Below are 72,089 nucleotides of genomic sequence, written 5' to 3'. Positions count from 1 at the left end.
TACAAGTTTCTGTTTGTGGTTGTGTTACTGATTGAATCTGTAAATATGACAACGATTCATCGGTTCGACAGATGAGCCAGTGAGCAAGTGTTGGCATAATTAATGATTAGCAGGAGCATGAACGAATGGATGAATGAATGGGTGAGTGCATGAATGAATGGTAACTAAATGCATGTGTAAATTCATCTAAGTTAAAATAAAAATAAAAAATAAAAATAAAAATAAGTAAATAAAAAAACATTTTTTTTTTTTTTATATAGGTACAGGAATGGGATGACACTGCATGCGTATATGCGTCAAGGACATTCACACCTTTAGTTATGAACTTGAGCAGTAGCTTCTCGATCTGCCATTAGTTGGTCTCAATACTCATGAGCTGAGAACAGGGAAGTTTTGACTTTAACTAAGATCACAGAAATAACTAGTAATGTAGTTTTATCTTTCTCATTTAATAAACAAACACTGTTGTATTTAAACCACCATCCTTATCATCAAACAGAGCTGATTGTTTGTAACAGGGATAATGACATCTTCTAAAACTAGTGGATAAAATATCACATAGGAACCAAGGGTAGTGGAGCCCTAGCTCAATGCAAATAACCTATCCACAGCCCATACTCAAAATGTTTGTACAATGAAAAGACATGAGTGTCCTAAATGTATAAATATATATATGCATTTAATAAAATCAACTGTTCTTAGCACTGTTTCCTGCCTCCATATTGCCAGTGATCAAGAGCTCGAGGGTGCTCGAAACGCGTTTGGCGCTTGGATTGATGGCGCTCTGCTGACCTTACTGCCGCCTGCTGAGTGGAGTGCAGTAACCCCGTAGTGTGTGGCTTCTCTTTTGGGCAACCTGTTTTTTTGTACGATAGCGGCTCGTCCGGTCGCGAGAAGCCCCGACGCCTGAAGGCGGATCCTGTGTGCTGGTAAGCACGAGCACACATTGGGACTGCGGGGGCCTCGCTCGCAGAAGTACAGGCAGCGGAAAACAGTGTTTGCACACGCTCCACCGTAAATGGATGTACTATTTTTTGTGGGGCAAGAACAGTATCCACTTGGTGAAAGAACTTTAGAGTCTTAGTGTGGCTACATTATTGGACTACCAGGACAAGCATGCCACTGTGTGCAACGCCCACCGGGGTGGGACTCTGCATTTAATAAAATCAGCTGTTCTTAGTACTGTTTCCTGCCTCCATATTGCCAGTGATCAAGAGCTCGAGGGAGCTCGAAACGCGTTTGGCGCTTGGATTGTGTGCGCTCTGCTGACCTTACTGCCGCCTGCTGAGTGGAGTGCAGTAACCCCGTAGTGTGTGGCTTCTCTTTTGGTCAACCTGTTTTTTTGTATGATAGCGGCTCGTCCGGCCGCGAGAAGCCCCGACGCCTGAAGGCGGATCCTGTGTGCTGGTAAGCACAATGCATTTAAGGTGAAGGATGCATTTTAAAAGGGTACCTAGCGCTATGTAGGACTGTATTTATAATGTTTTTAATAATATATGATGTGGGGTTGTGGGTTGGTGTCTAATGTGAATAAGGTTGGAGGTGAAATGTGGTTGTCATTGTAGGTTTTTTAAAGGCGCAAGGGGGAACTGTATGTAAGGTGAATAAAGGTGGATGTTTTAGGGGCTGCGGTGTGACATTTTTAATGGCCATTTTATACAAGGCATGACTGTATCTATGATGTCTAAGGATACTATTTTGGGGTGTTGGGGACCTGTTAAAGGTGTTTTAAAAAAAAATGTGGGCATGTATTTATGGTGAATAATACTAAGGGTATTACAGGTGCGACAATCCTGTAACGTAAGGCTTTTACAGGTCCTACAAACCTATAACAATACGCTATGGGTCTATGGGGTCAGAGTACACTACTTAATATACAATGTATACAGGTCAAAATAAATAAATACACCTGTGTACTTACCCAATGGCTATACTGGTGCTGCAGGGTCTCTGGCGCAGGTTGTGGCAGGCTCAGCAGGTGTGTCCAGGGTTTGGGGGGGTCACAGTCCCGCAGCATATTTTAAAATAAAGGCCCCCAGAGTCCGCTCCCAGCCGTGGTACTCTGGGGGGGCTCCAATGGCCTTGGGGTGGTGTGGGGCTCGAGGCCCCTGCATTAATAATGGTCCCAGAGCCCGTGGGTCCAGGTGGGGCTCTGGGGATTGCTCCGGGCACCATTTTATAAAATAGAGGCCCCCAGAGTCCGTTCCCTGCTGTGGTACTCTGGGGGCTCCTGTGGCCTTGGGGAGGTGTGGAGGTCAAGGCCCTTTTTATATAAAAATAAAAGCCCCCAGAGCCCGCTTCCAAGCGTGGCACTCTGGGGGCATCTGCAGGCGGTGTGGGGCTTGAGGCCCGATTAAAAAAAAAAAAAAATGAAGATCCCGAGCCCGCTTCCATGCGTGGTGCTCCGGGGTTGTTAGGCTGAGCACGGCATGGCCCGCTGGGTGGGGGCTCGAGGCCCCGGTTTAAAAAAAAAATGAAGTCCCCAGGAGCCCGCTGCCCAAGTGTTGGGCTCCGGGGTAATGTGTGTGGCGCTGTGGGTGGTTGGGGCTCGCGGCCCAGAGATTTAAAAAAATGAAGTCCCCGGAGCCCGCTGCCCAAATGCGGGGCTCCGGGGTAATGTGTGTGGTGCTGTGGGTGGTTGGGGCTCGCGGCCCTGAGATCTAAAAAATGAATTCCCCGGAGCCCGCTGCTCAAGTTCGGAGCTCCGGGGTAATGTGTGTGGTGCTGTGGGTGGTTGGGGCTCGCGGCCCGAGATTTTTAAAAATGAAGCCCCCGGAGTCCGCTGTCCTCCATGCGGAGCTCCGGGGCTTGTGCAGGCGGTGTGGGGGGGTTGGGGCTCACGACCCCTATTTTAAAAAAAATGAAGCCCCCGGAGTCCACTGTCCTCCATACGGAGCTCCGGAGGCTTGTGCAGGCGGTGTGGGGGGGGTTTGGGGTTCGCGACCCCTATTTTAAAACAAATGGAGACCCGGAGCTCGCTGTACTCCCTGCGGGGCTCCGGGTAATGTGCAGGCGGTGTTGTGGGGCTCGCGACCCTAGATTTAAAAAAAAAATGAAGCATGGCCCCCAGAGCCCGCTTACCTAAGGAGCTGCTCTGGGGGCTGGGGCCCGGTTTCCTCCCGACCCCACGTTGTTAATGATGGCGGTTGAGGGGCCAGAGAGCTTCCTCGCAGCGTTTGCGAGGGCAGGACCCGCCCATGCCGTGATGTCACCGGGGACTCCCCTGACATCACGAAAGGGGCGGGCCCTGCCCTCGCAAACGCTGCAAGGAAGCTCCCGAATGGGGCTTTTCCCAGCCTGACTGTGCCCTAAGCGGGCAATAAATAATAAAAAAAAATGTATTTAAGGCCACAGGGACCGTTTTAGCACCGTCCCTGTGGCTTTTCTTTTTTTTTTCAATTGAGCCTTATTTATTTAGCGTGCCATAGCCCCTGAGTGTGGGCATTCAATAAAATAAAAATAAATAAATAATACATTTTAAGAAAAAGGTATTGACAGCCACAAGGACCATTAAGCAGCGTCCCTGTGGTTTTTCTTTTCTGTTTTCAAAGGGGGACATTTTATATAGCACAACCTTGCCCCATGAGTGTGGGCATTCAATAAAATAAAAGAAAAAATAATAAATAGAATTAAAAAAAAAAAAAGGTATTGACAGCCACAGGGACCATTAAGCAGCGTCCCTGTGGTTTTTCTTTTTTGTTTTCAAAGGAGGACATTTTATATAGCGCAAACTCAACCTGAAGGTCTAGGAGCTCTTTTTTGGAGCCACTGTTACGTTACACAAAGGCAAATTCATTTTAGGTAGGCAAGGGTAGATTAAGTTAACTGAATCACAGGATATAGAGTAGGGGTTTTTCTCATGTTTTTGCATGCCCCGGTCAGCCCATTTAAAAAAAAAAATGCATGTTTTATGCGCTCCCCCAGACAGCCCTTTTTAAAATGCGTGATTTTTCTCTACCCAGGTAACCCTTTAAATGCAACCCAGAGAGTGTATATAGTGTAGACCATGCTGCGCATAGTGTATTTAGGGTCGGATTGTGACAGGTTTTCTCCTAGGCGATATACTTTCGTTACTTGCAGTTTATAAGTTAAAAGTCTAATATAAAGCACTGAATTATTAAAAGGTTCCCAGCAGCAGCTTGCACAACCCATTATATAGATATAGGTACAGGTTATGGGTGTACATATGGTGGGGCTTGTGGGTAGGAATCAGAGGTTCTTATTAAAAAATTAAGGTGCCGATTACGATCCGGTAAAAAAACTCCCGGTACGACTCGTATCCGGTCTTTTTACCGTACGAATCGCACAAGTGCCGTACAAACTGCCAATTACGATTCGCATGGGAAAAACTCCATACGAGTCGCATTGGGAATTATTCCCCACACATCCTCGTGTCGGAAAATGTGTCCGACACGTCCTCGGACGAATCACCGTACAAATGTGAAAAGTGAAGTCCGACCGCGGAAGCACGATCCATCCCGTGCGTCCGATGTTACAACCGTATGGAAAAAACACCGTCCGCACCGAACTCCCATAGCAACCATGGAGACATGTGCCCGCATACGCGCCCAACACTTCCCCCAGCCCCCGTACGTTCGAGTCGTACCCCCCGTGTATGTACACCCCCACCCGTGTATGTACACCCGTGTACGTTCGAGTCGTACCCCCACCCGTGTATGTACACCCGTGTACGTGTCGTACCCCCCGTGTATGTACACCCGTGTACGTTCGAGTCGTACCCCCACCCGTGTATGTACACCCGTGTACGTGTCGTACCCCCCGTGTATGTACACCCGTGTACGTGTCGTACCCCCGTGTATGTACACCCGTGTACGTTAGAGTCGTACCCCCGTGTATGTACACCCGTGTACGTGTCGTACTCCCCGTGTATGTACACCAGTGCACGTGTCGTACCCCCCGTGTATGTACACCCGTGTACGTGTCATACCCCCCGTGTATGTACACCCGTGTACGTGTCGTCCCCCCGTGTATGTACACCCGTGTACGTTCGAGTCGTACCCCCACCTGTGTATGTACACCCATGTACGTGTCGTACCCCCCTGTACGTTCGTGTCGTACCCCCCTGTATGTACACCCGTGTACGTTAGAGTCGTACCCCCACCCACGTATGCATGGAGCGTACCCCCACCCCAACATTCTAAGTACGGAGCACACCCCAGGCCCCAACATCACCACCTTCACACAACATTGCGCATGTACGAGTCGTACCAAGCCACACACAAGGACAGCACTGTACAACAAAATGGCCCATGTACACACCGTACACATGCTAAAAACGCACGTACACAACCAGGACAAACCAAAACGACACAAGAATACACCATTCGAATGGCACAAAGCCACAAAACATGTCCAACAACCACTAAAACATCACATTCACTGACCTGCAACTGCCAAAAACCAAAACAGAGGCCCAAAACACAACCACTCCTTATAACACACCCACCCAAAGTTCAAACACAGCCACACCCACCAATGGACCAATAAAAAGGGCCCACACACACAAACCATGAGCCTTTGCAACAGACTCACTGCTGCCAGACCCCACAGACAACCTACAGCACCATACTAGAAGCTTTACCACACCTTACACTTGCACACCTTCACACACACACCTTCACAAACACCCCCACATCACATTCACACACACACCTGCACAACCACACCCACACACCCACAACCATCCACACCACCCCCCGCCCACCATCCACACCCACACCCCTCACCATGCCCACTAACAAGAATCCAAAGTTCACTAGCCGAGAGTTGGAGGTCCTTGTCGATGAAATCCTCAGAGTTGAGCCACACCTCTTTGGAACATTGGTCAGACAGACCAGCATTTCAGAAAAAACAGCCATGTGGCAGACGATCGTCGATGCTGTGAATGCTGTTGCGGACACCAGAAGGACCAGGCATGAATGCCAAGCCAGGTGGTACGATCTGCGGAGGAGGGTCCGAGCCAAAATGACGGACGAACACAACCAGGCCAACGTCACTGGAGGAGGGCTGCCCCGCAGAACCGTACAATACCATCCCTGGGAGGAGAGGGTGATGGCCATACTGCCTGTGGTGGCAGTCGACGGATTAGAAGGACTCCGAGACCCGGGTGAGTACACAAACAACTCACCTCACATGGGGGGAACGACATCCACAACCAAACTCACAAACAGGCACGCAACCACCCCAAGCTATCGCATGACTCAACCACACTCCATGAACAAGCACATGCCACTGGCGCCACCATGCCCCATGCACCCAGCTGGACAATGCCAAGTCACAGGCGAAAGAAAACACCAACACAAGACACGGTAAGCCGGATGGCGGGAGTGTGGGCCCCAAAAATCACATAGTGCAACTCAGAAGCAGACAACAATGCCCCCTGCCCATATGGCCTAGGTCACAGCCAGACAAACAGTATGTCCCCACACAGGAAATACTTGCCAGCAAATGGCGGACGCCTTGCATTAACACATGGGGGTGACGGCACGTTCTTGCACATGACAGCAGCTAATGAACAGCCAACACTGTGAAAGAGTGGCAGCACACACCACCACAGCAGCAGCGCAGACACAGACACTACACCTAATGGGTGCCTGGAGATCAGAAACAAACTCACATCAACAATCCAAGGGCCATTCAAAGAACTGCTAACAGTGTGTGCCCAGGAAGCTGGGCTGAGGTGACAGAGGGTGACACACAGAGGGAGGGAGAGGGGGACAGAGAGGGAGGGAGACACAGGGAGACGGACAGAGGGAGGAGGCTGACACAGGGAGGGAGGGAGAGGGGGACAGAGAGGGAGTGAGAAAGGGACACACAGGGAGAGCAAATCAGCCTTGTGGTGTGTGGGAATGTCTGCTCGTCAGCAGGTGGACTGCGTGCATGTAGACAAGGGTGGCCAGTGCCAGAACCCCCCCTCTTCTCCATGGCAAAACACAGGGCCATGTCACAACCTGTGCACAAGCACAACGACAGCTACCTGCATCATATAAGTGTGTGGAACCACTCCATGTGCACACGTACAGTGCTACACGGAAGGCGCCAATGCATGGCATGCCACACCTGCCCACTCCACTGCTGACTGCAGTCACAATTGACGCAGCAAGTAAGACTGTGCCACACATAGGTAAAGTCGCAAATGCTGTGCCCAAGGGACATACCCATGCACAAGTGCACTGTGAGTGGAATGCAAGACATATCCAAATTCCCAGAGGAAATGTGCCAACTTTGAAACCAATGAAACATGGATGTTGCATGGAACAAAATTAACATTGTCTCTCTCACACACAGGTCAACGTCGTGGATCACCCCCCAACACTGGGGGGGAACACTCACAGGACCCGGCTCGGCGGGATGACGGAGCCACCGGCAGCGACGACTCTCACCACTCTGTGGACGAACCCGACCCCGACCAACCTGGCCCCTCTGGTGTCCAACGACCTGCAGCACCTGCGTCAGGTACAACTGGGCCAACCACCACCCCCACTCCTGCCACATCCCAGGAGACACCCAGGATCCCTGCCCCACTACCACAATGCAGCCAGGCTGGCCAGGAGGGACACGGTGTCCCGGGCACCCAGGAGGAGGCAGGCGACAACGCCAATGCCACCCCTCAGGGGTCCCGGAGACCCGATGTGCCCACAAGGGCAGGCCAGGTGCAAGTGGGCAGGGGTGATGGGAGTGGAGGACGGCGGAGGCGCGAGCCTGACCGGTTGGCTGGGGAACCGGTATATTCCCATGTCCGAAACATCCTGGACACATACCGGCAGGACACCACGGGCATGGCCCAGGTTGTGTCCACCCTCAACGAGATGAAGGGGACCCTCGATGAGATCAAGACCCAGCAGGCCCAGCAACATGCGGAGCAACATGCCTGTCTACTGCAACACCAACGGAGGATGGAGGACAGACAGGCTGAGCTCGTGACGGTGTTCACTGGAATTCACAGTACACTCCGTCGGATGGCCGACAACATAGGCAACCCTCCCTGTGCCAGAAGGCGTAGAACATCACCACCCACAGGGAGGGATGAGGAGGAGACATCCGACGGAGCATCCCAAACATCGTCACGGCCTGCTTCTGAGGGTCCCCGCAGGAGGGCGGGTCGTCCACGGAAAAGACCGTGAGGGTCGGCGCAACAGCACCATCTCCCAGCACACCTGGCCTGGCACCTGGCCCACTGGAGCAACAGCAGCACAGCATCAAAAGACATTCTCTGCCACATGGACTTGCTGGTCACTGTCTGACCAATGTTGACAAAGACTGTGGCATGGACTCTGAGGATTTCAAATGGCAAGGACACCAACTCCCCTAGTGAACTTTGGATTCCACACACCCGGAAAGCCCCTCATGTCAACCCCCCCCCTACCCCAACCAAAATAAAAAAGTCACACCATAAAGAGAAGATGCCTACTGATTGCATTATTACCTTACATGTGTCTTGTAAAGTCTAACTATGCCTGAGTTCTCATTTGACTGCAACCATCCACACCCTGGGGCCTGAGTCTGGCACAGGACACACATGGGTCACATTGTATTAGGCAAGACAGACATGGAGCACCATACACACCCGTGATGGGCCCAACCAGCTGAGGGGGTGGCCGCACAACCGTGCCGACAGACATATTGAGTACAGCGACAGCCATGCGCAGAGGTCAGGGATCATGTGGAGTGTCCTGGGGGGCACCCAGGTATGTGTTGACAGGTGGCAGAACCATGTCCTGCAAGCTTGAGTCAGGTGGATGCAGTGAATGGTGGCCTGGCCAACGTTGGATGCATGGGGATGGCACATGTCACAATACCCACACAGTCATTGACTACATGCACAATACACAGTCTAATCCCACACAAACAGCTTGCATCTTGCTACTCTACACATAGACACATAGCCACTATCACGGAAAACCATGCCAGACATGCCGGAAGCATCGTGGCAACACATCAGCATTGACTGAGAAAAGGCACCTTGGAGGCATAGGGACACCTTTATTAGTCATGTATTCGGGATTGCAGAGGCAACTCGGAGTACACATGAACGGGTCATGTGGAGTAACATGTGGGTCCAACACTGGAACCCCCCTTCTGCAGCCCAAATGCGTGATAGCCATGGAACTGGCACACAAGTGTCGGCTAACAGCTAAACACCCCCTGCTGCTCACGGAAAGACTGCCATACACCGTTGATCCGCTGATGTGGAAGTCCCACAGCATGTCAAGCCAAGGCAAACCGTATGTGTCCGAGGGCAGTGTAACACACATTGATGCCATCATCACATTCCACAATCCCATCACTGATGACTGTCAACAAGTCTGACCATCTATTCAGGTGTACCCAGCTGCATGTAATGTGTACCATGGTGATGCGACATGTCTGCAGAGGAACCAAACATCGACAGGGGCAGTGTGCATACATTGTGAACAACTGCCACACCCAATACACCCCTGATGCATCCCTTACCCTAAGGAGACTTCCAAACTTGTCCGTGGGTGTAACGCTGAGTCAGCACACGATGACGTGTCCATGAGGAATAGCAGTGCCACAACAATGCAACCAGCAGACGGCATGCGCAAGTATCTGGGGATGAGAGACACACAAGAAGTCAGCCACAAAAAGCACAGCCACTTGCATGTGCATGTACTCGAAACATGTAAGGATGACAACATGCCAGGTCACAATTATGACTGGGGAAATACACATCACTGCCACCATCACTCCAGTGACACATCCACACACACCTCTGACTCACGTGGCATACATGCAGATGGACACACACATCGCAACACATGCCACACGGGGACCAATGCGTGCACACACAGACACTGGTACTCACCACTAAGCAAAGAAGTCGCGTATGAGCCGAGTCCGGATGTCCTCTTGCGGAACCATGTCCTCCACATCACTAGCCCCATTGCCAAGACCTTCGTCCTCCACGGGTGGATGGTCCTGATCCTCTTGATCCAGGATGAGTGGCACAGCTTTCTCAACTGCCATGTTGTGCAGCATGCAGCAGACCATGAAGATTTTGCAGACCTTCGCCGGGGCATATGGGAGCGCGCCGCCGGTCTTGTGGAGGCATCGGAATCGGCTCTTCAGGAGGCCAAACATCCTCTCTATCACTCGCCTTGTCCGGCCATGGGCGGTGTTGTAGCGGAGCTGGGCCGGCGTGATGGGGTTGCGGAGAGGTGTGATCAGCCATGGCATGTTGGGATAGCCAGCGTCCCCTACATGGAAACCACATGGACATAAGTAGGACAGGAGAAGCGGTCGTGCTGGAAGTCTACGCAAAATACAGGACAGACAGACTGTACCCACCAACAACACATGCTCGTTCGTTGCGCAGCTGCGTCATCATTTCAGGCATCCTGCTACGCCTCATGATGTAGGCATCGTGTGCTGATCCTGGAAAACGAGCACAGACATGTGAAATCACCATGTTGGACAGACACACCACAAGGGCATTGATGGAGTGGTAGTGCTTGCGATTCCTGTACGCTACCTCCTGTGCCTATGGTGGTACCAAAGCCACATGTGTCCCATCTATGGACCCAATGACATGGGGCATCCCTCCCAGGGCATAGAATCCACGCTTGACCCCAGTCAACATTTCAGGGGTTGGGAAATGGATGAAGTCATCCAGGTGAATCAACATGGCCTCTAAGAAATCATGCAGCACACGGCAGAACATGCTCTGGGACATGCCACCAACATGAGCTATGGTATTTTGAAAGGTACCCGTGGCAAGAAAATGTAGGGCTGCCATTACCTTCAGCTTGGGTGTCAGTGCCGTAGGATACCTGTGCAGCGGTTGCAGGTGTGGTGCCAGTCTCGCCGTCAACTCCAGAATCAACCGTTGGGGGAAGCGGTAGCACCGGATACAGTCATTCTCCCGCATGGCAGCCAAGTCCGGAATTGGTCGGGGAAGAGGCGGCGCTCTGCAGTAATTTGGAAGTGACAAGGAAGAGTGAGTGCACCACAACAACAATTTATTTGTACTGAGCACATGTTAATCTGTCAATACACATATGCTACATACGGAGTCAGGTATGTGCCACATGCCCTGGATACGTATGGCTGCCAGGTGACACTCCTACCAAGACCCAGCTACACACGGAGATTGTGAACTTCCACATGCCATGGCATGGGATTAGCTGTGTCCCAGTGTAAGTGAACAGCCAGATGCAAGACAGGAGTGACATACATCCACACATCAGCAGAAGTTGGATGTCGATTGCAGAGACTGGTAGCGGTACACTAGAGCCACGGGTCACATGACATTACACTAGGACAGCTCACACACCTTGCCATGAAGGTGTACATGTGATGACTCACCACACATTCATAGAGAGGATGCAGACATGTCCTTGTTATGCTACTCCGTGTCCCATGCATACATACGCACCTCACATCCGATACCACATGTGGCATGGTGTGCGGAACAGTGTGCCATGTCCATCTACACACAGACACATGTTGGTTGCTGCAACAGCTGCAGCTTTTGAGGGAGCTCCAACATCAAGCTAATGGAAATCCCCCACACATACATGACATAGTCACATCGTGCACCGTGGGTAGTGACATGTCAGGTGTGGTAACCCCTGTACCGGGCCTCAGGGGACACTTCCGTGTGTTGTTGTCCGTGCCATGCCAGTGACGCTCATCCCAAGTGTGCAGTACGACATGCACACTTGTCAAAGGAGTCAAGGGCATGCCTGGCACACATTGCACCGTCACACATTACATGTGTACACATCTCATCATACATCTGGGGCCTTCTCGACTCTGGAGTAATGTGCCACATCACAGCCTTTCCCACCTGTGCCCCACACATGTAGTACTGCCCAGACAATGCCTTGATGTCCATCCATGGACAAGTATGTCAGCCCTATTCCTTCCTGTGTGTTGCCTGTCACCACTGTGATGTGTGAAAACCACTGTACTTTCGCAAAGAGGGCCTGTGTACGTTCCCGTATCACTATGGGAGTGCTGCCGTATGTGTACTGTTAGAAATGGCGATTTCTGGTTGGCTAGGGCTTGTGCCAAAGCCAGACAGAAACCACCACTCTAGTCAGGGCTGGGGAGTTACACGCCAAAGATAACCCCTGCTCACCCCCTTGGTAGCTTGGCACGAGCAGTCAGGCTTATCCCTGAGGCGATGTGTAAAGCGTTTGCGCGCGCACCCAGGAACAACACCCAAGGCCCACCACAAAGGAAACTCCACACAAGGTATTCTATAAAAATAGCCTTTGTATTATACACAACACATTAGATAAAAACACACACTCTACAATGTGCCAACAGGCACGGGCAGAATTTACAAGGGATCATATATACAGGGGACAGGGCCACATGGACCACTGTCAGGAATTAGCACTTAGAACATAGCACAAATCACCAATAGTAAACGTAGAACATAACACAAAGTAACTGTAGAGCACAACCAGTAACTACTGGCGCACTAATGACCTCAGCGTCATCACACTAGCATCAGGTGTAAAACCTATCCTGCATCTATCACAGGGGCATAAATACATTATGCACATTCTCAGTAGTCTAACGCATTAGACCTAACCACCTAAGTATAACTACTCTAGGGGCGTACATAACACAGGGAAGTACATTCTCCCTACCATCAACCTGAATAGGTAAAACAACCTCATAGGCAGAACTAACCACATTTAGAGGTATGAAATACAGGGAGCGCAAAATATACTATACACCGTACATTTCCTAGCACCAAAAGCATGAACACAGGGTGCGCAAAACATACTACACCGTACATTTCCTAGCACCAAAATAACATTATAGTCCAGGTTGCGCCAAAACCTAAACGTAGCAGCTGCCCACTACTTGCTGGGCAGCTGGGGACAAGAACAGGGCCTAAACGCTGCAGCTGGCACTAAGTGCTGCGCAGCTGGGAAGGCAAATGAAGCAGGGCTCTCATCAGCCCTTCAGAACAAACTGCGCCAATCCTTGGAGCCCTCTAGGCTCTTGGAATACTGTCCAAACGTTGGAGCCACCTAGGCTCTAAAACGACATGTCCCCCTGGAGCACACTGGCTCCTGAAATCATTATGCCCCAGCGTTGGAGCCGTCTGGGGCTCTAAATCGACATACAGGCGCCCTCCGTTGGAGCCTCGTGGGCTCAAGAAACAATTAGGCTTGTGGGAGCCAGGTAGGCTCGAGAAACAATCGTGCCCAAGCGTTGGAGCCTGGTGGCTCTAGAACAATTGGCCCCCAAGTCCCCCTGGGACTTCTAAATATCACATGGCCCCCAGGTTGGAGCGCCTAGCGCTCAAAACACTCATGCCCCCGACTTTGGAGCGTACTCGCGCTCTGAAATAAGGATGGCCTCGGTGGAGCCTCACAGGCTCTTCAACGATGTGCCCCGTCGTTGGAGCGCGCCCCCCCCTATCGGGTGGGGCGCTCAGGACATAGGCCGGTCTGGGACCGGCACCCACAACATGGAAGATAGCCCCTACTCACCGGGGCTGTGTGATCGGACTCCTTCTGTCTCCTCTCCCTCCTGCCGGCAACGCGGGGCTCTCCCTCGCTCTGGGGAGCCCCGCCTCACTCCTGGCGCCGGCACTCTGCTCATCGCCCGGTCCCTCTTCTGGGACCGGGACTTCGGCATGGAGCCTACGGGGCTCCGGACGTCTCCTCCGGCTGCCGGGGTGTGCGCGGGACTTCCTCTGCAAAACCGGAAGTCCCGCCCGCCGCCAGGCACCTTCTCGCCTGACTTCCGTTTTTGCCGCGACTCGGGCCGCAGCGGTGATTTTCAACAGGCGAATCGCGGGGTAGGCACCCGCAACGTAGAATAAAGATGAAGCGGACATAAGCGGGGTGGGCTCCCGCATTGATCACGGCAAAGTCGCGGGGTGGGCACCCGCATGAATTAGGAAGTCGAGACGAAGACGCAGGGTGGGCACCTGCATATATTTAACAACATAAAGCGGAGTAGGCTCCCGCTATTAACGACCAAATAAGCGGGGTGGGCACCCGCGAAAGCACGCAACATGGGGAGAATCCCTAAGCTGGGGATTCCCTCTCTCCTGCTCTCAGCAGCGCGACGCTGCACAGCCCCAGCTCCTCCTACGGGCAACATAAAGCAAGGTAGCACTCCCAGGGCGCTAGAAGGCTGCACCAAGCCTTGGTAAAGCAAAAGGACCAGCAAAAAGGTCCCCACGGTCCTGAGGGCATCCAGGGGGCAAGGTAGGGCCCAGGGGCCAGCACACAGGGCCCTCCAGCAGGGAGGTAGCCCCCATGGCGGTCCCTCCTGGGCCCCACCAGCAGCCAGCCCCCCTCTGTCAGGCTCCAAGAAGAGAACAGTTTCTGTGGGGACACAGCCCCATTTTTATACAGCAAGCCCCTTTGTTCTGGGTTCAGGGTGAGGGGGAAAACCAGTCGCAGCTGGTTGGGGAGCACCCTTGATGTGCTCAGCCCCTCACTCTATTCATTGGCAGGGCTAGGGTCGTCAGTCGCACCGCAGGGGGCGGGGCCAGCATTGTGTGTGGAAAACCCTGTCCTATTCAGGACCCCGGTGTACTCCTCCCACCCATCTAGCTGCTGATCTCCCCATTCACCACTGGGTGACTCATCCTGACTCTGGGGAATCCCTAGCCCGTCACATGACATGCCCAGCCAATCACGCGACAGACACACTGCACACAGAAGTGCCCACTTCTAGAAGTGACACTTCCACACTAGGTACATGCACGCCGCACACATCATCGCGCAGCATTCACTCCCACGAGTCCGCACATACCAAACTCGGGCCTGCACACCCCACGCATCAGGAACTACTAGGGACACATACATTCCCCATGCATTCCTATGGGAGGGCAGGCCTATCTCACCACATGCACTCAGAGCACGCACGCACTTTACCCTGGGACACAGGGAAAGTGCGCAGAAACCAAGAAAATCACCACACCAAGTCACCAATAAAAAGCAAAAAGTTCAGGGGTGAACCTGCCAGAAGGGCCAAGTCCAACATGTACCCATAGTGATGGTGAGCGTACAGGCGTGTGTACGGTCCGTACCACCATGAGTACGCATACGCAAGAACACCCATAGTGGTACGGACCGTACACGCGTGCGTACGCCCACTATCACTATGGGTGTCCTCGCGTATGCATACTCGTAGTGGTACGGCCCGTACACACGCCTGTACGTTCACTATCACTATGGGTGTCCTCGCGTATGCGTACTCGTAGTGGTACGGCCCGTACACACGCCTGTACGTTCACTATCACTATGGGTGTCCTCGCTTATGCGTACTCGTAGTGGTACGGCCCGTACACACGCCTGTACGTTCACTATCACTATGGGTGTCCTCGCGTATGCGTACTCGTAGTGGTACGGCCCGTACACACGCCTGTACGTTCACTATCACCGTAGTGGTACGGCCCGTACACACGCCTGTACGTTCACTATCACTATGGGTGTCCTCGCGTATGCGTACTCGTAGTGGTACGGCCTGTGACACCCATAGTGATAGTGAACGTACAGGCGTGTGTACGGGCCGTACCACTACGAGTACGCATACGCGAGGACACCCATAGTGATAGTGAACGTACAGGCGTGTGTACGGGCCGTACCACTACGAGTACGCATACGCGAAGACACCCATAGTGATAGTGAACGTACAGGCATGTGTACGGGCCGCACCACTATGAGTACGCATACGCGAGGACACCCATAGTGATACGGAACGTGCACACGCCTGCACGGGCCGTTGCTATGCATTTGGGGTGCCCTAGGGCCCCGGAACGCACCGTACCTGTGTGTGAAGCTCAAAATTACATAGGGGACACATGAGGGACAAGTATTAAGGCCTACATGCATGCTGGTTGTCATGGAGACCAAGTTTAAAGTTTGAATTTGTTCTGGAAGGTGCACAGCAGAAGTCAGTTGGAATGAATCTACTTTGTTGCAATGTGTTTGTGGGGTTGACATCATGCTGAAGAAAAAAACACAATAAGAACCCACTGACTGTGCTAGGTTTGAAGGGATTGGAGGAAACATAGGATGCAAATGTGAGTGACCAATCACTCTGTACTCCTGTGCATGAAACAGGCCAGCAAGGCAGATATAAGGCAGCCAGGTCCCATGAGGGAGCACTTGCCTGCACATCTCTGGATTCCACGACCCAGCTGCTGCTACTGATTCCCTGGAACCATGTCAAGGTCTGTGGAGAGGTCACAGCCCTTCACCCTGGAGGAGAACCTGGCTTTGCTGGATGTGATCCTCCCACAGTACCCCATGCTGTATGGGCGATCAGGGTATCAGGTGAGTGCAGAGTCCACTAGCACAGACTGTGTCCCTTTTTTGTGACTGTGACTTCTGCCATTGTGTCCAGGTGTCTCACACATGCTATGTACTGTAGGGGGGGTCCCAGGGGGGGGAATGCCTGATGTCTCCCAGCCAGAGCATGCTGTGGTGCATGTCTGCCGTCCTCACTTGCATTGTGTTTACTGTGACAATCACTGCATGGTGCATGCCACATTCTGCCTGTCTTATCCTCCTGGGAATGTTGCCTCTACAGTCCTCATGTGATTATGTGGTCAGCCCAGTGTGACAGGTGACTGTACCCACAGATGTGTGTTAGTTCTGTGTACCTGTGCTGAGAGTGTCCACATGATGTGTTCGTACCCTGAACATGGGTGTGTGTGTAAGTCCCCTGTCATGTGGGTGGGTGCATATGTGGAGTGTAGCACCCGAGCTGCATGAGGGATGGATATACCCTGGCCATGTGATGTGAGCAGGGAGCAGTGCTGTGTGTCTGACGTGCAGAGCCAGCCCCACACCTGTGAGCCCCCCCCAGTCTAGTGGCACATGTGCAGAGTGAGGTATGTCGCTGCATTTGGCAATGGCAGGTGAATGTCCTGTGCCTGTGTGTGTCTGTGTACTTTGCTGCGGTAGCGTCAGTGGCCTGTGGCATGTGACTGCTTAGAGGTGCTGCACATTATCCTGGTGTAGCTTGTGATGCACAGTGTGAGCCTGGATCATTGATTGTGTAGTTGCCCTCATTCCACCTGTGTCCTTTCAATGGCACGTACTGCTTTTGCCCTTCCCCAGAGGATCATGTCCCTATGACAAAGGTGCAATACGTTGGATGCATACTATGCCTTGTTGTAAACAGCAAATGTGTTCTAATATGTGTCTCTGTGACATGTGCCAGGTGTATTGATGTAGTGTCACTTGTTCATCCTCACAGGTAGGCGCCTCTGCCAAGGAGCAGATATGGCTGACCGCCGTCAGCGCCGTGAGGAGTGCGGATGGTCGGAAGCGGCGCCTGTCCCAGGTGAGGAAACGCTGGCAGGATATCCGGTGCTGGACACGGAGGATCGCACGGGTCCTGCTGGGGGACTCACCTGAGAGCCATAAGAACCGCGGGCGCCGCCGACTGACCCACATCCACAAGCGTGTGCTGCCGGTGGTATTTCCAGACTTGGAGAGGCGCTTACAGGAGATGCAGCAGCAGGAAGGGCGTAGGTACATGTGTGCTTGTTGTGTTTCACCAGCATTTGTAAGTGCACAGTTGCATGGATACACTGCCAGGGTTTAAAGGTGCTGTGCAGATCCAGTTACCCACAGTATAGCTGTGCTCTCCTGCCTCCCTTCCCCTCCTTGCAATGTGTTCCCTGGTCTGTGTGTAATCACTCCTTCACAAGGTAATATAGGCTGGCGCTTTCTCCACGTGAACTATGCCTGTAGCATCATGTGTGGGGGTGGTGTGTAACAGGTTTTGGGGCCTTGCCTGTGCCCTGTCTAGTTCAGTACATGTGGGTTCCATGTCAGTTGGCACTGATGCAGAGTCCAGACATGGGAGTTAGTCTCACAAGTGTCATGCCTTACAGCGCGCATGTCCTATTTTGTGGCCTGTGACATGATGTGCATGAGTGTGCGATACGCATAGTGCAGGGATGGTGGCATGTGTTGCAGTCATTCCCATTCAGGACCATGGAGCTGTGTTGCGACTACTGTCCCCTGGGTCATATTTTCCTAGGTGTCATGTGTGTCATCACAAAACGTGGACACTCTCAGTGTCTACAGCATAGGTTGTGCTCTGTGCCATTGTCCCCTGGCACCATGTATATTGACGTGAAATGTAGTACAAGTGTCCACTGTACAGCCTGACCTGATTTTCCTTGTTCATAGTCACAGTGGCCAGTGCCTATGTGTCTTGTTACAATCATCTGATGCTGCCCATTTGTACATGATTATTTGGACAGGCGCACCTCGGGTATTTTGCGTCCAATCTTGCATTTATGCATCCCCTGTGTATTTCACTCAGACTAAGAGATGTAAGTGCCACCTGTGTCTCAACAAATTGTCTCATGTAGGGGGTGGTTGGTGCGGGGCAAGCCTACATGTCAAAACCTGAAATCTCCTTGCTAGGTCTGGCCAGTGTGTGATGTTTGTCTGGACATACACTCAAGGTGCAGTGAGCCAGTCATGTTGGGCATGTTTTCAGTATTACCTATGCAGCATGTGCCTCAAGCTCATGGATTTGGTCCCTCCTCATCCCTATTGTCGGCAACGCTGTGTGGTGCAGATGCAGTGTTGGATTGTCCCCAGGGCCTGGCTCCTATGTCAAACTCCATTTCATGTCATTTGCTATTGTGTCATGCTCTCCATGGATTTTCATTGGCATGGTGGGTCAACCAACTGTGTGTTGCATGCCCTACATCTGTACCTTGTTTTGTAGATGTTACTTAACTTTCTTTGCAGGCTATGCACTGTAACATATGTAGATTGGACTCATGTGACATATGTATACAGGTGTGTGATTAATTGCTGTCTCTTCACCTTGCCCACAGCATCGTCGGGGGACACGGAGGGAGACATGAGCACAGACGGAGCGGAGGGACCGAGCACCAGTGCCAGCGTTGACATCGTGGCTGGCACATTGAGTGGCACAGAGGCGGAGGAGAGTGAGGCCGAGGACCTGTCCACTGGCACCACCGAATATGAAGCGGACGGGTCCGAGGATGATCTCTCCGAGTGGGCGGAGGCTGCCCCACCAGCTGACAGCGGCACAACATTGCACCCGCCCCCTCCATTGCCATCAGCCGCCTCCCACTTGCTCATGTCCCTTCCCAACGTGCCCGGTCACCACATGTCTCCTTCCTGCCAGGCACCGCACCCCCTGCCCCTGTCTCCACTGCTGCCGCCAATGCCGAGTCTGTGGACATCCAGCGGCAGTTGCAGATTGGTCAGGCTGCGATCCTTAATGTCCTCCATGGCCACAACCAGGTCCTCAACAACATGGAGGCATACTTGGAGGGCATTCACTCATCGCAGGCTGACCAACGCAGCTTGCTGAGGTCGATAGACTCGACACTGACTGCAGCAGTGGGTCTCCTGCAGCGCTTCATCCAACCCCCTACCCCTGCCCCATCCACACTTCCCACTCCCATGCCTGTCCCACGTACACCCAGACGTCAGCATGCACCCACCACGACGGACACAGGCACCACACCAGCAGGGAAGGTCACCCGCACACCTCCTGGCACGCACACACAGGGTGAAGTAGGCACACCCACTGGGTCGGGGGGCAAACGTAAGACACGCAGCCAGAGTGGGAGTCCGCATTCCACCAAATCCACTCCCTCCAAATCCCCTCCCCTCAGCTCTCCTGGCCACATATCACACAAAGACTCCTTCATGGCCGCTCTGTCCCTGAGCCCCACAGTGACACCACCCCGCAAGCGGTCAAGGGAGTCCCCGGTCAGGGTGGTTGAGTCCCCCCCCTGTCTACACCCTCCCCCAGTGGCGCTGCGACCCATCCCTCTGACCCCCTCCCCTCCTTGGGGCCTGTGGTTCCTTCGGGTGCAGGGGATTCCCTGGAGGACCTTGCTAAGGTGTGCAGCGAGATCCTGGCCTCCGCCTTTGGCCCTGCCCCACCCCCTGTGGTGGAGTCCTCCATCCCTGCACCCACGACGCCTACCCTTCGCCCTCCTGTCCCTGCGGTGCCTGGTTCTTCCCCCCACATGATGCCCTCACCCCTGTGGAAGACGACGGAATCTAACTGTGCAGGCAAGCTAGGGGACACGCATCCCACTGTGTCCCCCATCCAGCTGTGACTTCTGGACTGCCCTATGGGCTTTGTAAATATTGAACTTCCTACAAACAAGATTTTTTGGTTCATGCTGAATAAAGCAATTTATTTTTTTCCCTTGGAACACTACTGCTTTGCTGGTATTGCTGTTGGTGGGGCTGCTACATGGTTTTGGGTGGTGTTCATGTGTTGGGTGTGTGGGAAATGTAGTAGTGTGCTGGTCATAGGGGGGACCCTGGGATCTGTGTGCCATCACACGGTGTTAGCTAGGTTTCTCTGTTCATGTAAGCAGTTGCTGCATGGTGAAATTGTCCAAAGGTGTATTCCTTCCTCTGTGTACCCTGACATCTTCCCTGCAGGGTGTTCCCAATATTTAGCGCTGAGCTGTGTGTACATTAGCTGGGTGTGTGACGGACTTCTTCAACTTTGCACATGCATGCTGAGCGATGTCTCCACCTGCATCATTCGTGGCATCCTTGGTAGTCATTGTACTTGTGTATGTGGACTATTGACATGACTTCATGTGGACATGTTTTCTTTTCGGCGCTATGCATGCGTATACTCCCAGCCTCGCACACATGTGGTACATGTACTGCAGGGTCTTTGTGCACCTGACTGACATTTGTGGGCATGGTATCTGTGGCTACTCCACCCTTTGCGTTCCATGGGCACTGCTGTGAGTGTTAGGCACACACCCCTCCTGTGTCTGGGCACTGCTGGGAGGACTCTGCACCCACCCCTCCTGCGTCTGGGCACTGCTGGGAGGACTCTGCACCCACCCCTCCTGTGTCTGGGCACTGCTGGGAGGACTCTGCACACACCCCTCTTGTGACTGGGCACTGCTGGGAGGACTCTGCACACACCCCTCCTGTGTCTGGGCACTGCTGGGAGGACTCTGCACACACCCCTCCTGTGTCTGGGCACTGCTGTGAGTGTTAGGCATACACCCCTCCTGTGTCTGGGCACTGCTGGGAGGACTCTGCACCCACCCCTCCTGCGTCTGGGCACTGCTGGGAGGTCTCTGCACACACCCCTCCTGTGTCTGGGCACTGCTGGGAGGACTCTGCACACACCCCTCTTGTGTCTGGGCACTGCTGGGAGGACTCTGCGCACACCCCTCCTGTGTCTGGGCACTGCTGTGAGTGTTAGGCACACACCCCTCCTGTGTCTGGGCACTGCTGGGAGGACTCTGCACCCACCCCTCCTGCGTCTGGGCACTGCTGGGAGGACTCTGCACACACCCCTCTTGTGACTGGGCACTGCTGGGAGGACTCTGCACACACCCCTCCTGCGTCTGGGCACTGCTGGGAGGACTCTGCACACACCCCTCCTGTGTCTGGGCACTGCTAGGAGGACTCTGCACACACCCCTCTTGTGTCTGGGCACTGCTGGGAGGACTCTGCACACACCCCTCTTGTGTCTGGACACTGCTGGGAGGACTCTGCACCCACCCCTCCTGCGTCTGGGCACTGCTGGGAGGACTCTGCACACACCCCTCTTGTGTCTGGGCACTGCTGGGAGGACTCTGCACACACCCCTCCTGTGTCTGGGCACTGCTGTGAGTGTTAGGCACACACCCCTCTTGTGTCTGGGCACTGCTGGGAGTACTCTGCACACACCCCTCCTGTGTCTGGGCACTGTTGGGAGGACTCTGCACACACCCCTCCTGTGTCTGGGCACTGCTGTGAGTGTTAGGCACACACCCCTCCTGTGTCTGGGCACTGCTGGGAGGACTCTGCACCCACCCCTCCTGCGTCTGGGCACTGCTGGGAGGACTCTGCACCCACCCCTCCTGCGTCTGGGCACTGCTGGGAGGACTCTGCACACACCCCTCCTGTGTCTGGGCACTGCTGGGAGGACTCTGCACACACCCCTCCTGTGTCTGGGCACTGCTGGGAGTGTTAGGCACACACCCCTCCTGTGTCTGGGCACTGCTGGGAGGACTCTGCACCCACCCCTCCTGCGTCTGGGCACTGCTGGGAGGACTCTGCACACACCCCTCCTGTGTCTGGGCACTGCTGGGAGGACTCTGCACACACCCCTCTTGTGTCTGGGCACTGCTGGGAGGACTCTGCACACACCCCTCCTGTGTCTGGGCACTGCTGTGAGTGTTAGGCACACACCCCTCCTGTGTCTGGGCACTGCTGGGAGGACTCTGCACCCACCCCTCCTGCGTCTGGGCACTGCTGGGAGGACTCTGCACCCACCCCTCCTGCGTCTGGGCACTGCTGGGAGGACTCTGCACACACCCCTCCTGTGTCTGGGCACTGCTGTGAGTGTTAGGCACACACCCCTCCTGTGTCTGGGCACTGTTGGGAGGACTCTGCACACACCCCTCCTGTGTCTGGGCACTGCTGGGAGGACTCTGCACACACCCCTCCTGTGTCTGGGCACTGCTGTGAGTGTTAGGCACACACCCCTCCTGTGTCTGGGCACTGCTGGGAGGACTCTGCACACACCCCTCCTGTGTCTGGGCACTGCTGGGAGGACTCTGCACACACCCCTCCTGTGTCTAGGCACTGCTGGGAGGACTCTGCACACACCCCTCCTGTGTCTGGGCACTGCTGTGAGTGTTAGGCACACACCCCTCCTGTGTCTGGGCACTGCTGGGAGGACTCTGCACCCACCCCTCCTGTGTCTGGGCACTGCTGGGAGGACTCTGCACCCCCCCTCCTGCGTCTGGGCACTGCTGGGAGGACTCTGCACCCCCCCTCTTGTGACTGGGCACTGCTGGGAGGACTCTGCACACACCCCTCCTATTTAACAATATGTACGCTTAGAACATACACGTGTGTGGGTTCGCTCCATGGGGGTACGTGTCGTACATACACGGTTGGGGTGGGGGTACGCTCCATGCATACACGGGCAGGGTTACGGGTCGTACTTACACTGTTGGGGTGGGGGGGTACGCTCCATACGTCCACGGGTGAGGGTACGGGTCGTACTTACACTGTTGGGGTGGGAGTACGCTCCATACGTACGCGGGTGGGGTACGGGTCGTACTTACACTGTTGGGGTGGGAGTATGCTCCATACGTACGTGGGTGGGGTACGGGTCGTACTTACACTGTTGGAGTACGCTCATGCATACGAGGTGGGGTACGTGTCGTACATACACGGTTGGGGTGGGGGTACGCTCCATGCATATGCGGGTGGGGGTACGGGTCGTATTTACACTGTTGGGGTGGGGGGTACGCTCCATACGTACGCGGGTGAGGGTACGGGTCGTACTTGCACTGTTGGGGTGGGGGTACGCTCCATACGTCCGCGGGTGAGGGTACGGGTCGTACTTACACTGTTGTGGTGGGAGTACGCTCCATACGTACGTGGGTGAGGGTACGGGTCGTACATACACGGTTGGGGTGGGGGTACGGTACGTACATACACGGTTGGGGTGGGGGTACGCTCCATGCATACGCTGGTGAGGGTACGGGTCGTACTTACACTGTTGGGGTGGGGGGTACGCTCCATACGTACGCGGGTGGGGTACGGTTCATACTTACACTGTTGGGGTGGGGGGTACGCTCCATACGTCCGCGGGTGAGGGTACGGGTCGTACTTACACTGTTGGGGTGGGAGTACGCTCCATACGTACGCGGGTGGGGTACGGGTCGTACTTACACTGTTGGGGTGGGGGTACGGTACGTACATACACGGTTGGGGTGGGGGTATGCTCCATGCATACGGGGGGTGGGGGTACGGGTCGTACATACACGGTTGGCGTGGTGGTACGGTACGTACATACACGGTTGGGGTGGGGGTACGCTCCATGCATACGCTGGTGAGGGTACGGGTCGTACTTACACTGTTGGGGTGGGGGGTACGCTCCATACGTACGCGGGTGAGGGTACGGGTCGTACATACACGGTTGGGGTGGGGGGTACGCTCCATGCATACGCGGGTGGGGGTACGGTCCGTACATATCCGTACCCACACTGTGGAATGCTTGTACGGGCCGTACCCAGGCCTTTGCCACGTGGGTACAGCCGTCCCGCCATTGTTGGGGTGACGTAGGTGTGGGCATGGTACGACTCTTACCCACGCTCTTAAGGCGTGGGTACGGGACGTACCTGTATTGTTGTGTCGCCGGTTCGCGTCGTCAGGCACTTCCGTTGTGGCGGACGCTGGCTTTGCTGGACACGCCCCCACCCCCTCATAGTGACCAGGGCCTGGGGGTCAGGTATGTCCAGGGCATGTGTGCTGTGTGACTTTGGTGGGGGTTTTGTGGCCTGCCCCTGGTCTTGCCCCCCCCCTTTCCCCCCTCCCTTTGTTGTTCTAACCTTCTGCGGCGTCTGCGTCCGAACCTGTAGAGGAGGTCGACTGCTATGAGGGCCGGGATGACACGTAGGTTCGGGTCCATGTCTGTCCGTCGCGTACAGGTACTCCTTGGTCGCGTCGTACTGATTTCCCGGCAGTTTTTGGCAGCCGGAAAATATTCTCCGTGCGGGATGACGTCGGTGCGAATCGTAATTCCTGGTTCGTGAATGGCAGGCTGCGTGCGTCCCGACGTCACGTCGGCGCTTTCCCGGATCTTATTTGTATGTTTATTTTCGTTGGTCGGGGTTTTGTACGAATCGTACGGAAATGGAGTTTCCGTGCGATTCGTAATTCCATGTTTGTATATTGTTACGACCGGGTACGCGTCGGACGGAGAATATGCTCCGTCCGACGGTTTGTACCCGGTTTTTACCGGATCGTAATCGGCACCTAAATGTCAAGGCAAGGCTGTTTTCAATTTTGAATTTATGATTGGTGTTTTCTAAGGTGTATGTAACAAACTGTAATGCAGCGTTTATGAGGTGTAGTTTTAAGCAGCCATTTTGTTTTCTATCCCTAAACACAGGACTTACCGGCAATAACCATCACCGACTCAGAAATGCTAGCCTTGTAAGCAGGTATATGTATTTAGAGTTGTGTAGTTCTGAGTAGTTTTTGTACACGGCTGTCTCAGTAGCTCTGCTTTTCTAATTGTATTCTCATATATGTATGTTTTTATAGATTATAATACCAATGTACAGCTAAATCTTGATGATATAAAGCAGTACCTGGGGTCTCAAGACGCGTCGCAGAGTGTGCAGGATACAGTGGTTCTTTCAGGTAAATCAAAAAATGCCATGTTCTTTAAACTGCCTAAAACTTAGACTTTGTTAGACCAAAACCCCCCGGGGCGTACTGTAGGAGGGCTCCTCAGAAGAGACTGCTAAGGCCTTGTTTATACCACAAATGTGATTATTCTTTTTTTCTTTATAGGGTCCTCAGAGTCATGCACGGCCGACGCCGCTTTGCCAGAGGCTGCACAGCCGACAAAAGAAAAACCGCTAAAGAGGAAATCTTCAACATCTGGAAATGGACCGGTGACAAAGAAAGGAGCTGGCAAAAGACCTCTAAAAGGTGTGTTTTACAAAAGGGTGCAAAAAGAAGTAGAGGGGATCGCCGTGTAGTAGGGGTTGTATAAAGGGGGGTGTAGAAATGAATGTGCTGGGATGTCTGTGGGTAGTGTAAGCATCTTCTCCATGGTTCTTTTGAACGGCTCCTAGAATGTAAGATAAAAAAAAATATATATATTAGAAATAAATAAATAAATAAAATATTAAAAATAATAATCACATTTGTGGTATAAACAAGGCCTTAGCAGTCCCTTCTGAGGAGACCTCCTACAGTACGCCCCGTAGAGGCATCTTCCTGTACAAAAACGATACCATGAGGCGTTTTCCTCTTTCTGCATGTTCTGCACATGGAAAGATGAAAAAACGAGGAGAAATGAACATATTTCTCCTCTTTACTCCTCACCTCAGGAGGAGTATGGATTTGATACCCCCCGGTTTACATTTCTTTGTAAATCTGGGGTGGCGTTCAATTCCATTGGTGATGCATGGGAAAACCCACTGCAACACCCGTGGAACCCCTCCCGGGCGCACAGTGAGGTGACACAGCGATTTGCTCTGTTCTGCCTCACTAATGATTTATGAGGCCACATAAAACAACACAGGGTGTCTTTGCGTGGCTTCATAAATCATTATAAGAGACCTGCATCACGCATGTACCATTTTACATTGTGCAAAAGTGATGCAGGGCTCTCATAAATAAGCCCCTTAATAAGCAATTTTCCGTTTTATCAGTGCAAATGTTAGAATAATGTGCAAGTACTTCTAATAACCACATATGGGTACCAAACGAAAAAAAGCTTTTGCTTGAAAGGGATGTGAAAAGTAGAAGCGGGCAATAGGAATTTGTAAGGGCTTCATCATTTTGGCTCTTTGGCTAGCATGTAACATGTACCAATACACTGCTAAAATATTTATGAGTTAAAAAAAATTATATTTAAAATCCGTCTTAGAAAACATGGATAAATGCAAGGAGTTAAAATACATGGTGCGCTATCTACTTGCAGTAGAGATGGAATTAAGAGTGAAAGAGATAACTCACCCGACTCCCTTTACGTAACTGTCAAAACAAATCCTAGTTGCTTGCTCATGTATACCTTGAATGTCAGATCGAGGCAGCCATAAGGTATCTTGAAACCGCACATGCCACCAATCGAGAGCAATCTGTCATTAAAATCCTAAGTGCCTCCAGGCGCCTCCTAGTCCCCAGTTTCCTAAACAAGAGCAATAACCTTTTTTTTATCTAGGCTTCTAGGAACCAGGAGCATTTCAAAAAAATAAAATAACGTTTTTAGAAAAGAGTGAAAAGCATTCAGAAATAGAGAGCCAAACAACGAGCAAAACTACTGCATTGGGGTGTACCTAGTGTGAGACTTGGTTTGCACATATTGACTAAAGGAGATGCACACTTTTAGTAACTAAGGGTCTGATTTAGATTTCAGCGGCCCGGTTTCTCCATCACAAGTGTGATGGATACCACGTCTATCTTATTGCAAGTACATTATATCCTATGGTACTTGCAATACAGTGGACGGGATATCCGTTGCGTTTGTGACGTAGTAACCTTCTCGACCAAATTCTAAATCAAAATCACACCCTAAGGGCCAGATTTATCAAGCTTTAGCATCACCATTATGCCACGCAAGAGAGGACAAGGGTGGCGCAAAACCTACATGAGATTTAATAAGCCACGTAACGCCAACTTGTGTAGCTCTGAGTGGCCAAATAAATCTAGAGTAATGCTACACAGTGCAAATCGCTGCATTACATTACTCTGCCCCAGGGAAGCATTCCATGTAGAGCATGGGTGTTCTGATGAATCCATCCATGGATTTTGGTGCATTCCCAGATTTACTATTAGTGGTAGACCTGGGAATGTGTTGAAATGTTACACCTCCCCAGGTGAGGCTTACAATAAGGAGAAATATCTTTATTTCTCCTCATTTTTAGGTCGAGCCTAATCAGCTCGCAATCGCTGCTTAGGAGTGATCTCTTGGAATCGGTCTGTACTTTTTGGAAAACTCGTGCATGTACTGCACTGTTTCCAATGAGCGCTCGTGTATGTATGGCATACACCTTGCGGGAGCGAGCAACGGCGCCATCTGTTTCCAATTATCGTGCCCAAGCTTGTTTCCATTTTCCTGTCTCGCGGTCGCGTTAATTGGAAACAGATGGCGGTCTTATTATCTTTCACTTTTGTGCTTTTCTCGTCCACGCGGCGGCGCTTGCAATGCCTTCCTGTTTATGTGAACATCCTCAGTATCTTTTTTTGTTTTTTTTTTGATAGTTAATCAGGTATCAGAGCGCTTTACACAAGCACCAGTTTCGTTACAGACGGACACATTCATTTTTTTAGGCACGGGGAGATTAATTGATTTGCCCAGAATTGATGTTGAGCATAGTAGCCGAGACTCGAACCCAGTTCCCCAGCTTCGAGGTCGACCGCTCTAGCCGTAGGGCTACATCCTCTCCTCTTGTCATTGAACTTGTCTGCCTCTCTTCCCTTATTTCTCCTGCCATAGAGCGTCTGCACTCACCCCGCCCAAGATCCTTCCTTTGTCTTGTCTCCCTTTCCAGCCCAGCTGTTAAATCCACCCTATTGTTGATCACTTTGTTTGCATGCATAGGTCCACTGAAGGGCAACTTTGGGCAGTGTGTTCAGGCGCAAGCTCGAGTATTGCGGGCTCGCGCCAGTTTGTTGATCCGTTTCTTAGTTGCACAGACTGCCCCTTGCCCCTCCTACCAGCCGGAAGCGGTCCCGCGCCACACAGCCGCAGGCAACAGAGCCCAGAGACTTGGAAAAAAGCGGCTTGGGGCAAGGAAAGAGTAGTCCCCGGAAAGGAGGAACAGTCAGCGCACAGGCGCATGGAGTAGCTGTGGGAGACCCGAGGCATGGAGCAGAATCTCAGTGACCTTAAAGAAGACAGTAGCTCCGAGGGCACCTGGGGCATGGGAACCTGAGGGGGGAAGCAGGCTGTCCAAGACTAGAGCTAGGCACGGCAAGAAGCAGAGGTGCGTGAGGAGCGTGGAAGACTGCGATGCATGACGCACACAGGTAAGGCCTTAGGTAAAGTTGGCATCTGGTGGTACCGCACATCACTGCCTCCTCCATTCCACCCCACCCCTGAAATGCCCCGCTTCTCTCATCTGCAGACTGCTACTGAACTCCCATCTTCTCATGCAATTCCTAACTATACCAGTTGCACGATATTCGCCATCTCTTTAAACTCCCTGCGGTCAATTCTCAAAGCCATTTTGCACTTCTTAAAGTAATGCTCCTGTAATACTCTCGTAGCGCTCATTTACATGCTGTTGATTACATTTGTGAATTGGACCCAAAACATCTAAAGTAGGAATAAAATGAGCATGTTAATGGAATATTTGTATAGTTAGCGCAAATTAGTGCTCTATTTGCTGCTTTAGAGTGGTGCTGTAAAGGGGTACTGTAGAGTAGTGCTGTAGAGTGGTGCTGTAGAGTGGTGCTGCAGAGTGGTGCTACTGAGTGGTGCTGTAGAGTAATGCTGTAGAGTGGTGCTGTAGAGTGGTGCTGCAGAGTGGTGCTACTGAGTGGTGCTATAGAGTGGTGCTATAGAGTGGTGCTGCAGAGTGGTGCTGCAGAGTGGTGCTGCAGAGTGGTGCTGCAGAGTGGTGCTGTAAAGGGGTACTGTAGAGTAATGCTGCAGAGTGGTGCTGTAGATTGGTGCCGCAGAGTGGTGCTGTAGAGCTCTTCAATATAGCTTAAAAACTTTGCCAAAGATATCGCTCTGGCCAAAAACGTAAAAGATCCCAAAGGCGAGGCCTATTGGCTATGTCAATGCTTGTTCCTCTTTCTATATGTGCTGCATTCTTCAGCACACACAGAAAGAGGCAGAAAGAGGAAAATGCCTCTCAAGATTGTTTTTGTGGAGGAAGGTGTCCCTCCCTGCACAAAAACAATCCTGCCTACAACGCAGGCACCCTGTCATCATGATGCAGAGGTGCCGGAGTTTGCGCTAAGCAGCCAAAAGTGCGAAAGTGTTAGGAAAGGATAGGCATGGGGCACATACTCTTAAATATAGCACATTCCTGCCCTTTCGCGCAGCAAGGTAGCCAGCTGTCTTGTGCTGCATAAAAAAGGTAAATATTGGCCTAAGTGTATAGGTATTCAGTAAACTGGGGTAATTTTTCCTTGACTTGACAAGTGGAGCAATAAAAACTATTTGCAGTACCTATAAGTAACCTGTAGGAAAATAGCATTGGCAACAACTGTCAATTAAAAAAAACATGCACTGGTTAGTATGTCCAAATTTCAAGGCATCATTCAAGTTGCGTCTCCGTAATCTGAAAACAGTGGTATAAAATTGGACTGTTGCCAATACACTCAATGAAATTAGTAGCCAAGTGTGAAACTATAACTCTGAATACAAAATGTGTTCAGTATTTATTGAAAGGGAATGAAAATTAAAACACATGAACCACTGTCCAGTTGGAGGTGCAAATCTTCAATCAATTCCCTAATCACTAACACAGAAGCCAAAGAAGAAACCCATCTAAATTAGTCTTTGGAATGGTTCTAGGGGCCATAGTTCACCAGAGAGAGAGAATGGGTGAGCTTAAGGGACCTGCCAGTCCGCAGCACATCCTTGAAAAGATAATTGTAATGGCATTGTGGAACAGACAGAATCTGCTTGATGATGTTCTGTCTCTTTCTGTTAATTCTTCTGTTTACGAAAGTCAGGCAGGTCAGTAGTGCTGGTTCCAGGCCAGCTGTAAATATAGCCGTCAAATGCTAAAAATCAAAAGTTATCTGACTCTTTGGGCACTAGTGTGGTAAAATCCCCTCATCTCTTTCTCAGTAGTAATAAAATTGCACGAGTCATAGTTCATCTTCGATGCTACAGCCAAGTGATACAGTAGTGCGTAGTTATTGTTCTAGCATCTATGTGGGTCGTGTCAAGTTTGACTTCATATTGTGGCTAAAGGCACCGTGTAAAAAGGCAAAAATTATTTTCTTTTTGATTTTGTTGGCAAATTCAACCTTCTTGCTAAAGGACTTAGATTTATACAAACAACAGTGTGGGCAGTAGGGGCTGCACCAGTATATTAGATTCTCATAGGTATATAGTGAGGATGCCCCACTTTCTGTGACCCCACCACTAAGCAGTCACATACATAAGAGAAAAAACTTTTCTCTCCAAATAATCATATTCTGAAAAGGAGTATACCTTTATAACTTTATTCCCTCATCAATTATGCTCAAGCATGTAATTAAACATCATTTCGTTTGCAGATATTATAAGATCAACAAAATCAGTGTTTATCCGAATAGACAGACGGCCCTGCATACCCGACGAGACTACACGCTAGTATTTATCAAAGGCAAATAATCCTTTCAAGATTTTAACCGAACGGACGTGACGGTGCGTACCGGTATACTGACATAGCATCTCTTAATAAAGAATAAGCTACTTGGGTGCCGATCACGATCCTGTAAAAACCGGGTACGAACCGTCGGACGGAGCATATTCTCCGTCTGACGCGTACCCGGTCGAAAAAATATACAAACATGGAATTACGATTCGCACGGAAATACCATTTCCGTACGAATCGTACAAAACCCCGACCGACTAAAATAAACATACAAATGTGATCCGGGAAAGCGCCGACGTGACGTCGGGACGCACGCAGCCTGCCATTCACGAACCAGGAATTACGATTCACACCGACGTCATCCCGCACGGTAAATATTTTCCGGCAGCCAAAAACTGCCGGGAAATCAGGACGACGCGAACAAGGAGTACCTGCACGCGACGGACAGACATGGACCCGAACCTACGTGTCATCCCGGCCCTCATAGCAGTCGACCTCCTCTACAGGTTACGACGCAGATGCCGCAGAAGGTCAGAACAACAAAGGGAGGGGGAAAGGGGGGGGGGGCAGGACCAGGGGCAGGCCACAAAACCCCCACCAAAGTCACACAGCACACATGCCCTGGACATACCTGACCCCCAGGCCCTGGTCACTACGAGGGGGTGGGGGCGTGTCCAGCAAAGCCAGCGTCCGCCACAACGGAAGTGCTTGACGACGCGAACCGGCAACACAACAATACAGGTACGTCCCGTACCCACGCCTTAAGAGCGTGGGTACGAGTCGTACCACGCCCACACCTACGTCACCCCAACAATGGCGGGATGGCTGTACCCACGTGGCAAAGGCCTGGGTACGGCCCGCACAAGCATCACATAGCGTGGGGACGGATATGTACGGACCGTACCCCCACCCGCGTACGTATGGAGCGTACCCCCACCCCAACAGTGTAAGTACGACCCGTACCCTCACACGCATACATATGGAGCGTACCCCCACCCCAACAGTGTAAGTACGACCCGTACCCACACCCACGTACATATGGAGCGTACCCCCAACCCCAACAGTGTAAGTACGACCCGTACACTCACCCGCGTACGTATGGAGCATACCCCCACCCCAACAGTGTAAGTACGACCCGTACCCTCACACGCGTATGTATGGAGCGTACCCCCACCCCAACAGTGTAAGTACGACCCGTACCCACACCCGCGTACGTATGGAGCGTACCCCCAACCCCAACAGTGTAAGTACGACCCGTACCCTCACCCGCGTACGTATGGAGCGTACCCCCACCCCAACAGTGTAAGTACGACCCGTACCCTCACCCGCGTACGTATGGAGCGTACCCCCCACCCCAACAGTGTAAGTACGACCCGTACCCTCACCCGCGTACGTATGGAGTGTACCCCCACCCCAACAGTGTAAGTACGACCCGTACCCTCACACGCGTACGTATGGAGCGTACACCCCACCCCAACAGTGTAAGTACGACCCGTACCCTCACCCGCGTACGTATGGAGCATACCCCCACCCCAACAGTGTAAGTACGACCCGTACCCTCACACGCGTACGTATGGAGCGTAGCCCCCACCCCAACAGTGTAAGTACGACCCGTACCCTCACCCGCGTACGTATGGAGCATACCCCCACCCCAACCGTGTATGTACGGACCGTACCCCCACCTCGTATGCATGGAGCGAACCCACACCCGTGTATGTTCTAAGCGTACATATCCTGAAATAGGAGGGGTGTGTGCAGCGTCCTCCCAGCAGTGCCCAGACGCAGGAGGGGTGGGTGCAGAGTCCTCCCAGCAGTGCACAGAGACAGGAGGGGTGGGTGCAGAGTCCTCCCAGCAGTGCCCAGACACAGGAGGGGTGGGTGCAGAGTCCTCCCAGCAGTGCCCAGACGCAGGAGGGGTGGGTGCAGAGTCCTCCCAGCAGTGCCCAGACACAGGAGGGGTGGGTGCCTATCACTCCCAGCACTGCCCACAGACAGGAGGGGTGGGTGTAGAGTCCTCCCAGCAGTGCCCAGTCACAAGAGTGGTGTGTGCAGAGTCCTCCCAGCAGTGCCCAGACACTGGAGGGGTGTGTGCCTATCACTCCCAGCAGTGCCCAGAGACAGGAGGGGTGGGTGTAGAGTCCTCCCAGCAGTGCCCAGACGCAGGAGGGGTGTGTGCAGAGTCCTCCCAGCAGTGCCCAGACGCAGGAGGGGTGGGTGCAGAGTCCTCCCAGCAGTGCCCAGACGCAGGAGGGGTGTGTGCAGAGTCCTCCCAGCAGTGCCAAGACACAGGAGGGGTGGGTGCAGAGTCCTCCCAGCAGTGCCCAGACACAGGAGGGGTGGGTGCAGAGTCCTCCCAGCAGTGCCCAGACGCAGGAGGGGTGGGTGCTGAGTCCCCCCAGCAGTGCCCAGTCACAAGAGTGGTGTGCGCAGAGTCCTCCCAGCAGTGCCCAGTCACAAGAATGGTGTGTGCAGAGTCCTCCCAGCAGTGCCCAGACACAGGAGGGGTGTGTGCCTATCACTCCCAGCAGTGCCCAGACACAGGAGGGGTGTGTGCAGAGTCCTCCCAGCAGTGCCCAGACACAGGAGGGGTGGGTGCAGAGTCCTCCCAGCAGTGCCCAGACACAGGAGGGGTGGGTGCAGAGTCCTCCCAGCAGTGCCCAGAGACAGGAGGGGTGGGTGCAGAGTCCTCCCAGCAGTGCCCAGACGCAGGAGGGGTGGGTGCTGAGTCCCCCCAGCAGTGCCCAGTCACAAGAGTGGTGTGTGCAGAGTCCTCCCAGCAGTGCCCAGTCACAAGAGTGGTGTGTGCAGAGTCCTCCCAGCAGTGCCCAGACACAGGAGGGGTGTGTGCCTATCACTCCCAGCAGTGCCCAGACGCAGGAGGGGTGTGTGCAGAGTCCTCTCAGCAGTGCCCAGACACAGGAGGGGTGGGTGCAGAGTCCTCCCAGCAGTGCCCAGAACCAGGAGGGGTGGGTGCAGAGTCCTCCCAGCAGTGCCCAGACGCAGGAGGGGTGGGTGCTGAGTCCCCCCAGCAGTGCCCAGTCACAAGAGTGGTGTGTGCAGAGTCCTCCCAGCAGTGCCCAGTCACAAGAGTGGTGTGTGCAGAGTCCTCCCAGCAGTGCCCAGACACAGGAGGGGTGTGTGCCTATCACTCCCAGCAGTGCCCAGAGACAGGAGGGGTGGGTGTAGAGTCCTCCCAGCAGTGCCCAGACACAGGAGGGGTGGGTGCAGAGTCCTCCCAGCAGTGCCCAGACACAGGAGGGGTGGGTGCAGAGTCCTCCCAGCAGTGCCCCGAGACAGGAGGGGTGGGTGCAGAGTCCTCCCAGCAGTGCCCAGACGCAGGAGGGGTGGGTGCAGAGTCCTCCCAGCAGTGCCCAGACACAGGAGGGGTGGGTGCAGAGTCCTCCCAGCAGTGCCCAGACGCAGGAGGGGTGTGTGCCTATCACTCCCAGCAGTGCCCAGAGACAGGAGGGGTGGGTGTAGAGCCCTCCCAGCAGTGCCCAGATGCAGGAGGGGTGTGTGCAGAGTCCTCCCAGCAGTGCCCAGACGCAGGAGGGGTGGGTGCAGAGTCCTCCCAGCAGTGCCCATACGCAGGAGGGGTGGGTGCAGAGTCCTCCCAGCAGTGCCCAGACACAGGAGGGGTGGGTGCAGAGTCCTCCCAGCAGTGCCCAGACGCAGGAGGGGTGTGTGCCTATCACTCCCAGCAGTGCCCAGAGACAGGAGGGGTGGGTGTAGAGTCCTCCCAGCAGTGCCCAGACGCAGGAGGGGTGGGTGCAGAGTCCTCCCAGCAGTGCCCAGACACAGGAGGGGTGGGTGCAGAGTCCTCCCAGCAGTGCCCAGACGCAGGAGGGGTGTGTGCAGAGTCCTCCCACCAGTGCCCAGACACAGGAGGGGTGGGTGCCTAACACTCACAGCAGTGCCCCTGCAAAGAAAAGGGTGGAGTACCCACAGATCCAATGCCCACAAATGTCAGTCAGGTGCACAAAGATCCTGCAGTACATGTACCACATGTGTGCGAGGCTGGGAGTATACACATGCATAGCGCCAAAAAGAATACATGTACACATGAAGTCATGGCAACAGTCTACATACACAAGTACAATGACCACCAAGGACGCCACGAATGATGCAGGTGGAGACATCGCTCAGCATGCATGGGCCAAGTCTAACGAGTCCGTCACACACCCAGCCAATGTAGACACAGCTCAGCACCACATATTGGAAAGACCCTGCAGGGAAGAAGTCAGGTTACACAGAGGAAGGAACACACCTTGGGACGATGTCACCATGCAGTAACTGCTTACATGAACAAAGTTATGTAGCCAACAGCTTGTAATGGCACACAGATACCAGGATCCACCCTATGACCAGCACAAGATGACAATTCCCACACACCCAACACATAATCACCACCCAAAATAATGGGGCAGGTCGACCAACAGCAATACCAGATAGACAGTAGTGTACTAAGGAAAAATAAATTGCTTTAATCAGCTCCAAAAATATGTTTGTCCCTTGAAAGTTCAAAAAGTACAATGCCCATAGGGCAATCCAAAGTTCCAATCCAGGTGGGGGACACAGTGGGACGCGTGTCCCCTAGCTTGCCTGCACAGTCAGACTCCTTCGTCTTCCAGAGCGGGGAGGGCATCATGTGGGGGGGAAGGACCTGGCACCGCAGGGACATGAGGGCGAAGGGTAGGCGTCGTGGGTGCAGGGATGGAGGACTCCACCACAGGGGGTGGGGCAGGGCCAAAGGCGGAGGCCAGGATGGCGCTGCACACCTTAGCAAGGTCCTCCAGCGACTCCCCTGCACCCGACGGAACCACAGGCCCCAAGGAGAGGGGGGGGCGGAGGGATGGGTCGCAGCGCCACTGGGGGAGGGTGTGGACAGCGGGGGGGACTCAACCACGCTGACCGGGGACTCCCTTGACCGCTTGCGGGGTGGTGTCACAGTGGGGCTCAGGGACAGAGCGGCCATGAAGGAGTCTTTGCCAGATATGTGGCCAGGAGAGCTGAGGGGAGGGGATTTGGAGGGAGTGGATTTTGTGGAATGCGGACTCCCACTCTGGCTGCGTGGCTTACGTTTGCCCCCCGACCCAGTGGGTGTGCCTACTTCACCCTGTGTGTGCGTGCCAGGAGGTGTGCGTATGACCTTCCCTGCTGGTGTGGTGCCTGTGTCTGTTGTGGTGGGTGCATGCTGACGTCTGGGTGTACGTGGGACAGGCATGGGAGTGGGAAGTGTGGATGGGTCAGGGGTAGGGGGTTGGACGTAGCGCTGCAGGAGACCCACTGCTGCAGTCAGTGTCGAGTCAATGGACCTCAGCAAGTTGCGTTGGTCAGCCTGCGATGAAAAAATGCCCTCCAAGTATGCCTCCATGTTGTTCAGCACTTGGCTGTGGCCATGGAGGACATTAAGCATCGCAGCCTGACCAACCTGCAACTGCCGCTGGATGTCCACAGACTCGGCATGGGCGGCAGCAGTGGAGACAGGGGCAGGGGGTGCGGTGCCTGGCAGGAAGGAGACATGTGGTGACTGGGCACGCTGGGAAGGGACACGAGCAAGTGGGAGGCGGCTGATGGCAATGGAGGGGGCGGGGTGAGATGTTGTGCCGCTGTCAGCTGCTGGTGCAGCCTCTGCCCACTCGGAGAGATCATCCTCGGACAAGTCAGCTTCATATTCTGTCGTGGTAGGGGGTATGTAAAACATAGATGGATCCCGTAGATTCTAGTGATTCACGCATGGGATGAACATCGAAGAATTGGTGAAAGATAAATAGCTCGTCACTACCTGATTGAGAACACTAATGGGGAATTGAGGCTCATGGGTGACCATAGATCAGTGCGAAAACTTTTTTGCCCTACATAGCGCTGAAAAATCTTTGCCCAGTATAGCGCTGTCAAATGTGGAGAGTAATGATGGGAACAGCAATAATAAGGGGCAAAGAGTATTACTGTTTGATGCGAGTCTGTGGTCACGAGTTTGTAAATACTAGATTTGTAAATATTGGATGTCTGAATGTATCGAAACCATACTATCCATAGATTGGCATTACGGCTGAATGCTTTCTCATCACGAGGACTCACACAAGGAGCCTTTGGGTGACCTCCATGAATGAGCCGGTACGAGAGACCATGGCTCCACAAGGGTAACTGATATCTTTAAATGAGAGATATTAAGATGAGAGATATTTCTGTTCCCTTATAGAACGAGTTGTGGTAATGGTTAAGTTGTGTGTATCTTTGTTTTTTACTTTTGGCAGTCCCCTGATGAAACTCTAAGAAGTGTCCTTGACGTGTGCCTAGTGACTGTAGTTGCCCTGATGAAATCGCCACAAATAAACTTGGCGATGAAACATGTTGGCACATGCTAATGGTATGCATATTTAGCAACCTTTTTAAGCTCTGGATTGGGTGCACTTCTAAGGAAGAATAAAGTTGGAACCTATAGAGGGTGCATCCCTTTCATTTTTTAATCTTCACTATTTAGTCGCACCACTTACCTTCAACAGTTTCTTTTGAGTTTATAGTGTGGACACTTTCTTTACTCTTCTTTTTGAGCGTGATGGTTACCGATGATGATAAGAGTGGGCATAGCTGATGAGTACCAGTCAGCAGGCTCAATTGGTGTTGCGCACGTGAGGTGCCATCACGTCTCTTTTCACATTTTTGTTTTCACGTTTCTTCCATTAATCGACTGATTAGAGAAACATCTGGTGTATTTCACACGAGTCTTTACACCATGAGGCTCATTGGGGAGACTGCTTCAAGTAAAGTGTTTATTTATTGAAATTGAAGGTGGCGAATCTTTTGGTTACTACCCCAAAATTTGAAAATATGGGGAGCATGGAATAACCTAATTGAAAGGGCTTTGAACCATATTGTGTTTGACCAGTATACCTTCTAAAGACCTAGGTCTGTAGTGAAACATAATGATTGAGAGGAGGGCGACCTAGGTTTGGTTCCCTGTATAGCTCCTTATTGTTGTACACGTTGAGAACGGCGGATCAGCCGTGAGAGCATTTTTTGAAATTACCGTGACGTTTTAGATACATACAGACCATACCATTCTCACTCCTTGTTTTCCTCCCTGTCCTCTTCCAACACAAAAAAATCCCCCCCATTGGTGGTGTCCTGTTGGATCCCCCATTATATATTATATATTTTAGGGGTTTCATTTACTTCACTTTTTCCTAATGGACAGGAACTGTCTAGCTTTCACCGATGAACAGATAGCAGCAATCCTATCAGGTCCCTCACTGTTCCCAGATGCCCCCCTACTCAATGTAACATCAGTAAGAGAAGAGTGGGATAGACTCAGCACAACTAAGAAAAAACAAGTCAGGATAGCTCTCCATGGAGCCTTAATGACAGAATATTTAAGAGCAGGGGCAGCCCCGGCGAGTCTCTTAGTAAGGATTGAGCCTAAAATCTTCCTAGAAGATAAAACATTCAGGCTAGATTGGAGCTACATAGCCAAAAAATGCACACGGGATTGGCTAATCCTTATAATTAATACTGCTAAGAGACTAAGCGAAGAGTTACTTAAGGAAATAGTGGACCTAGAAGAGAGCATAAGGAGGGACACCACCCTTGTTGATACTAAGGAACAGCTCCTGAGGATCCAAGAGGATCTGAGTGATTACAAAAACTATATGATCAACCAGAAGATCAAAGGGTTGAAAAGAAATCTAGACCGTTTCTCTCACGAATGGGCGTTTCCCTATGTGGATGAAAAATATTACGATCCTGTAATAGAACACTCATTTAGAGGAGGCAGAGGTAGAGGTGGGAGACAACAGAACAAACGGACACCCAATAATTGGACTTTCGACAATACCTCCAGCGAGGAGGAGGAGTTAGGCCCCCAGTCAAACCCTCCCCGAGTAAGATTTAATGAACAACAGGAGAAGAATAACGAAGACCCAGGCGCTATCCTTCGTTCTTTTTTAGGACAGAGCCACAGGGGCAACAGAGGGGGAGGTTCACGGGGCAGGGGCCGAGGCAGGGGCAACCAAAACCAACAATGGCAAACCCACTCCCCCAGAGTAACACGGAGTCGCGGAAGGAACCAGCTATGATCAATAACAACATAGTGGTGAATCTATCAGACCATCAACTCACCATCAATGAAGAAAGAGTTCTTAATAAAGGGCTAGGTTTTGTCCCCACCCCCACACATGATCCTTTTAAATGCAGGATTGAACTTCATGAAACTTTGCGAAGAATAAAATTGAAAAAATTCTTCGCTAATAAATCACAGGAGTCGCCATCCTTGTTTAACACCACACTCAAGAAACCATCCACCTTCTGTCCACCCAATGCAATGGTAGGCCCGGAAGTATTGGTTTTTGAAAATAAGGTACTGCAGGATATTTGTCGATTAGAACAGGAAAGTGCAATCCCTAAAATTAACAACATGAGTCGGGTGGATTGGGAAGCAGTGAAGGGCCTCCAGAATAACCAGCACTTGACGATTAAAAACGCAGACAAGGGTGGAGCTGTAGTGGTTATGAACACCACCGACTATGACACCGAAGTGAAGAGACTATTGGGTGTGCGCCAAAACTACCGTCCACTTACAAAGGACCCATTGGAAGAACTTTTGGAAATTATTAAAAGGATGGTAGGGGTGGCAAAGGAGAAAAAGTGGATCACGACCAAGGAGGCAGAGTTCTTGGTTAATGAAAAACCAAGAACTCCGGCATTTTACATTTTACACAAAATCCACGAGCCACAACGCCCCCCACCCGGTCGCCCCATTGTTTCGGGGATTCAGTCGGTGTTAGAACCCCTTTCGCAATTCGCCGACTTTTTCCTGAGGGAATCAGTTGTCAATCAAAAATATTTCGTAAAAGATACCACAGAAATCCTCAACATTCTTGAGGATTTCCATTTTGACTCAGGTAACGAGCTTGTGGTAACCATCGATATAGAGTCACTCTATACCTGTATACCACAAGATGCAGCGTTGGTGGCAGCAGCGCATGCTTTGAATGGGCAAGAGTGGTTCTATGATGCTCCACAATCCTTCGTACTACAATGCATAGAACTTGCCCTGACACGTAACTATATCTGCTATAAAGACAACATGTATTTGCAGACCATGGGTACGTCTATGGGCGCGACGATTGCGCCGAGCCTGGCCTGCATTTATGTAGGCCAGTTCGAGGAGCACGTCATTTACCACCAGTCTAATCCCTTCCAGAGTAACATCCGTCTCTGGAAGAGGTACATAGACGACGTGCTCTGCGTCTGGGCCGGCCTAGAGGATGGGTTACTAGAGTTCTTAAACTGGCTCAACCATCAGGACCCCAGCCTTAGGTTTACATGGAACTATAGTCGCCAGACAGCAGTATATCTGGATCTAGACATCTACGAAGAAGGGGGCAGACTATGTTCCAAAGTGCATCAAAAACCCACTGATAAAAACTCCCTCCTGGCGTACAATTCGTACCACCCTAGAGCACTTAGGGATAACCTACCCGTGCGACAGTTCCTGCGGTACCGCAGGAACTGTTCATCCATTACAACTTTCTTGGACCAGTCAGAGGAACTAAGTGCCAAACTCGAAATGAGGCAATATCCCCGAAAAATCATCAGACAGGCGAAAAAAAGAGCAATGAACACTCCGCGGAGTGTTTTGCTTCAGAAAAATGAAAAAACAAAAGATGACTGCCTACCTGTAGTCATGACGTTTGACCCCTTAGCCACACAGATCCGTCAGTCCATACGTAAACATTGGACACTGTTGTCCACTGAGGATTTTAACATGCCTCCCCCTAGGTTTGCTTTTAAAAGATCCAGCAACCTAGGTGACAAACTTGTACATACACGCGTCGAAGTGACACACAGGCCGACCGAGTCGTCCATTCCTTCAGGTCATTATCCTTGTGGACTATGTTCCGTGTGTAGTATAACTAAGAAAACCCAAACCCAAAGTGTTACCCTTAACTCAGGAAAAATCTGGTATTTGAAGCACTTTAGCAATTGCAATACTGCTAATGTGGTTTACAGACTGACGTGCCAATGCAACCTACAGTATATTGGACTCACAACAAGGAAGGTGAAAGTCAGAATACAGGAGCATTTGAGTACTATCAGAGGAGGCAAGCTCACGACTAAATTGGTACAACACTGTTACAACAACAAGCATACCTTCACGTGGGTAGTTTTGGAGAGAATAATGGGGTCACCCCAAAACGTCGAAGATCTTCTGGCCTCAAAAGAAGCTAGATGGATTTTTCAGGAGAAATCTGATCAAGGGGGATTGAATGATCAAATTGAGTGGGGGAGGGCAAGATATTGAGTGTCCAAAATATTGAACTGAGTACCATAGTGGAAAATTGATCACCCCACGTGAACATCGGTTCACTCTCCTTCGTGATTCCCCTGTTGATTCCCCTATTGTTTCCCCTGTGGTGTCCTTACTAATTCTGTGGGGAGGGAATCACCAGATAACAACTATCGGGGAACTGGGTTTTGTTTACATCGGTGCCCAGTACATGTTACAGATGCCCAGCAAAACCACCAGAAACTTCAAATAGAAATCTGTGGTTTACCCTGAGCGCTGTGCTCGAACCCCTTTCTGGTTATGCAATATCCCCTTCTCACGAGATTCGCTCTGAGAACAACTTAGTTTATGCTATAGAAACGTGACACTATAAATCCAACCGGCAAGCTAATAGCCAACTTTCTAACTTTATGTGTCAACATGGCGCCCACAGTTAATGTAAGGTAGATGTGCGTTTTCACAACAGACTGTAAACCGACAGTGACACCCCATAGAAACACACCAGGGGTTATGTACTAAGATGTGGGCTCATTACGTTATTGCGCACAACAGCTATAAACAAAAATAAATAAAAAATAGCAAAATTAAGAAAGGCACGCATTTACGTGTAAACTGGCTCCTGTATGAAATACCTCCCCAATCCAAAATGGCGCGCATTTTCACTCCGCGAGCCGATTGGCGGCCACGGCGAAGGAATATAAGCAGACGCGTTGGCATAACACACCTGACCGGCCGAGAGGAAGAGCTCCATGAGGCTTTGGGTGGTAAGGAGGAGTAGAATGAGGGGGTAGGGGGTATGTAAAACATAGATGGATCCCGTAGATTCTAGTGATTCACGCATGGGATGAACATCGAAGAATTGGTGAAAGATAAATAGCCCGTCACTACCTGATTGAGAACACTAATGGGGAATTGAGGCTCATGGGTGACCATAGATCAGTGCGAAAACTTTTTTGCCCTACATAGCGCTGAAAAATCTTTGCCCAGTATAGCGCTGACAAATGTGGAGAGTAATGATGGGAACAGCAATAATAAGGGGCAAAGAGTATTACTGTTTGATGCGAGTCTGTGGTCACGAGTTTGTAAATACTAGATTTGTAAATATTGGATGTCTGAATGTATCGAAACCATACTATCCATAGATTGGCATTACGGCTGAATGCTTTCTCATCACGAGGACTCACACAAGGAGCCTTTGGGTGACCTCCATGAATGAGCCGGTACGAGAGACCATGGCTCCACAAGGGTAACTGATATCTTTAAATGAGAGATATTAAGATGAAAGATATTTCTGTTCCCTTATAGAACAAGTTGTGGTAATGGTTAAGTTGTGTGTATCTTTGTTTTTTACTTTTGGCAGTCCCCTGATGAAACTCTAAGAAGTGTCCTTGACGTGTGCCTAGCGACTGTAGTTGCCCTGATGAAATCGCCACAAATAAACTTGGCGATGAAACATGTTGGCACATGCTAATGGTATGCATATTTAGCAACCTTTTTAAGCTCTGGATTGGGTGCACTTCTAAGGAAGAATAAAGTTGGAACCTATAGAGGGTGCATCCCTTTCATTTTTTAATCTTCACTATTTAGTCGCACCACTTACCTTCAACAGTTTCTTTTGGGTTTATAGTGTGGACACTTTCTTTACTCTTCTTTTTGAGCGTGATGGTTACCGATGATGATAAGAGTGGGCATAGCTGATGAGTACCAGTCAGCAGGCTCAATTGGTTTTGCGCACGTGAGGTGCCATCACGTCTCTTTTCACATTTTTGTTTTCACGTTTCTTCCATTAATCGACTGATTAGAGAAACATCTGGTGTATTTCACACGAGTCTTTACACCATGAGGCTCATTGGGGAGACTGCTTCAAGTAAAGTGTTTATTTATTGAAATTGAAGGTGGCGAATCTTTTGGTTACTACCCCAAAATTTGAAAATATGGGGAGCATGGAATAACCTAATTGAAAGGGTTTTGAACCATATTGTGTTTGACCAGTATACCTTCTAAAGACCTAGGTCTGTAGTGAAACATAATGATTGAGAGGAGGGCGACCTAGGTTTGGTTCCCTCTATAGCTCCTTATTGTTGTACTCATATTCTGTCGTGCCAGTGGACAGGTCCTCGGCCTCACTCTCCTCCGCCTCAGTTCCACTCAATGTGCCAGCCACGATGTCAACGCTGGCACTGGTGCTCGGTCCCTCCGCTCCGTCTGTGCTCATGTCTCCCTCCGTGTCCCCCGACGATGCTGTTGGCAAGGTGAAGAGACAGCAATTAATCATACACCTGTATACATATGTCACATGAGTCCAATCTACATAGGTTACAGTGCATAGCCTGAAAAGAAAGATCAGTAACATCTACAAAACAAGGTACAGATGTAGGGCATGCAACACACAGTTGGTTGACCCACCATGCCACTGAAAAACCATGGAGAGCATGACACAATAGCAAATGACATGAAATGGAGTTTGACAGAGGAGCCAGGCCCTGGGGACAATCCAGCACTGCATCTGCACCACACAGCGTTGCCGAAAATAGGGATGAGCAGGGACCATATCCATGAACTTGAGGCACATGCTGCATAGGTAATACTGAAAACATGCCCAACATGACTGGCTCACTGCACCTTGAGTGTATGTCCAGACAAACATCACACACTGGCCAGACCTAGCAAGGAGACATCAGGATTTGACATGTAGGCTTTGCCCACACCAACCACCCCCTATATGAGACAATTTGTTGAGACACAGGAAGCACTTACATCTCTTAGTCTGGGTGAAATACACAGGGGCTGCATAAATGCAAGATTGGACTTCAAATACCCAAGGTGCGCCTGTCCAAATAATCATGTACAAATGGTCATCATCAGATGATTGTAACAAGACACACAGGCACTGGCCACCGTGAGTATGAACAAGGAAAATCAGGTCAGGCTGTACAGTGGACACTTGTACTACATTTTACGTCAATATACATGGTGCCAGGGGACAATGGCACAGAGCACAACCTATGCTGTAGACACTGAGAGTGTCCACGTTTTGTGATGACACACATGACACCTAGGAAAATATGCCCCAGGGGACAGTAGTGGCCACACAACTCCATGGTCCTGAATGGGAATGACTGCAACACACGCCACCATCCCTGCACTATGCGTATCGCACACTCATGCACATCATGTCACAGGCCACAACATAGGACATGCGTGCTGTAAGGCATGACACTTGAGAGACTAACTCCTATGTCTGGACTCAGCATCAGTGCCAACTGACATGGAACCCACATGTACTGAACTGGACAGGGCACAGGCAAGGTCCCAAAACCTGTTACACACCACCCCCACACATGATGCTACAGGCATAGTTCACGTGGAGAAAGCGCCAGCCTACATTACCTTGTGAAGGAGTGACTACACACAGACCAGGGAACACATTGCAAGGAGGGGAAGGGAGGCAGGAGAGCACCGCTATACTGTGGGTAACTGGATCTGCACAGCACCTTTAAACCCTGGCAGTGTATCCATGCAACTGTGCACTTACAAATGCTGGTGACACACAACAAACACACATGTACCTACCCCCTTCCTGCTGCTGCTTCTCCTGTAAGCGCCTGTCCAAGTCTGGAAATACCACCGCCAGCACACGCTTGTGGATGTGGGTCAGACGGCGGCGCCCGCGGTTCTTATGGGTCTCAGGTGAGTCCCCCAGCAGGACCCGTGCGATCCTCCGCGTCCAGCACCGGATATCCTGCCAGCGTTTCCTTACCTGGGGCAGGCGCCGCTTGCGACCCTCCGTCCTCCTCACGGCACTGACGGCGTTCATCCATATCTGCTTCTTGGCAGAGGCGCCTACCTGTGAGGACGAACAAGTGACACTACATCAATACACCTGGCACATGTCACAGAGACACATATTAGAACAAATTTGCTGTTTACAACAAGGCATAGTATGCATCCAACGCATTGTACCTTTGTCATAGGGACATTATCCTCTGGGGAAGGGCAAAAGCAGTACGTGCCATTGAAAGTACACAGGTGGAATGAGGGCAACGACACAATCAATGATCCAGGCTCACACTGTGTATCACAAGCTACACCAGGATAATGTGCAGCACCTCTAAGCAGTCACATGCCACAGGCCACTGACGCTACCGCAGCAGAGTCCACAGACACACACAGGCACAGGACATTCACCTGCCACTGCCAAATGCAGCGACAAACCTCACTCTGCACATGTGCCACTAGACGGGGGGGGGCTCACAGGTGTGGGGCTGGCTCTGCACGTCAGACACACAGCACTGCTCCCTGCTCACATCACATGGGCAGGGTATATCCATCCCTCATGCAGCCCGGGTGCCACACTCCACATATGCACCCACCCACATGACAGGGGACTTACACACACACCGATGTCCAGGGTGCGAACACATCATGTGGACACTCTCAGCACAGGTACACAGAACTAACACACATCTGTGGGTACAGTCACCTGTCACACTGGGCTGACCACATAATAAAATGAGGACTGTAGAGGCTACATTCCCAGGAGGACAAGACAGGCAGAATGTGGCATGCACCATGCAGTGATTGTCACAGTAAACACAATGCAAGTGAGGACGGCAGACATGCACCACAGCATGCACTGGCTGGGAGACATCAGGCATTCCCCCCCCCTGGGACCCCCCCTACAGTACATAGCATGTGTGTCACACCTGGACACAATGGCAGAAGTCACAGTCACAAACAAGGGACACAGTCTGTGCTAGTAGACTCTGCACTCACCTGATACCCTGGTCGCCCATACAGCAGGGGGTACTGTGGGAGGATCACATCCAGCAAAGCCAGGTTCTCCTCCAGGGTGAAAGGCTGTGACCTCTCCACAGACCTTGACAAGGTTCCAGGGAATCAGTAGCAGCAGCTGGGTCGTCGAATCCAAAGATGTGCAGGCAAGTGCTCCCTCATGGGACCTGGCTGCCTTATATCTGCCTTGCTGGCCTGTTTCATGCACAGGAGTACAGAGTGATTGGTCACTCACATTTGCATCCTATGTTTCCTCCAATCCCTTCAAACCTAGCACAGTCAGTGGGTTCTTATTGTGTTTTTTTCTTGAGCATGATGTCAACTCCAGAACCACATTGCAACAAAGTAGATTCATTCAAACTGACTACTGCTGTGCACCTGCAGAAAAAAATTCAAAATTTAAACTTGGTCTCCATGACAACCAGCATGCATGTAGGCCTTTATACTTGTCCCTCATGTGTCCCCTATGTAATTTCGAGTTTCACACACACGTACGGTGCGTACCGGGGCCCTAGGGCACCACAAATGCATAGCAACGGCCCGTACAGGCGTGTGTACGGTCCGTATCACTATGGGTGTGCTCGCGTATGCGTACCCATAGTGATAGTGAGCGTACGCACGCGTGTACGGTCCGTACCACTATGAGTACTGTTGGAGGGAGGACCACCGGGGGTCAGGGGGGCCACTCCGGGGCACCTTCCTACCGCAAAGTTATAGCCGAGCGCCGCTGAGAAGCCTCCTAGGAGAGGTCTTTCTCCTATGATCGTACTAGGCCCAGTAACACCACCACACAGGACTCCGTATCAGTTGCTTATCTGGGTACTTTATCAATAGTAGTATATTCAAAATATTTACAGGGGGATCGAGAGATCCAGAAAGAGTCTCAATGTCTTTGTAGGGACAGGGTAGCGGGACAGTCTTAGTACCAGCCTGGTACGGGGAAGCTCTGCGCCAGACCTTGAGTTAGGCCGAAGGTGGCTCCAGGGATCGGAGCGGCAGGTGCTGGTCTCAAAGCAGCTCGGACGGGGAGAGCCGCGACGGTGTCTGCAGGGCTCGGGTGGTAGTTCCGCTTGGGTCGAGCCGCGACACAGTCAGCAGGGCTCCGGTGGTAGGTCCGCTTCGGTTGAGCCGCGACGAGGTCAGCTGGGCTCTGATGGTAAGTTCAACAAGGTCGGGCCGCAACAGCGTCAGCAGGGCCCCAAAGGTTCGTGAAGGTTTTTAAGCACGGTGGAGCGGCGACGTAGTCAGCAGGGCTCAGAGCTTGGTTCCAGGATGAGTCTTTCTCCGTAGGGTCAGCCGCGATCCGATCAGCAGGGCTCTTTACTCCGGGATACAACTGCTGTCCTGTTGCAGGGTCGCCCCAGATATAGGTCTGGAGCCCTTTGATGTCCGGACCCTTGCGCCCGGGGGGGGCGGAGAGGCCGGGTCGGGAGCGGCCAGATGCTCAGCAGGAGAGGCGCCAGGCCCAGGAGAACTGTGGGGCGATCGCACCTAGGTGTGGGAGGACGGTTGGGGGTCCCATCGATACTGCCCTCCGCCGGGAGTGGGGAAGTGTTCACGTGGTACCCCCTGGCCAGTTGTTGGTGCCTTGATGTCGGGGCTTGCTGGGGGCCGAGGCCGGGTTGAGCGGGGTCACGTAGGCTGGTGCGCAGAGTCACGTACAATCCAAAATGGAGGAGCCCCGAGGTGCAGGGGACCTCGTGCGGCTTGGCGAGGGGGAACAGGACCACGCCACGAGGCCGGCTCCAACAAGCGTCCCCCCAGCTGAAGGCAGGGAGAGTCACCCATCTCCTTGGGGGTTCTCCTCGCCGAGGCGGAAGAATCTGGATAGGCCGTCGGCATTGGCGTGGTCGTTGCCGGGCCGGTGCTCTACGGTGAAGTCCATCCCTTGCAGCGAGATGGACCATCGCAACAATTTGGGGTTCTCGCCCCGCATCTGCATTAGCCACCGCAGGGGCCGGTGGTCAGTCTGGACTCGGAAGTGGGTGCCGAAAAGGTAGGACCGGAGCTTTTTGAGAGCCCATACCACGGCGAAGGCCTCCCGCTCGATGGTGCTCCACCTCTGTTCTCGGGGCAGCAGTCGGCGGCTGATGAAGGCCACAGGTCAGTCGAGGCCCTCGGTGTCCATCTGGGAGAGGACCGCCCCAGCCCCGTACTCCGAGGCATCTGTCTGAACCACGAATTCCTTGCCGTAGTCAGGGGCCTGTAGTACAGGGGCAGCGCACATTGCCGCCTTGAGGGTTTCAAACGCGGTCTGACAGCGGGGTGTCCAGTGCACCGTTTTGGGCTGCTTTTTGGAAGTGAGCTCCGTGAGGGGGCCCACAATACTGCCATAGTCTTTGATAAATCGCCGGTAGTAGCCTGTGAGGCCTAAGAAGGCCCGGACAGCTGTTTGGGTGGCGGGGGGCATCCAAGCCTGGTTAGCATCGACCTTCAACTGGAGGGGCGCCACCTGGCCACTCCCCACCTGATGGCCCAGATAGGTCACTGATCCTTGACCGATCTGGCACTTGCTGGCCTTAATCGTGAGCCCGGCCCTTTGGAGAGCGGCCAGGACTTCTCTGAGGTGTCCTAGGTGCGCGGCCCAGTGGTTGCTGAAGACTGCAATGTCGTCTAAGTAGGCCGCGCTGAAGGCTTCTAGTCCGGCCAGGACCTTGTTCACCAGTCTCTGGAAGGTCGCTGGCGCGTTCTTCATACCGAAGGGCATCACCCGAAAGTGGTAGTGCCCATCGGGGGTGGAGAAGGCGGATCGTTCCTGGGCGCCGGGGGTGAGCCTGATCTGCCAGTACCCCGCGGTGAGATCAAAAGTGCTTAGGTAGCGGGCGGCCCCTAAGCGGTTGATCAGCTCGTCTGCCCGTGGCAGGGGGTGGGCATCGGTCTTGGTGACTGCGTTTAGGCCCCTGTAGTCCACACAAAATCTGAGTTCCGGGGGGGTGCCGGGGGCGGCGGCCTTCGGCACCAAGACCACAGGGCTGGCCCACGGGCTGTCGGATGGCTCGATGACTCCGAGGACGAGCATCTTGGAGACCTCCGATTGTATGCAGGCTCGGACCCGGTCGGGCACTCTGTAGGCGCGGTGTCGCACAGGGGGGCTGTCCCCGGTATCCACGTCGTGGACGCACCAGGGGGTCACCCCGGGCGTGAGAGAGAAGAGGGCAGCGAAGGGTTGCAGCAGCTGCCGGCAGCCATGGCGCTGTTCTGGGGTCAGGGTGGTGGAGAGTTTGACGCCCTCCATGGAGCCGTCTTGGTCCGAGGACCCCAGGGGGTCGGGTAGGGGCTCAGAGTCGCTTTCGCCCCCATCGTCGGTAGCCAGCAGCAGGCTTAGTTCGGTTCGGGCAAAGTGGGGCTTGAGCCGGTTGGCGTGTAGGACCCGGAGGGGGTTCCTTGGGGACTCCATGTCGACCAAGTAGGTGACGGGGCTCTTCTTCTCAACCACCTTGAAGGGCCCGGTCCATTTGTCCTGAAGGGCGCAGGGGTCCACGGGCGACATGACCCAGACTTGCTGGCCCGGCTCGAACTCGATGGTCGAGGCATTTTCGTCATACCAGCGTTTCATGTCTTCTTGGCTGGCTTCGAGGTTGGCTTTTGCCAGGGCCCGGAACTTCCGAGTCTGGTTCCGTAGGGTCAAGAGGTACCTGTAGACGTCGGGGGGGGGCATCTTGGGCGCTCGCCTCCCAGCCCTCTTTGACCAGGCTGAGGGGCCCTCGGACGGGGTGCCCATACAACAGTTCGAAGGGGCTGAAGCCCAGGAATTTCTGTGGAACCTCTCGATAGGCGAACAGGAGGCATGGCAGCAGGACGTCCCATCTCCTCCTCAGGGGCTCTTCCAGGCCCTTGATCATTCCTTTCAAGGTTCTGTTGAACCGCTCGACCAGTCCGTTCCCCTGGGGGTGGTAAGGGGTGGTGAATTTGTAGGTGACCCCACATTGTTGCCAGAGGGATCTCATGTATTTCGAGATGAAGTTCGTACCCCTGTCGCTCACCACTTCTCGGGGGAACCCCATCCTGGAGAAGATGCCCATCAGGGCCCGGCCCACCACTGGAGCTGTCACAGTTCGGAGGGGGATGGCCTCTGGGTATCGGGTGGCGTGGTCGACCAGTACCAGGATGAAGCGGTGGCCCAGGGCGGTTCGGGGGTCGAGGGGCCCCACGATGTCGATCCCTACCCGTTCGAACGGGGTGTGGACAGCTGGAAATGGTTGGAGGGGGGCCTTGACTCGACCCCCAGTCTTCCCGCTGGCTTGGCAGGTCTGGCAGGACCGGCAGTGGTGGTCCACGTCTCTCCGCATTCGGGGCCAATAAAAATGGGTCACCAAGCGGCTGTAGGTCTTGTCTCGCCCGAGGTGTCCGGCGAGGGGCACGTCATGCGCCAGGTTCAGGAGGATCTCTCGGAATCGGAGGGGAACCACCAACACACGGCCGGCTCCTAGTTCGGCGACTTTCTGTTCGCTATATAACAAGTCATTGTCCCAATAGATCCAGTGGGTTCCCGTGGGGTCCCCCGTGGCCTGGGCGGCCGCTTGCTGTCGGGCCCCCTCGAGGGACGGGCAGGCCTTCTGTTCTTGTTGGTACTGTTCGTGGGTGGGGCCCCCGTCGTGGCGCCACTGGGCCAGCTCGGGGATCTCGCTGAGGGAGGCGGCCTCGTCGGGGGAAAGTTCGGATGGCCTGGCCTCATCGTCAGGCTCCTCCGTGCCGGAGGAGGGTGGCAGTTCTGGACCCGCAGGATCGACGGGGGCCGCTGCAGCGGCTGGTTGGGCGGTCATGGACCGGGTGGTGGCGCAGGCCCATTCGGGCAGCCCTAGCATCCCCAGATGCTCTCGGCGCTCCACCTGGGCCCAGGGGGAGCTCTCCAGGTCGTTCCCCAGGAGGCAGTCCACTGGAGCGTCGTCGCGGACAGTTACTTTCAGGGTGCCTGACACTCCTCCCCACTCGAAGGGGATCCGAGCCATCCGGCACATGCTTTCGGTGTTGTCCGCGGTCCGGACAGGGCATAGGACATGCGGCAGGATCTGTTCGGGGGTCACCAGGTGGCAGCGGACAGCGGTCACACTGGCCCCAGTGTCACGGAGGGCTTCGGCCCGTTGCCCATTGATGGTGACCCACTGCTGGTACTTCTGGGTGTTGCTCGGGATGGGGGCTCGGGGCACCATTTCTCGGGTGCCCAGGCATACGAGTGACATGGCAGCCGGTTCCCACTCGGGGGACCCGACGTCGCGGTTTTCCTCCTCTTCTTCTTCTTCCCCCAGGGCTGCGGCGGCTATTTGTCGGGGAGGGGGCCCAGCGGTCCCGTTTCGTCGGTTCACGGGGCAGGCCGGGTCGCTCGCATAGTGGCCTGTCTGTTGGCAGCCGAAGCAGGTCACTGTTGGTCGGGGTACAGGCCTGGCGATGGGGGTCCCCCTACGGACCAGGGTCGGGGACGTGTGGTTGGCGGCTTGGCCTCGTGGCGGGCTTCGGGGCGGCCCGGCCGGGAATTCTCGACTGCGGTGGGACCCTCCTCCTCCGCCCCGCTGGCGAGGAGGTCCCGTGGTACTCCGTTGGTAGTCCCCCACGGGGTTCCGGGGGACCCGGGTGTTGACCCATCGGTCGGCTTCGGCGGTGAGCTTCCGGGGCTCGGTCAGTTTGCTGTCAAGGAGGTGTTGCCTTAGTTCGACAAAGCAGTTGTTGGCGAGGTGCTCCCAGACAATGAGGTCGAACAGTTTGTTGTACGAGGTGACCTTGCTCCCTCTTATCCACCCTTCAAAGGCTCTGCTGAAGAAGTCCACGTATTCGACCCATGTGGTACCGGGGAGCTTCTTGCAGTCCCGGAAGCGCTGCCGGTACATCTCGGCTGATAGTCCGTAGCGGGTGAGTAGGGCCTCTTTCATGTGGTCGTACGAGGTCATCACTGCGTTGGGGAGTTGCAGCAGGGTATCCCGGCCCTCGCTGAGGAACCTCCCCCATAGGCCGGCACCCCAATCCTTCCGGGGTACCCGATGGGAGGTCATGGCTACCTCGTATGCTCGGAACCATTGCTGGATGTCATCGTTTTTATAGTACTCCTTGACGAAATCCTTGGGGATATGAACCTTTGGCTCGGTCAATGGCAGAGCGTCCCGGGATCCGGGGGTGCTGGTCTCCCCCGTTTTGGATTTCAGTTCGAGTTCCTTGAGGCCCCTCTCGTGCTCGAGGGTTAGCCGTTTCTCTTCTAGTTCTCGATGCCGTTTCTTTTCTTCGATTTCCTCCTGCAGCCGTAGTTGCTCCAAGGCCAACTTTTTCTCCGCCAGCAGGAGTTCACCGTCCAGCCGGAGTCGTGCGAGTTCCAATTCGTGTGTCCGGGCCCCCTCCCGTTCTCGCATTTGTTCGTGGGACAGGCCGGCTTCCGGGATGCTTCGTCCCCATCTGCCGGGGTCATGGTCGGCGGCAGTTTTTCGTCCCGGGCCGAGGTCCCGTCGCCTTGGGGTGGAGTAGCCTCGGATTCTGCCCAGGCTTTCAGGGCTTTCTGCATTTCTTCCTTGGTGCCCAATCCTGTGGTTGGGATCCCTTTGTCCTTGCAGAATTGTTTCAATTCTTTGTGGGTGTATTCTTCCAACCTCTCTTGCTGGAAGGTCGCGGCCACGGTTGTTTCTTGGCTGCTCATGGTTCTCTTTCTTTTTCCGTCTGGTTAGGCAGCGGGTGCGTTACTTGCCTGTACGATTGCGTCTGGCTCGGATCCCGTCGCTGGCCACCAAATGTTGGAGGGAGGACCACCGGGGGGTCAGGGGGGCCACTCCGGGGCACCTTCCTACCGCAAAGTTATAGCCGAGCGCCGCTGAGAAGCCTCCTAGGAGAGGTCTTTCTCCTATGATCGTACTAGGCCCAGTAACACCACCACACAGGACTCCGTATCAGTTGCTTATCTGGGTACTTTATCAATAGTAGTATATTCGAAATATTTACAGGGGGATCGAGAGATCCAGAAAGAGTCTCAATGTCTTTGTAGGGACAGGGTAGCGGGACAGTCTTAGTACCAGCCTGGTACGGGGAAGCTCTGCGCCAGACCTTGAGTTAGGCCGAAGGTGGCTCCGGGGATCGGAGCGGCAGGTGCTGGTCTCAAAGCAGCTCGGACGGGGAGAGCCGCGACGGTGTCTGCAGGGCTCGGGTGGTAGTTCCGCTTGGGTCGAGCCGCGACACAGTCAGCAGGGCTCCGGTGGTAGGTCCGCTTCGGTCGAGCCGCGACGAGGTCAGCTGGGCTCTGATGGTAAGTTCAACAAGGTCGGGCCGCGACAGCGTCAGCAGGGCCCCAAAGGTTCCTGAAGGTCTTTAAGCACGGTGGAGCCGCGACGTAGTCAGCAGGGCTCAGAGCGTGGTTCCGGGATGAGTCTTTCTCCGTAGGGTCAGCCGCGATCCGATCAGCAGGGCTCTTGACTCCGGGATACAACTGCTGTCCTGTTGCAGGGTCGCCCCAGATATAGGTCTGGAGCCCTTTGATGTCCGGACCCTTGCGCCCGGGGGGGGGGCGGAGAGGCCGGGTCGGTAGCGGCCAGACGCTCAGCAGGAGACGCGCCAGGCCCAGGAGAACTGTGGGGCGACGGTTGGGGGTCCCATCGATACTGCCCTCCGCCAGGAGTGGGGAAGTGTTCACGTGGTACCCCCTGGCCAGTTGTTGGTGCCTTGATGTCGGGGCTTGCTGGGGGCCGAGGCCGGGTTGAGCGGGGTCACGTAGGCTGGTGCGCAGAGTCACGTACAATCCAAAATGGAGGAGCCCCGAGGTGCAGGGGACCTCGTGCGGCTTGGCGAGGGGGAACAGGACCACGCCACGAGGCCGGCTCCAACAAGTACGCATACGCGAGAACACCCATAGTGATAGTGAGCGTACAGGCATGTGTACGGTCCGTACCACTATGAGTACGCATACGGGAGAACACCCATAGTGATAGTGAGCGTACAGGCGTGTGTACGGTCCGTATCACTATGGGTGTGCTCGCGTATGCGTACCCATAGTGATAGTGAGCGTACACACGCGTGTACGGTCCGTACCACTATGAGTACGCATACGCGAGAACACCCATAGTGGTACGGACCGTACACACGCGTGCGTACGCTCACTATCACTATGGGTGTTCTCGCGTATGCGTACTCATAGTGGTACGGACCGTACACACGCCTGTACGCTCACTATCACTATGGGTGTTCTCGCGTATGCGTACTCATAGTGGTACGGACCGTACACACGCCTGTACGCTCACTATCACTATGGGTGTTCTTGCGTATGTGTACCCATAGTGGTATGGACCGTACACACGCCTGTACGCTCACTATCACTGTGGGTGTTCTCGCATATGCGTACTCATAGTGGTACGGACCGTGCACACGCCTGTACGCTCACTATCACTATGGGTGTTCTCGCGTATGTGTACCCATAGTGGTACGGACCGTACACACGCCTGTACGCTCACTATCACTATGGGTACACATATGGCAGCACTCCCATAGTGATAGGGAACGTACACAGGCCCTCTGAGCGAATGTACGGTGCCTTTCACACATCACAGTGGTGACAGGCAGCACACAGGAAGGAATAGGGCTAACATACTTGTCCATGGATGGACATCAAGGCATTGTCTGGGCAGTACTACATGTGTGGGGCACAGGTGTGAAAGGCTGTGATGTGGCACATTACTCCTGAGTCGAGAAGGCACCAGATGTATGATGAGATGTGTACAGATGTTATGTGTGACGGTGCAATGTGTGCCAGGCATGCCCTTTACTCCTTTGACATGTGTGCATGTCGTACTGCACACTTGGGATGAGCGTCACTGGCATGGCACAGTCAACAACACACGCAAGTGTCCCCTGATGCCCGCTACAGGGGTTACCACACCAGACATGTGACTACCCACGGTGCACGATGTGACTATGTCATGTTTGTGTGGGGTGTTCCCATTAGCTTGATGTTGGTGCTCCCTCAAAAGCATCAGCTGTTGCAGCAACCAACATGTGTCTGTGTGTAGATGGACATGGCACACTGTTACGCACACCAGGCCACATGTGGTATCGGATGTGAGGTGCGTATGTATGCATGGGACACGGAGTAGCGTAACAAGGACATGTCTGCATCCTCTCTATGAATGTGTGGTGAGTCATTACATGTACACCTTATTGGCAAAGTGTGTGGGCTGTCCTAATGTAATGTCATGTGACCTGTGGCTCTAGAGTTCCGCTACCAGTCTCTGAAATCGACATCCTAATTCTGCTGATGTGTTGATGTATGTCACTCCTGTGTTGTGTCTGGCTGTTCACTTACACTGGGACACAGCTAATCCCATGCCATGGCATGTGGAGGTTCACAATCTCCGTGTGTAGCTGGGTCTTGGTAGGAGTGTCACCTGGCAGCCATATGTGTCCAGTGCATGTGGCACATACCTGACTCCGTATGTCGCATATGTGTATTGACAGATTAACATGTGCTCAGCACCAAAAAATTGTTGTTGTAGTGCACTCACTCTTCCTTGTCACTTCCAAATTACTGCAGAGCGCCGCCTCTTCCCCGAGCAATTCCAGACTTGGCTGACATGCGGGAGAATGACTGTATCCGGTGCTACCGCTTCCCCCAACCGTTGATTGAGGAGTTGACGGCGAGGCTGACACCACACCTGCAACCGCTGCACAGGTATCCTACGGCACTGACACCCAAGCTGAAGGTAATGGCAGCCCTACATTTTCTTGCCACGGGTACCTTTCAAAATACCATAGCTCATGTGGGTGGCATGTCCCAGAGCATGTTCTGCCCTGTGCTGCATGATTTCTTAGAGGCCATTTTGCTTCACCTGGATGAGTTCATCCATTTCCCAACCCCTGAAATGTTGACTGGGGTCAAGCGTGGATTCTATGCCCTGGAAGGGATGCCCCATGTCATTGGGTCCATAGATGGGACACATGTGGCTTTGGTACCACCACAGGCACAGGAGGTAGCGTACAGGAATCGCAAGCACTACCACTCCATCAATGCCCTTGTGGTGTGTCTGTCCAACATGGTGATTTCACATGTCTGTGCTCGTTTTCCAGGATCAGCACACGATGCCTACATCATGAGGCGTAGCAGGGTGCCTGAAATGATGACGCAGCTGCGCAACGAACGAGCATGTGTTGTTGGTGGGTACACTCTGTCTGTCCTGTATTTTGCGTAGACTTCCAGCACGACCGCTTCTCCTGTCCTACTTATGTCCATGTGCTTTCCATGTAGGGGACGCTGGCTATCCCAACATGCCATGGCTGATCACATCTCTCCGCAACCCCATCACGCCCGCCCAGCTCCGCTACAACACCGCCCATGGCCGGACAAGGCGAGTGATAGAGAGGACATTTGGCCTCCTGAAGAGCCGATTCAGATGCCTCCACAAGACCGGCGGCGCCCTCCCATATGCCCCGGCGAAGGTCTGCAAGATCTTCATGGTGTGCTGCATGCTGCAAAACATGGCAGTTGAGAAAGCTGTGCCACTCATCCTGGATCAAGATGATCAGGACCATCCACCCGTGGAGGACCAAGGTCTTGGCAATGGGGCTAGTGATGTGGTGGATGTGGTTCCGCAAGAGGACATCCGGAATCGGCTCATACGCGACTTCTTTGCTTAGTGGTGAGTACCAGGGTCTGTGTGTGCACGCATTGGTCCCCGTGTGGCATGTGTTGCGATGTGTCCATCTGCATGTATGGCACGTGAGTCAGAGGTGTGTGTGGATGTGTGACTGGAGTGATGGTGCCAGTGATGTGTATTTCCACAGTCATAATTGTGACCTAGCATGTAGTCATCCTTACATGTGTCGAGTACATGCACATGCAAGTGGCTGTGCTTTTTGTGGCTGACTTCTTGTGTGTCTCTCATCCCCAGGTACTTGCGCATGCCGTCTGCTGGTTGCATTGTTGTGGCACTGCTATTCCTCATGGACACGTCATCGTGTGCTGACTCAGCGTTACACGCACGGACAAGTTTGGAAGTCTCCTTAGGGTAAGGGATGCATCAGGGGTGTATTGGGTGTGGCAGTTGTTTACGATGTGTGCACACTGCCCCTGTCGATGTTTGGTTCCTCTGCAGACATGTCGCATCACCATGGGACACATGACATGCAGCTGGGTACACCTGAATAGATGGTCAGACTTGTTGACAGTCATCAGTGATGGGATTGTGGATTGTGATGATGGCATCAATGTGTGTTACACTGCCCTTGGACACATACGGTTTGCATTGGCTTGACATGGTATGGGACTTCCACATCAGCGGATCAATGGTGTATGGCAGCCTCTCCGTGAGCAGCAGGGGGTGTTTAGCTGTTAGCCAACACTTGTGTGCCAGTTCCATGGCTATCACGCATTTGTGCTGCAGAAGGGGGGTTCCAGTGTTGGACCCACATGTTACTCCACATGACCCGTTCATGTGTACTCCGAGTTGCCTCTGCAATCCCGAATACATGACTAATAAAGGTGTCCCTATGCCTCAAAGGTGCCTCTTCTCAGTCAATGCTGGTGTGTTGCCACGGTGCATCCGGCATGTCTGGCATGGTTTTCCGTGATAGTGGCTATGTGTCTATGTGTAGAGTAGCAAGCTGCAAGCTGTTTGTGTGGGATTAGACTGTGTATTGTGCATGATGTCCATGACTGTGTGGGTATTGTGACATGTGCCATCCCCATGCATCCAACGTTGGCCAGGCCACCATTCTCTGCATCCACCTGACTCAAGCTTGCAGGACATGGTTCTGCCACCTGTCCACACATACCTGGGTGCCCCACAGGACACTCCACATGATCCCTGACCTCTGCGCATGGCTGTCGCTGTACTCAAAATGTCTGTCGGCACGGTTGTGCGGCCACCCCCTCAGCTGGTTGGGCCCATCACGGGTGTGTATGGTGCTCCATGTCTGTCTTGCCTAATACAATGTGACCCATGTGTGTCCTGTGCCAGACTCAGGCCCCAGGGTGTGGATGGTTGAAGTCAAATGAGAACTCAGGCATGGTTAGACTTTACAAGACACATGTAAGGTAATAATGCAAAATGTAGGCATCTTCTCTTTATGGTGTGACTTTTTATTTTGGTTGGGGTACGGGGGGGGTATGACATGAGGGGCTTTCCGGGTGTGTGGAATCCAAAGTTCACTAGGGGAGTTGGTGTCCTTGCCATTTGAAATCCTCAGAGTCCATGCCACAGTCTTTGTCAACATTGGTCAGACAGTGACCAGCAAGTCCATGTGGCAGAGAATGTCTTTTGCTGCTGTGCTGCTGTTGGTCCAGTGGGCCAGGTGCCAGGCCAGGTGTCCTGGGAGATGGTGCTGTTGCGCTGACCCTCACGGTCTTTACCGTGGACGACCCGCCCTCCTGCGGGGACCCTCAGAAGCAGGCCGTGACGATGTTTGGGATGCTCCGTCGGATGTCTCCTCCTCCTGATCCCTCCCTGTGGGTGGTGATGTTCTACGCCTGATGGCACAGGGAGGGTTGCCCATGTTGTCGGCTATCCGACGGAGTGTACTGTGAATTCCCCTGAACACCGTCACAAGCTCAGCCTGTCTGTCCTCCATCCGCCCTTGGTGTCGCAGTAGACAGGCATGTTGCTCCGCATGTTGCTGGGCCTGCTGGGTCTTGATCTCCTCGAGGATGGACACAACCTGGGCCATGCCCGTGGTGTCCTGCCGGTATGTGTCCAGGATGTTCCTGACATGGGAATATACCGGTTCCGCAGCCAACAGGTCAGGCTCGCACCACCGCCGTCCTCCACTCCCACCACCCCTGCCCACTTGCACCTGGCCTGCCCTTGTGGGCACATCGGGTCTCCGGGACCCCTGAGGGGTGGCATTGGCGTTGTCGCCTGCCTCCTCCTGGGTGCCCGGTACACTGTGTCCCTCCTGGACAGCCTGGCTGCATTGTGGTGGTGGGGCAGGGATCCTGGGTGTCTCCTGGGATGTGGCAGGAGTGGGGGTGGTGGTTGGCCCAGTTGTACCTGACGCAGGTGCTGCAGGTGGTTGGACACCAGAGGGGCCAGGTTGGTCGGGGTCGGGTTCGTCCACAGAGTGGTGAGAGTCGTCGCTGCCGGTGGGTTCGTCATCCCGCCGTGCCGGGTCCTGTGAGCCTTCCCCCCCAGTGTTGGGGGGTGATCCACGACGTTGACCTGTGTGTGCGAGAGACAATGTTAATTTTGTTCCATGCAACATCCATGTTTCATTGGTTTCTAAGTTGGCACATTTCCTATGGGAATTTGGATATGTCTTGCATTCCACTCACAGTGCACTTGTGCATGGGTATGTCCCTTGGCCACAGCTTTTGCGACTTTACCTATGTGTGGCACAGTCTTACTTGCTGCGTCAATTGTGACTGCAGTCAGCAGTGGAGTGAGCATTTGTGGCGAGCCATGCATTGGCGCCTTCTGTGTTGCACTGTACGTGGGCACATGGAGTTGTTCCACACACTTAGATAATGCAGGTAGCTGTCGTTGTGCTCGTGCACAGGTTGAGACATGGCCCAGTGTTTTGCCATGGAGAAGAGGGGGGATTCAGGCACTGGCCACCCTTGTCTACATGCACGCAGTCCACCTGCTGACAAGCAGACATTCCCACACCCCCCAAGGCTGAATTGGTCTCCCTGTGTGTCCCTTTCTCACTCCCTCTCTGTCCCCCTCTCCCTCCCTGTGTGTCAGCCTCCTCCCTCTGTCTGTCTCCCTGTGTCTCCCTCCCTCTCTCTCCCCCTCTCCCTCCCTCTGTGTGTCACCCTCTGTCACCTCAGCCCAGCTTCCTAGGCACACACTTATTGCAGATCTTTGAATGGCCCTTGGCTTGTTGATGTGAGTTTGTTTCTGATCTCCAGGCACCCATTGGGTGTAGTGTCTGTGTCTGCGCTGCTGCTGTGGTGGTGTGTGCTGCCACTCTTTCACAGTGTTGGCTGTTCATTAGCTGCTGTCATGTGCAAAAACGTGCCGTCACCCCCATGTGTTAATGCAAGGCGTCCGCCATTTGCTGGCAAGTCTTTCCTGTGTGGGGACACACTGTTTGTCTGGCTGTGACCTAGGCCATATGGGCAGGGGGCATTGTTGTCTGCTTCTGAGTTGCACTATGTGATTTTTGTGGCCCACACTCCCGCCATCCGGCTTACCGTGTCTTGTGTTGGTGTTTTCTGTGGCCTGTGACTTTGCATTGTCCAGCTGGATGCATGGGGCATGGTGGCGCCAGTGGCATGTGCGTGTTCATGGAGTGTGGTTGAGTCATGCGATAGCTTGAGGTGGTTGCGTGCATGTTTGTGAGTTTGGTTGTGGATGACGTTCCCCCCATGAGAGGTGAGTTGTTTGTGTACTCACCCGGGTCTCGGAGTCCATCTAATCCGTCCACTGACACCACCGGCAGTATGGCCATCACTCTCTCCTCCCAGGGATGGTAGTATACGGGTCTGCGGGGCGGCCCTCCTCCAGTGACGTTGGCCTGGTTGTGGTCATCGGTCATTTTGGCTCGGACCCTCCTCCGCAGATCGTACCACCTGGCTTGGCATTCATGCCTGGTCCTTCTGGTGGCCGCAACAGCATTCACAGCATCAACAATCCTCTGCCACATGGCTGTTTTTTCGGACATGCAGGTCTGTCTGACCAATGTTCCAAAGAGGTGTGGCTCGACTCTGAGGATTTCGTCGACAAGGACCTCCAACTCTCGGCTAGTGAACTTTGGATTCTTGTTAGTGGGCATGGTGAGCGGTGTGGGTGTGGATGGTGGGGGGGGGGTGTGGATGGTTGTGGGTGTGTGGGTGTGGTTGTGCAGGTGTGTGTGTGAATGTGATGAGGGGGTGTTTGTGAAGGTGTGTGTGTGAAGGTGTGCAAGTGTAAGGTGTGGTAACGGTTCTAGTATGGTGCTGTAGGTTGTCTGTGGGGTCTGGCAGCAGTGAGTCTGTTGCAAAGGCTCATGGTTTGTGTGTGTGGGCCCTTTTTATTGGTCCATTGGTGGGTGTGGCTGTGTTTGAAGTTTGGGTGGGTGTGTTATAAGGAGTGGTTGTGTTTTGGGCCTCTGTTTGGGATTTTGGCAGTTGCAGGTCAGTGAATGTGTTGTTTTTGTGCTTGTTGGACATGTTTTGTGGCTTTGTGCCATTCGAATGGTGTATTCTTGTGTTGTTTTGCTTTGTCCTGGTTGTGTACGTGCGTTTTTAGCGTGTGTACGGTGTGTACTTCGGGAATTTTGTTGTACAGTGCTGTCCTTGTGTCTGGCTTGGTACGACTCGTACATGCGCGATGTTGTGTGAAGGTGCTGGTGTTGGGGCCTGGGGTGCGCTCCGTACTTAGAATGTTGGGGTGGGGGTACGCTCCATGCATACGCGGGTGGGGGTACGTGTCGTACATACACGGTTGGGGTGGGGGTACGGTCCGTACATACACGGTTGGGGTGGGGGTACGCTCCATGCATAAGCGGGTGGGGGTACGTGTCGTACATACACGGTTGGGGTGGGGGTACGGTCCGTACATACACGGTTGGGGTGGGGGTACGCTCCATGCATACGTGGGTGAGGGTACGGGTCGTACATACACTGTTGGGGTGGGGGTACGCTCCATACGTACGCGGGTGAGGGTACGGGTCGTCCATACACGGTTGGGGTGGGGGTACAGGTCGTACATACACTGTTGGGGTGGGGGTACGCTCCATACGTATGCGGGTGAGGGTACGGTCCGTACATACACGGTTGGGTTGGGGGTACGCTCCATGCATACGCGGGTGGGGGTACGTGTCGTACATACACGGTTGGGGTGGGGGTACGGTCCGTACATACACGGTTGGGGTGGGGGTACGCTCCATGCATACGCGGGTGAGGGTACAGGTCGTACATAAACTGTTGGGGTGGGGGTACAGGTCGTACATACACTGCTGGGGTGGGGGTACGCTCCATACGTATGCGGGTGAGGGTACGGTCCGTACATACACGGTTGGGTTGGGGGTACGCTCCATGCATACGCGGGTGGGGGTACGTGTCGTACATACACGGTTGGGGTGGGGGTACGGTCCGTACATACACGGTTGGGGTGGGGGTACGCTCCATGCATACGCGGGTGAGGGTACAGGTCGTACATACACTGTTGGGGTGGGGGTACGCTCCATACGTATGCGGGTGAGGGTACGGGTTGTACATACACGGTTGGGGTGGGGGTACGGTCCGTACATACACGGTTGGGGTGGGGGTACGCTCCATGCATACGCGGGTGGGGGTACGGGTCGTACATACACTGTTGGGGTGGGGGTCCGCTCCATGCATACGCGGGTGGGGGTACGTGTCGTACATACACAGTTGGGGTGGGGGTACGCTCCATACGTACGCGGGTGAGGGTACGGGTCGTACATACACGGTTGGGGTGGGGGTACGGGTCGTACATACACTGTTGGGGTGGGGGTACGCCCCATACGTACGCGGGTGAGGGTACGGTCCGTACATACACGGTTGGGGTGGGGGTACGCTCCATGCATACGTGGGTGGGGGTACGTGTCGTACATACACGGTTGGGGTGGGGGTATGGTCCGTACATACACGGTTGGGGTGGGGGTACGCTCCATGCATACGCGGGTGAGGGTACGGGTCGTACATACACTGTTGGGGTGGGAGTACGCTCCATACGTACGCGGGTGAGGGTACGGGTCGTACATACACGGTTGGGGTGGGGGTACGGTCCGTACATACACGGTTGGGGTGGGGGTACGCTCCATGCATATGCGGGTGGGGGTACGGGTCGTACATACACTGTTGGGGTGGGCGTACACTCCATGCATACGCGGGTGGGGGTACGTGTCGTACATACACGGTTGGGGTGGGGGTACGCTCCATATGTACGCGGGTGAGGGTACGGGTCGTACATACACGGTTGGGGTGGGGGTACGGGTCATACATACACTGTTGGGGTGGGGGTACGCTCCATACATTCACGGGTGGGAGTACGTCTCGTACATACACGGGTGTACACACACTGGTGCGGATTCGACTCGTACATAGGAGGGCTGGGGGGAGTGTTGGGCGCGTATGCGGGCACATGTCTCCATGGTTGCTATGGGAGTTCGGTGCGGATGGTGTTTTTTCCATGCGGTTGTAACATCGGACGCACGGGATGGATCGTAATTCCGCGGTCGGACTTCACTTTTCACATTTGTACGGTAAATCGTCCGGGGACGTGTCGGACACATTTTCCGACCCGAGGACGTGTGGGGAATAATTCCCAATGTGATTCGTATGGACTTTTTCCCATGCGAATCGTAATTGGCAGTTTGTACGGCACTTGTACGATTTGTACGGTAAAAAGACCGGATACGAGTCGTACGGGGAATTTTTTTACCGGATCGTAATCGGCACCCAAGGTGTTCTGAAATAAGACAATTTCAATATAGATTAAAGGCATTAAATTCATCATGAACCTACCTAACTGATGCTACGGTGGCTTCCTATATATCTATACCACATCTGATTACAGAAATAACACCTTGGTTGTGGTTCTATAAAAGACAATTCCAACCCTGATGAAGTCCATGTTGGACAAAACGCGTTGGCTGGGCTGATACATTTGACTTCAAATAAAGAATAATAGAAAAAAAGAAATCTCAAGACTCTCTACGCTGTATTTTCTGATTTTGTTGATCTTACAATATTTGCAAACGAAATGATGTTGAATTACATGCTGGAGCATAATTGATGAAGGAATCAAGTTATAACTGTATGCTCCTTTTCAGATTTCTATTTCTCGCTAAAGGACCCGCAGAAAGAAGGGCCTAGGGAGCCTTACTCATATGCAGAGGACAATCTCCACCATTTTTGTACAGAGGCAGAAAGAGGTGTGAAACTTCCACACCTGGATATCAAAAGCCACACAGACGATGAACAGGTAAATAGAGAAAATTCTAACCTCACCTAATGGACACTGCTCACTCCCAACAATAGAGACTGTAGTCCAACTCTTCACTGCCTCCAATTGGCAGGTGTACGAGGTACAGGAAGACTGATCAGCAGCCCCCGCTCAGCAATGAACCTAATCGAATTTCGAGCAGAGCCCTGTCTCTTCTGTCCCTACTTTACTGTCTAGAGCTCCACCCTCCAGCTTCAGGAAAGCCAGCAATACACTTTCATTGTCTGAGAAAATAGCCTCACCCTCATTTTGTACACACGGGCACACCAGGTGCTTCCATAATAAAACCCACAGGCTTCTACTACTCTGATTCACTTATACATACAATTCATGTACCCCCCTGTGACCACCCACACAAACACACAACATACACTTGGGATGTTGGCGCTAGGTACCTTTTGTATCTATGATTGCTCTGCTATGCCATAGAAACAACCTAGTGTGCAATTAAGTGTGCAATTAAGTAAACAAGGTATTAATCTAACTGCACATTGACAAGATGCTTCTTGCTAGTGTCAGTGAGTGAGTGAAACAACCTTTAATACATAATAGTGAGGGAATATCATTTGCTGAAGCTCTTTATTAATTCTACGACACTTTGATTTATGCAGTACAGGCCCTGATCCAAGATCAGGATCCAGTATATGTTGGAAAGGGATGTGCTGGGCTTGAGATCCAGAATGGATTGGAATTTTAATATTTACATGACCTGTACACTTGAACCTGCATGGTTGAGTGGCTTACCCTGCACATGGAGAACTATATATAATGTTTCATTCTATAGGGTATTTCTTCAAATTGCTTACTTGCTATCCCAGAAATCCATTTCTTACTGTTCTCCTAAAAGCCACAGTGAAAATGTGTCCTTGACTTTCCTCCAATTGATTCCTGTCCTTTTTTAAGCATGATCCTCTCCTCACCTTCCATTCTCTTCATGTCTTCTATTTCCGAGTATAGCCTCCTTTCATTCTCATGCCTGTCCATCTCAATCTCTCTTGTTGTAATTCTGCAAATGGCTCACACCTCATCTCAAAGATCACAGCCTCTAATTTTTTTGTAAAACTACCTCTGCAACTTAACAATGCCTAACCTTCACCATCCAACATGTTTCACCAACTATTCGCCTGAAACGACACAGCCCCCACTATTGATAGCATCTAATTGGGATCAATTTTAACACAATACAGATCAAACTAGAGTACCTGATTGAAAATAAATTTTTTAGAGCACATGGCTACTCCAATAACCAACAACATCACTGGATAAACCACTAATATTGGGCTCCAGAGTAGTGTGCTACTTTCCGTAAAGTACTTCAATGACTCGTCCTAACATTAAACACTATATAAATACAATTACTATACAATTACATTACAATTCATTATATACCAAGGAAAATTGAAAATATATTGGAGAAACTCAAATAATCCAATGCAATGACAAATGTGTGAGAGCCAATCACTGATGATAGAATAAGACAGAGTTGCTCTGGGATCTGTGAACGCTAGGGTATGGCACAGAGGACGGGTGAGACAAAGAATAACACCTCCAGTAAGTAGAGAACAAAACACAGCCTAACTTTCTCCTAACCAATGACATAAAATACTGGATAACAAGTAACAGTACAGCACAGGGAAATACCAAAGAAAGAAAGTATACTATTTGTGTCTTAAAGAAATATCTAACAAGAAAGATAGTGTTAACACACAAAGGCAGTCTCTTGTTCAGTTTGCTCCAGAAGTGCTCCACGTCCTTTAATGTTAGGCCAGATAACCTAAAAGGGTGATCTACTTAGAAGGGTCAGGGGCCCAACTGGGCTATTTAGCGCTAAAAGATTTGGTCCCCTGAGGCAAGCAGAAATAGGCTGTGCCTGTAGGACCACACATTGTTTGCTAGTTGATGGTTGTGATAGAGCGTCATGAGATTTTGAAATTTGTAGGGGTGTATTATATTCACCGTTAGTCAGCACCCGCATATTAATCAATGTATGTTTAGAAGTGCCATAGAAATGTATTGCTGAAATTGTTTAACATAGAGGTGATCAGAAATGTAATAACGCTTTTGTGAAGAGTAACGTTGCAAGTTATCGTGAATGTATTTAGCAAATGCATAATGATTAGTTTCGCACAATGTAATGTATTAGGTTAAACGTGTGCCACGTTAAAGTTATACGTGTAGATTGCTTAATTACGCACATGAGAATAATGAACTAATGCTTAGAGTGTGATTTAATAGTGTGTTTAATTTTGTAGAGGCCTGATCACATATACGTTAGAAGAGAAGGCCTGTTAATTTACTTATGTTAGCTAATGTTGTAGGCCGAAAATGATTCCCTTGGTAAAGGCTTTGGGTTTCAGGGAAATGTAAAACCTTAAAGATGTGAAATGGTTTTTCGCGTTCCCATGTTTCTGTTGCAGGTGCGAGGACATTTAGCTCGTTAGAGAGACTAGGTCTTTGTTTCAGGAGTTAGGATGCTGTGAGAAGCCAACAGGGGAGTGCATTGGAATGTGGAGATGATACTTTCAGCGGAGAAGGTGCCTGAGACCCAAGGTCAAGCTAACCATCGTTAGACGCCAGACAAATTTGTGGAAGACTACCGAGAGAAGACCTGGCTGAAGAGGTGTGCCAAAGGGCGTGTTCTACGATTTTGGGGTTTTGTATTAGGGACAGTGCCCAGTGGGTTGAGCAGATGAGGTTTAGACGGGAAGCTAGAAGGAGCATCTTAGATCGAGCTCTGACTAAGTGAATGTACTTCTTAAGGGAGTCTTCACTTCTGACACCTTTTTCTTGATTCTCTTGCCTGGGATGGGAATGATATGTAGGGATGTCACCTTAGAGACAGTGTAGGGATAGAAATATTTTTCGTTTCACTAATGATTCCTAAAATAGATATTAGCCTAACCATCGTTTTCTTGATGCTTTTGGAATCCGTGATCCTTTTTGTCTTAAGTCGAATGAAAATTTTGCGTAGGCTTGCCTTTGTTTTAGTGCCCATTTACCTTTTACACCTTGTACTGAGGTGTTTGCATGTTCAGCTGTTTTTGGTTGTAATAAAATCTTACAAATTTTAGATTCAGAGTCAGTGGTCTTTTCCAAATGAAATCTAATTGTGGCAAATATATTTTGATAATTGTGTTCATCACCTCCACTCTATTTGGCAGAAAAAAAGATCCTGGCGACCTGTGAGGATTCTTGGAGATAACCAGGTAGGCAAGAATCCGGCCCTATCAGTTGGTAGCAGAGTAGGATGGTTACCTCCGATAGCGAGGGGAGATCTAGATTAGGATAAGGGATTCTTGAGGCCCATAGAAGTCAAGTGATGGGGACTCATCGGATGGTGGACTGCGGACGACGGCGGCTGATGGAGATTGATGGAGAGTAGCAGTGTGGCGGAAAGCAGCAGTTCGTGGAGGAGTGAGTATAAATAGGGTGAGAGGTTTGTAGATTGCGGTGTTGTTTTGTTGTTTGATGTCTTGCGGAGTTGGAGTGAGTGTTGAGTGATTGTGAGATCAGGCTGTGAGCGGGCGCAGCCCGGGAAAGTCTTAGGCTCGACGAGAAGCTTAAGTGATTGTGGTGTAGAAGACTCCCGAGGTAGATTTTGTTGACCACCGAAAAGGGATCGTGAGATGTCATCGATCACATGGACCTAGATAGGGGGAGCGAATGTGTGAGTGCGTGAGGAACCAACGCTGGTCGTGGGTTGTTTTACATGGCATTTGAGTATTTGTAACCTATCAGAGGTGATTGTCTGGCAGGTCGTGGACAGACAGTTGCCAACCGAGGTCGACAACTTTGAGAGACTGTGGACGGACAGTCAGAGAAGTAACTTGTTTGGGACAAACGGTTATTTCAGCGTATGAATGGGACGAATGCAAGGGTGAGACGTGAGTTGTAAAGGAGGGAAACTGCTGCGAGCGGAGGAAGAGTGACGCCAGAAGGTGCCGCGCTGCGATAGGTCGGTTGGTGTGAGTCGCGCTGCTATTGGCGGGTTTGACATCAGGAAGTAAACGAAAACATTATGTGAGATCAAAATTTGTCCATCATAAAATGTTTTAAAGTTTTCCGAGAATTGTGTAGAGGTGACAAACATGTGGTTACTCATGGGGGAGAAGAGGTCCCTCCCGAGGACACTCCAGCGCATTACATGGCAAGAAATAGGGGGTTGCATACCATAATTTGGCTTGAAAATTAGCATAAAATGACCCAGAGTGAAGGAGAATTAGCTTTCCCGCGATATGGCTCATTTAGATTGGAAGTGTTGTATCAGTTGAAATCTGTGATGGCGGCATTACGACCTTTGCCGAGACCAACCCAGTTTGAAGCATTACATGCATGGATTAGAGCAGCACATGACAGGAAAAGAGATCGAAGTCAGGAGAGGGTGAAAAAGTCGATTAAGGCATTTCAGAATGCAAGATGGGATGCAGAAGAGAAAAGGTGGAGAGTGCAAACAATAGAAGGAGACAGGTTGTATCCCTTATTGGGAAAAACTGATGGCTCAAAAGTAAAGAGTGCAGATGATGATGACAGCGATACAGATGATAGCCTACTAGAGAGGTTGTTGTCCGAGAGACCACCTCCATACAATCCTGATCTTTGTGAGGGAAAATCGGCTCAGCCAGAAGGGACTAATGGAGTACCGACTCAGTCAGAAGTGAGAGTAGAAGGGAAGATCTCGACGGGGCTGAGGGTACTAGAAATCAGCCTGTAGCTAGCACAGAGGTTGGGAGAGGTGTGAGGTTACCGGATGCTTTAAAGGTACCGGTTACTATTGGACCTATTGTTTCTGTTTACGACCCAGATCAAGAGAAGGTTGTGAGTTCAGTGCAGTCAGTCGTAGGAGCGAGGAGTGTGATCGAGGGAAATGGATCAGTGAGTGGAATGGAACAAACTCCAAAGCCTATAGACTGGAGTATGCCATTGCCAGCTACAGCAGACTCCTCTAGGGGACAGACAGAGGCGAGACCAGTGAGGCCGAAGTCTTTGGCCGAGTCAAGATCAGATCTGCGGATGTGGACACCGCCAGTCAGGAACCAGAATCAGAGTGTGAGGACGGCAGAAAGCGAACGAGGCACAATAGTGAATCGTTCAAATCCTATGAGTATGTCAGAAGAGAGTAGGTCTCAGGAACGGGAATGTGATTATGATGAATGAGATGGAGCAGCATGTCGAGAAGTACTGAAGGGAACTTTGAAAGGAAGAATGTTAGATGTTGTAAGGTTGAAAGCAGAAGTAGATGAGATAATAAGCGGAAACTTGCCCCTTGAGAGAACATGCATGTATGAACAAGATGAGTTACTCTTTGTAGCGAAGGATGTGAATCGCAAGGCACGAACTGCACATGTGAAGTTGTCAGAATTGGCCAAAAAGTAAGATGTAGACTTGTCCAAAACAAAATCATTGCAGGGAAGTCATAGACTGCAGTACAGTGATCAGGAACTGGAAGTAAAGAGAGTCATGGGATTGAGAACTCATATCAAAGATTTGATCATAGCAATGCGTGCGTGGATCATGCTTGATAAGTGGGAAGAAAGATGGTCCAAGAAGAAAAGTTCTAGGAGAACGATAGGAGAGACGCCACCTCCAGGTGGAGGGATGACGAAGGTAGGGAATTTCCCTTTATGAGAGGTACAGAATGGAGGATATGTGCATGTACCTTGGAGTAGGGGTGATTTGGCTGCATTTACAAATGATTTTCCCTGGTTAAGGGAGAAGCCCGTGGAATGGTACAAGCAAGTTGATCGGTTTGTCAAAATCTCAAAAGTGTTGTGGGTCGATTTGAACACATTATTTGACATTGTGGTTCCGAGTGACTTGTGGTCAGCATGTAAAATTGCTGTCGAGTGGCCAACCTCAGAGCCTGACAGGGACCCAATTTCGAATGGTCTATCGCCCATAGTGATGAAAAAGTTTGAACAGGTGATCACATGGTTGAATTCGAAAATTTCACCTCAGGCTATTGATTGGGTGAAGATAGATCGAACAGTGCAAGAGCCAAAAGAGACGGTGCATGAGTTTTATGAGAGACTTTTGCAGGCGTTTAAACAGTACAGTGGACTAGATGTATTAGATACAAAAGACATGGGACAGTTTGTTTCAAAGTTTGTGCTGGGATTGAGCTCAGAGGTTAGTCTCATGATACAGCAGCATTTGATTTGTTGGCAGAACGAGCCTGTGGATGAGATTTTACGGTATGCTAGGTACTGTAGTGATGAGATAGAATCAAAGCACAGGAAGTTGAAAGACAAATTGATGCTTGTTCAGATGCAAACAGCTCAGAGACAGCCTAATGGAGGAACGTTAGGAAGAAAACAGGGAAACAATCAAGGAGGAAATCAGAATTTCCAAGGTCAGGGAAGACCAAAGTCAATAGATCCTAAGACAGGGATGGATGTGGCGACATTGAAAAAGACCACTGCGTGTCATCTTTGTCACCAGATTGGACACTGGAAACGCGAGTGTCCTTTGAACCCGTTGAATCAGGTACAGCAGGAAGGAGAGATAGTCCAGGTACCTGTGTCCGAGATAGTTCCCACAGTGACTAGACCCAAGATGGTCAAAGGGGGGACTAGTGCTCCGCAAGTGCAGGTTCCTCAACCACCTAGGGTTCAGAACATGCAACAGGGAATTCAAACTTACTTGCAGATGCCCATGTTTGAGGGGCGTGAGGAATTTGACCCAGATCCGTTGGCATGACGGTGCCTGAGAGGGGAGGAGGACTGCACACTTGGAGCAGTCTTAGAGGTAGACCAGAGGGGACCATTTGTGGAAGCAGACATTGATGGTCACCCTACAACCTTTTTGGTTGACACTGGTGCTACCCGGTCTACTGTACGATCTGCAGTAGTCCCTGACCTACCCCTCTCGGGACAATCAATCCAAGTTGTTGGCGTAGCAAATAAGAAACTGACTAGTCCATTGACAGAACCAATTCCGGTGAGAATCGGAACTTTCAGAGATCAGCACCAGTTTGTGGTGTGCGATTCAAGTCCAGTTTGCCTGTTAGGTAGAGATCTGTTGTGCAAGCTGAATTGCATCATCTACTGTACCCCGAAGGGAGTGGAAGTACAGACGAGGGAGGGGAACAACCTTTACAACGCAACTTTTACAACGCACTACCATTACAACGCATTTTTTACAACGCATAATCCATTACAACGCATGACATTACAACGCATGACACTACAACGCATTTTTAAAAACTACCTTTACAACGCATTCCATTACAACGCATACTACCATTACAACGCATACCATTACAACGCATAATATTACACTATACTATCCAACACTTACCCTACTGATGCACCCCCTGGAGTTAGAATAGTAATTTTTACCCCTATACTATCCAACACTTACCCTACTGATGCACCCCCTGGAGTTAGAATAGTAATTTTTACCCCTATACTATCCAACACTTACCCTACTGATGCACCCCCTGGAGTTAGAATAGTAATTTTTACCCCTATACTATCCAACACTTACCCTACTGATGCACCCCCTGGAGTTAGAATAGTAATTTTTACCCCTATACTATCCAACACTTACCCTACTGATGCACCCCCTGGAGTTAGAATAGTAATTTTTACCCCTATACTATCCAACACTTACCCTACTGATGCACCCCCTGGAGTTAGAATAGTAATTTTTACCCCTATACTATCCAACACTTACCCTACTGATGCACCCCCTGGAGTTAGAATAGTAATTTTTACCCCTATACTATCCAACACTTACCCTACTGTTGCACCCCCTGGAGTTAGAATAGTAATTTTTACCCCTATACTATCCAACACTTACCCTACTGTTGCACCCCCTGGAGTTAGAATAGTAATTTTTACCCCTACACTATCCAACACTTACCCTACTGTTGCACCCCCTGGAGTTAGAATAGTAATTTTTACCCCTACACTATCCAACACTTACCCTACTGTTGCACCCCCTGGAGTTAGAATGGTAATTTTTACCCCTACACTATCCAACACTTACCCTACTGTTGCACCCCCTGGAGTTAGAATAGTAATTTTTACCCCTATACTATCCAACACTTACCCTACTGATGCACCCCCTGGAGTTAGAATAGTAATTTTTACCCCTATACTATCCAACACTTACCCTACTGATGCACCCCCTGGAGTTAGAATAGTAATTTTTACCCCTATACTATCCAACACTTACCCTACTGTTGCACCCCCTGGAGTTAGAATAGTAATTTTTACCCCTATACTATCCAACACTTACCCTACTGTTGCACCCCCTGGAGTTAGAATAGTAATTTTTACCCCTACACTATCCAACACTTACCCTACTGTTGCACCCCCTGGAGTTAGAATAGTAATTTTTACCCCTA

The 72,089-nt window shown here is 52.1% G+C and overlaps 1 protein-coding gene across 1 annotated transcript; it reads left to right on the top strand.

Moving 5' to 3' along the window:
• Positions 1 to 25,023: 25,023 nt before the first annotated feature.
• LOC146811366 (uncharacterized) lies at positions 25,024 to 66,809 on the top strand. The gene is made up of 3 exons (XM_085618480.1): positions 25,024 to 25,175; positions 25,329 to 25,469; positions 63,567 to 66,809. Exons 1-3 carry the CDS (start codon positions 25,061 to 25,063, stop codon positions 63,746 to 63,748), a joined length of 438 nt encoding a protein of 145 aa, XP_085474606.1. The 5' UTR covers positions 25,024 to 25,060; the 3' UTR covers positions 63,749 to 66,809.
• The last annotated feature ends 5,280 nt before the right edge of the window (positions 66,810 to 72,089 follow it).

Source organism: Triturus cristatus, chromosome 7 (assembly GCF_964204655.1).
Source record: "Triturus cristatus chromosome 7, aTriCri1.1, whole genome shotgun sequence".
NCBI lineage: Eukaryota > Metazoa > Chordata > Amphibia > Caudata > Salamandridae > Triturus > Triturus cristatus.
The sequence above is the reverse complement of the archived record's forward strand: the minus strand, read 5'-3'. Positions and strand labels throughout refer to the sequence as shown.

What these genes read in the sequence shown, in the direction of transcription:
- LOC146811366 (XM_085618480.1), top strand. Translation starts at nt 25,061, where the DNA reads ATGTATGTTTTTATAGATTATAATACCAATGTACAGCTAAATCTTGAT. An exon ending in GGATACAGTGGTTCTTTCAG is followed by an intron (nt 25,176 to 25,328) that starts GTAAATCAAAAA and finishes TTTTCTTTATAG; the next exon opens with GGTCCTCAGAGTCATGCACG. An exon ending in TGGCAAAAGACCTCTAAAAG is followed by an intron (nt 25,470 to 63,566) that starts GTGTGTTTTACA and finishes GCTCCTTTTCAG; the next exon opens with ATTTCTATTTCTCGCTAAAG.